This window comes from Sapajus apella, unplaced genomic scaffold (assembly GCF_009761245.1).
Source record: "Sapajus apella isolate SASKATOON/1434 unplaced genomic scaffold, GSC_monkey_1.0 scaffold58, whole genome shotgun sequence".
NCBI lineage: Eukaryota > Metazoa > Chordata > Mammalia > Primates > Cebidae > Sapajus > Sapajus apella.
Window position 1 is genome coordinate 5,951,403 of NW_022436998.1, and position 67,002 is coordinate 6,018,404.

Consider the following 67,002-nt stretch of genomic DNA (forward strand, 5'->3'; position numbering starts at 1 on the left):
TTTTTAGAAGAAACAGGGGTCTCACCATGTTGGCCAGGCTTGTCTTGAACTCCTGACCTCAAGTGATCTGCCTGCCTCAGCCTCCCAAAGTGCTGGGATTACAGGCCTGAGCCATCATGCCCGGCAGTGTAAACAGCTTTTATACGCACTAAGAAACCAAAGAACTCACGTGACTTGCTTTATTGCAGTATTCTCTTTACTGAGGTGGTCTGGAACTCAACCTGCAATATCTTGGAAGTGTAGACACTTGTGAGTTTTGTCCAGTCCAAAGCTAACTTGATTAGAAGTCAGAGTTAACTCTTTTAGCTACTTCAAAAGTAAAAAAAAAATTACCTACCCTTTGAACAAGTAGGATAGAACAACAGTCTTACTCGGCTGACATGAAATTTAGGGCAGCAGAAAAGATTTTCTAATTGCTTTCATCACATCATTTTTCAACATGTAAGGACTTAAGAATTGGCTTTCCTTATGCCAGAAATCTCCAAGGGACCAGTCTTAAAAAGTGTATCATGGTGGAAAAGTCATCAGGAGCGGGTAGGACACCTGTGGATCTGGAATATCTAAACCTAAGAGCATCATTTACGAACACTTGTTACCTTGGCCCCTGTTATTAATCTGAGGACTGATTTGTGATATTGCAGGAGCATAAGATTTGATAGACACTATCATTCTCAATTTCATTCTGGCTTGAGACTTTTGACCATTCATAGATGGTACCTTTCATCATTTGATGGAGAGAGGAAAAAGCTATCTTTGAGGTTTTGTTATATTTCTCAGTCACAGGGGAAGCTTGAAATTCATTTCTCTCAGGCCTGTGTTAGGTCTCCTTTGTGAAAAGAAAAGAATGCTGAGTGTAATTTGTAATTCAGAATCAACCATTTTATATGCAAATTGTTCTTGGTTTAGTAAGATAACCTTTTCTGTCACTTCCAATTTGATTTATGGAGCCAGTGTCAGCAAAGGCACCTTGGAAATGTAAAGTATCATACAGATAAATATTTTACTTATTTCCTAAATATAATTTGGTGACTCATTTCTCAACTATAGGTGAGTGAGGTAGCTGATCCTGGGTAGATCCATAGAATGCTCCGAGGGAGTAGATGTGGAACCTCTTGGGATCGTTTTTACCAAATTTCTTTAGTTAGCTATTGAGTTATTTTTGAAAGATTGAGCTATAGCTCATAGGAGGCCCTCTTAATTGTATCCTGAGCATGCATGTGTTTAAGAACCATCTCTTCTTGTCTTTTCTTTTTTCCTCTTTCCTGTCCTCTTTCCTTTCCCCTTTCCTTTCCCTTTTCCTTTCCCGTTCCCTTTCCCCTTCCCTTCCCTTCTGACAGGGTCTCACTCCAGGTTGGAGGCAGAGGTGCAATCATGGCTTACCGCAGCCTCGACTCCTTGGGCTCAAGAGACCCTCCCACCTCAGCCTCCTGAGTAGCTGGGACCACAGGCATGTGCCATGATGCCTGGCTAATTTTAAAAAAAATTTTTTTTGTAGAGACAGGGTCTCACTATGTTGCCCAAGCTGGTACTGAACACCTGGGCTTAAGCAATCCTCCTGCCTTGGCCTCACAAAGTGTTGCTATTACAGGTGTGAGCTACTATGCCCAGCGTATATTTTTTTCTAATATTAGCATATAGGGAGTTACTGAATGCCCTCTAAAAATTAGTCTTCAGTTTGGAAATGATGTGTCCAAATACATTTGAGCTTGGATAAGCAAACCTGGATGATTTTCTTTCTCATGGGTATACTAATTATAACTTGTGTGTATAGTACTTTAAAGTTTCCAAAACACTTTCCACAACCATCTCATTTGATTCTTGAAAACAGCCATGTTTGCTACAGGGAGGGAGAGTATGTGACTTTATTGACATCTATACTAGGCTGTGGAAATAGCCTCATTCCCAACTCTAGCTCCAAATACTGTGCTTCTCCTTCTATAGCAGTTGTTCTCAAAGTGTGGTCCCAGGACCAGCAACATAAGCATCACCTGGGATTTTGCTAGAAATGCAATGAGAAATTCTGGGATTGGGCCCCAGCAACCTGCATTTTAATAAACCTTCCAGGTGATTCTGATGCACTGAAAGTTTTAGAGCCCTACTGTACCCCTACTTGCTTGAGTAACTTTGGTACTAGAAATAACAATGCTAGTTTTTCAGAGGTGTAGTTTGAAAATTTTCTCTACTTTACCTCTTCCCTTACTTGTTAGTCTTGGGAACACAAGTAGGTAACTTAACCTACTGACCCACAGTGATGCATTTTATCTGTGAAATAGGTAATAGTAATAGCTTTCTTGCCTAAAGTCCAACAGATGGGCTCTGTACAGTCTTTGATTAGCTTCCATTATTTACACAGAGTTTTAGTCTTACAGCAGGCTTAGTTTTGTTGTTTACAAGTTTGAGACGTAGCTTAAATTTAACCTATTGGTTCAGAAACAGGCAGAACTCATACTCTCCAAAAGTGCTAAGAAGTGTTATAAGCAGAGGGATGCTAGAGCCAGCACCTACTGGCTTAAAAGAGTCCATGTATGAACGTCTTCCCAATTATGTATATTGACATCACATTGTAGGCTTGAAATTGGTCATGGTCAGGGAAGATTATACCATGGAAATTAGTAAATGCTATAAACTAGGGCTTTTAGTTTCAGAGAGCTGATTGTTAAACATTTACCAGTATATCTTAGTTACAAAGTATTTTTAAATGAGCTGAAGCTTCATCTGCATGTTTGTTGGATCTGATAGTTCAGATTTGTGATCATTATAGGATCAGCATTAGGATATATATGTAGATAAAATTGGTAGTAAGGGAGTCAGATTCAGCCCAGAGATATGTTTTGTTGGTCTGCAAAATATATATATATATATATATATATATATATAATATAATATATTTGAATTTCTTTTTTTGACCATGATAGATCAGGAATGCAATGTATTTATTTTTAATGTTAACTGTCAGCACTTAAAAATTGGAAGATTTAACATAAAAATATGGTGGATTTCTAGCTCTTGAAAAATAGGGTGATCTGGTAACACTGGGCACCCGCCATCGCATGGCAATAGTGGGCTGCAGGTGAATTTTAAATATGTGCAGGTTGACTTGTTTGCTACAGTCCTTGTCATTCTGTGACTCTATATCTAACCAAGGCCTTTGCTCCTTTGTTTTCTCACTGTCTCCTTTAGGCATCTGAGTCTGTGGCCCCTGATGTAAGGAAAACTAAGCCCCGAGAAAGTGTGTTTCTCACCAGCTGAAATCTCAACATACTGTTTTAAGCTTTCCACAAAGTTAATTCAGTTGTACTAATGGACTGCAAAGCTTGATAATTAATTTCCAACTTGTCCTAAATTTCAAATGGCCTGTTTGAAAATCCAAGTAGCAGTATGACTCACTGCCTGCACTTGGGAGCTGTCATTTTTCCCAGATGGTGAAGACTTTTGAGGGAGGTCTCCGTAGGTCTCAGTGAAAATGACGCCTATCTTTGTTTTCCTTTGTGGGGATGCATGACCTCAAGCTTCAGAGGTATCTGTCCTTCAGTGAAATGTGTAGAAGAGATGTTTGTTTGCTGTCAGCACTTTATTAGAAAATGATTTTTAAGGAAAAGGTGAAATGATTATGTTTCCTTTCAGATCAAAGTGGTACGTGCTTGGATTATTTGCCTTGACAGGTTTTTCTTTTTCCCTAGTAGTTTCAGGAGGTTCAGCAGGACAGACTTTGTGTTTGCGATGTTGGCTCTGGAATTGGCTGTCAATATTGTTGATGAACCTCTGATTAATTTTTAGCAGGTTAACCTATGATTCCAAGACTGGCTGATGAAATAACTACTATTCAGTTAGGGTCATCCAGGAGATAACTTTCCCTGTTCCACGTAATAAATGTTTATTAAGCAATTATTATGTGCAGGTGTTTGAGCATAGTACTAAGGGGCAGCCAGAGACCTAGAAAACAAGCCAGAATGTGACCTGTGCTGTAAGTGCAATGGAAGGCTGTGGAATCAGGGAGGACAGAGGAAATAGCATTTGCACTGCTATACCCTGCCAATAGTCTTTCAGGTCTCCAGATAGTTTTATATCTGTAATTTTGCTTTTTAAAACATGTATAATTACATACACCTCATCCAGAAGTTTCACTTGGTAAAAAAAGAAATGTGTAGAACCATTTATGAGGTAGATTTACTTGACATCATGGGTCATTTAGAATGTTTATTTCAAGAATAATCAAAAATATTTCCATTATCTGGTTGGTAAACTCTTCTAATTACTTCTGTTCTACAGGTATAGAAACGGAGGTTTTTGTTAAATAGGAAACTCAAATGAGTGTCATGAAGTCAAAAATTTTGTTTTAGCTCTTTTTCTTGTTTGTTTAGACAGAATCTCAATGTGTTGCCCAGGCTGGAGTACGGTGGCACGATCATGGCTCACTCCAGCCTTGACCTCCCAAGCCCAAGTGATCCTCCCACTTCAGCCTCCCAAGCAGCTAGGACCGTCGGCATGTACCCCATGCCTGGTTAATTTTTTTTTTTTTTTGTAGAGATGAGGTCTCCCTATATTGCCCAGGTTGGCCTCAAAATTTGTGGTTTAAGTGATCCTCTCACCTCGGCCGCCCAAAATGCTGGGATTACAGGTGTGAACCACCACACCCCAGCTTGTTTTAACTCTTAACTTTTATAATGAAGATAATATCTTTTTGACAAAATATCTAAGTCTAGTACTTGTGTAAGCTGTTTTCAGACTCCAGAAGCAGTACCCATGATGACAATGAAGACACCAGAAGTACAGCAAGTCATTGGGAGATATTTGCTAGTTGTGTCACCCAGGGAGAGTTATTTAAGTTCTCTGAATCTTAACTGTAGAATAAGGTTGATAGTATCTACTTTTTGGGTTTTAGGGAGAATTAAATAATCTGCTACAAGGGTTTGGCGTGTAGTAAACAGTAAATAGTTGCTGTTATATTTTTAAGAGTTTTTAAAAATTTATATTGGATCTTTTAAATTATCTTTATTTGTTCAGTTTCATGTTGGTGTTAGTTTTTTTTTCTTTCTTTCCTTTGTCCGTGGAAAATGATCGGGAATCCAGACCTCTAGGCCAGTAGTAATACACTTGAAGATCATAAATTAAACTTTTGAAAATGCAAAATGGCTGCCAGACCCTAAGCCTAGCCCTCAGCCAGCTCATTCCCCTTTACCTTTTTGCCCCTGTACGTTTTTGTCTCAGGAACATAATAGGACACTCTGGGACTGCCCCAGATGTTAAGAAAAGGGCCAACATTTTTTGAACCTTTTGTATTTGTCAAGACCTATGTAAGCACTTTACATATATTATTAGGTAATCTTCACAGCAACACTGTGCAATGAGTGTTATTATTATCATCCCCATTTTACACATGAGGGCACTGAGGTTTGAGAAGTTAAGTAACTTGTCTTAAATCCTTTAGTTAAGTAAATTTTAGAGCTAGAATTCAAAGCCAGCTGTAACTCCAGAGCCCAAGCATGGGAAAAGGGTGGTTGGGCTTTGTGGGCTCAATAGTGATTCACCCCAGCTCCCAGTCCCTTGGGACTTCATGCTCTACCAAGGAAGTATAGCATTTTTGTGGCTTTCTGAATATTCTCAGTCCGCTCACCCTGTGGGAGCACCTCTTTCTTGGCGGCATCCCGTATTTGATTCCTGTGGCTGCTATAACAAATTACCAAAAACTTAATGGTTCAAACAACAGAAATTTATTCGCTCATAGTTCTTGATGCCAGAAGTTCAAATTCAAAGCATTGGCAGGACTGTAATTCCTTCAGAGGATCTTGGGGAGATGCCATTCCTTGCCCCTTCCAGCTCCTGGTGGCCGTCAGCATTCATTGGCCTGTAGTGCAGCACTCCAGTGTCTGCCTTTGTCTTCACATGGCCTTCCCCTCTGCATCTTTTGTACGCTTGCCATTGGACTCAGGGCCCACCCCAGTAATCCAGGATGGCCACTTCATCTCAAGATACTTAATTAGATCTGCAAAGATTATTTTTCCAAATAAAGTCACATTCACAAGTGCTGAGAATTAGGACATAGTGCCATCTTTCAGGGACCACCATTCAACCCATGACATATGCTGATGGGTGCATTTCAAGCAACCAGGCAAGCTCTTGTCCTTTAGCATGCATTGTGGGCAGGTGTGACATCTAGCCAAGGCTACTTTTCCAGTGCAGTGGCTGATTATCTGCAAGATTTTACAACTTGTTTTAAGGGTGTCTACATGCTTTTAATGTGAATGACCCTATCTTAAATACAACTAAAACCTCAGGGGCTTCCCCTGACATGGTCGCCTATCTCACAAGGTTTTTTTGTTGTTGTTTTGTTTTAGATTGCTGACCTGCAGCTGCATAAACTGGATGAACTGGACTGTCTGATTCAGGGCCTGCTTTATGTCGACTCTGTTGGCTTCAACGGCAAGCCAGAATGTTATTATTTTGAAAATCCCACAAATCCTGAATTGTGTCAAAAAAAGCCGTACTGCCTTGATAACCCATACCCTATGTTGCTGGTTAACATGGGCTCAGGTGTCAGCATTCTAGCTGTGTACTCCAAGGACAACTATAAAAGAGTTACAGGGACCAGGTAAACATGTTTCCACTTGTGCTTAAACCCAGACTTCTTTCTTGATGACCAGTTTATAGTAAAAGGTTATTTATATTGAATACATTTTTAAAAGAAGTATCTTGGCTTCCTTGACCAACCAAAAAGAATTTATCGAATGGTGTGTTAAAGTGATATGTGGATGATTTATATAAATGTTAATAAAACACAGTCCTTGCCTTGATAGAAACTTTGGTCAGGTTGAAGGAAAAAGGATTACACACACCAGAAATTTGCCAACATGGTGGTGTACATTAAGTGCCAAATGATTGGCAGGGTCAGTAGAATTCAGATGGAAGGATCATTGGGATGATCAGAGGCAACTTCAGAAGAAACCTTTTGGACCCTCCTTGATGCCTAGCTCAGAAAGACTTGCTTGAAATAATACACCATTCCAATCAGCAAACTAAACTAGGTCTACAAAGAATGCTTTTTTACCCTCAGGCAAATGCTCTACCTGAAAGCTGGCATAGTCAACATACCTCCTAGGGAATTTTGGAGTGGAGTAAACAGGGAAACAGCCCTGTGGCCACAGTGGGGCACAGAGCCTTGTTTTTTAGTGCACACACCTCAAGGCCCATGTTAAGAGTCAAGGGGCTCAGCTTCCTGTTAATGGGGATTCAACATGGGAAAAACATCTGAGGTCAGATCTCTCTGAAACATCCCAGTGTAAAGAAAACTAAACAGGTTTTCCTTAATTTTCAGAGGAGGATTTGGTATGAAGCATTTCTCCAACATGTGGAACCACAGAACCAATTTTTAGAGAAACAGCTTAAGGGACTAGTGCCATGTAGAATGTGCTTTGGGACTTGATGTTGAAACCAGTGTTTTTGACAGATGCAGATATCATGTCACTTCTCTGGGTCTCAGTATTCTCATTTCTGCCATGAAGGGGGTTGTTTCTTAGATTGCTTCTACAAACTTTTCACTACTGAAACTCTGCAGGACTACTCACCCATTAGGAGAAGAGTATTGCTTTTGCAGTGCATTCCCATGACTTGTGATAAATGAGTGGTTCCCCACTGGGGTGGGGGAAGTTTTCACAGTCCCCCCCAGGACTGTTTGACATCTTTTTCTCTTTGGTTGTTACAACTGGAGATGGAGTGCTACCGGCATCTAGTGGGTAGAGGTCAAAGATGATGTTAAAATCCTGTAGTACATAAGGCAACAGAAAATTATCAAGCCCCAAATGTCAGTAATGCTGCTGCTGAGAAACCCTGGCATGCATGCATGCACGTGCGTGCGCGCGCGCGCGCACACACACACACACACACACACACACACACATTCTTACTGAAGCCTACTTGTGTCCAGAGTATAGGCTTTGTTGTGTAAGTTAATTGTTACCAAGTATACATTTTCTCACTGAAAATATAGAAGCTTGCTTGCTCACACAATTAACAAAACTGACTCCATGGCCTCATGGGGACTGTCAGGACTATCAGAGACATAAATGTTTCAGCTGAGCTGGTTTACATTAGAGAGTGATTTGATAAATGTATAATTTTTAAGAAACTACAGACATCCTCCCAGAAGGAGTAATTGAATTGGTAAAGTTAGTCCCAAGGTAACAAGCTATACATTGTTCACAATTAGAGATATTCACAGTTTTATTGATTAACAGTTAATAGTTTCAAGAATTACATCACAGGTACATGTTCTTAAACTTGGAGGCTCCACAGATCTGGGTCATCTTAAATAGCTGCGAAGAAGCTAACTGCGGGTTTGGCTTCTATTACACGTTTAATGACGTCTGTAAATATCAGTAAATGCCCATTAATGTCCAGTATTCTCCAGTCATCAACAAATTCTGTCTGCATGTTCAGGCTTCCCTATAAACTGTCTCTTCAATCAGTAGTTTTGGAAATGTGCTACCGAAGCCTGCAGGTTAATAGAGAACACTTTCAGGGACTACCACGAGACTGGGTTGGGGGGTGGGAAATGAAACATCAAGTCTGTGGTGCTGTGATCCTGATCCAGAGTTGTTTTGCCAAAGGCTTCTTTTGATTCCAGTTAGAAAACCTCTGACATAAACAATTACAGTTAGCAGTGAAGTTAGTAACTACAGTTAATATGAGTGTGTAAAACACACTCTGGGAACCACTGTTCTAAACAAATGGCTTAGCTTTAAGTTTTGCTACTCCTAGTGTGAACTGGTAGCTGACACCCCAGGTTTTTTATTATTGTATTATACCTGATTTTCCCATTAAACATTAAAGATGTTTATTTTTAAGAAGCCACACAGGATGTCAGTTTTCTTTTAAACATAGTTTCAAATGGTGTATTTCAATATTATGTATAATTTTGTTGCATCCCAGATTTGGTAGCAACATTTTTTTCCTAGTGATACAACTACAATTTTATTATAGAAGTCAATGGAAAAAATAGTATTTGACAGGTGACATTAGACTGTGTAGTCTGTTAAAAGAGGAATGCAACTAATTTTGAAACTTTGGTGAAAGTAGCAGTACATCTCATCTCATCATTTTGGAATCTGTTTTAAGCGCATGAGCACTAAATTGAAGGTTTCTTCTACTGTTTCTTAAAATCCCCCACTAGGATGTTGTTTCTTTGTTTTATTTTTAAATGATGATAATATTCTACCGCTTTTTCTTGCATTGTTTTTGTCTCTGATATGCTGAGGGTTTTACTGTATGCCTACTGAAACAGATGTATCTGATTGTGAGCAAGGAATCACTTAATTAAATAATGGTTAGCAGGTTGAGGATATTAATAAAGTGCTGGGAGGCATTTGGCTCTTCTGCGACCGTGCATTCTTTCCTCCTATCTGCAGTGCACTTGCTGTGCAAATGCATGCTTGCTTTACCTCATTTGCTCCAATTCTTTATATGGAGTTGTCTGTCATTTTCCAGTCATACATAATGCACTTGCCCTTTTTCATTTATACCAACACATCACCCAATGGGTTACCTTCTTTCTAAGTCAGCCAGTGTCTTCAGTTGCCTACCTTTGGAGTGGGTTGTTGAATGCCTTGATTGATACAAATCCTTAATGTCCAAAGAAAGGTTATTAGTGGAGATGAAAGATATTTAGAAGCTAGAAATAGGAGCAAAGATGTCTTTCTAAAAATACACGGGGAGAAAAAAAGACAAATCCAAATAACACACAAACCAAAACATGGTCCCACACTAGCTTTGTAAGTAGGCTGAAACCAGCAATGTAGAATGACATGCTTCATCGAGTGTAAATAAAGATAATTTTTTTTAGAGGAAATCCAAAGTTTCTACTTTAACTAACTTGTAAAGGTAATAAGGTACATGGAGCTCTTCTTTTACTCATGGAATTGCACCTACAGTTTAGGTAGCTGCTACTGGTGGTGCCTAAGTACATAATTTTCCATGAAAAGCCATAATTTCAATCATATATATATGTATATATGTATGTATGTTATGTATGTTATATATATATATATACACACACACACATACATACATACATACACATGTGTATTTTTTTAGGATGGAGTCCAGCTCTGTCACCCAGGCTAGAGTACAGTGGTACAATCTTGGCTCACTACAACCTCCACCAGGGTTCAGGTGATCCCCTCACCTCAGCCTCCTGAGTAACTGGGATTACAGGTGTGCACCACCACACCTGGCTAATTTTTGTATTTTTAGTAGAGACAGGATTTTGGCATGTTGGCCAGGCTGGTCTCGAACTCCTGACCTCAGGTGATCTACCCACCTTGGCCTCCCAATGTGCTGGGATGACAAGCGTGAGCCACCATGCCTGGCGTCGAATATACTTTTATTTCTTTTTTTTTGGACAAGTATACTTTTATACAAATGACAATTTAAGAATATTACACATAGTTTCACTTCGTTATTTTATTTTTTGAGACAGAGTCTCGGTCTGTCACCTAGGCTGTAATGCAGTGGTGCTATCCCAGCTCACTGTGACCTCCAACTCCTGGGTTCAAATATTCTTCCTCAGTTTCCCCAGTAGCTGGGATTACAGGTGTGGGCCACCACACCTGGCTAATTTTTGTATTTTTAATAGAGATGGAGTTTCACCATGTTGGCCAGGCTAGTCTCGAACTCCTGACCTCAAGTAACTCACCCATCTCAGCCTCCAAAAGTGCTGGGAATACAGATGTGAACCACCACACCCAGCCAGTTTTGCTTTAGATGCATCTTCAAGAACTATGTACCTATCTACAGTACCTTCTTGTTAACCATTATTGACAGTATTAAACATAACCTTAATCCCAAATTGATTTTATTCTTAGAAGTAAAAGCCAGTGCTCAAACACAAACTGAATTTCCAAAGCTAGTAGCTCTTTGGGGCTTCAGAACAGATGGATGTGAGCAGCTCTTCTTCATTTACTCTTCTCCATGGAAAAGAAATAGGAAAACCTAGGTCTATTAACTAGGAATGAATGCTTATTTTCCTGCTGGGAGTTCACTGGTATTAGTTTTTCTATGAATCTGCTTTTCTTTCCATTAAGTAACTTTGATATTAATATACAATTGAGTTCATTCTTGGATACTATAATTACTTTCTAATTTCGTCTAGGCTATTTTAGAGGAACTTTCCCCGTAAACAAGTGAAAGCTTTTTAAATGTAGCCCAACCATTGGAACCACTTTATGACCTTTGTTACTGTTTTTTACTATTGAGTGGTAAGTAATATATTAAAAACCTTCTGAAGAGTCTGCTAGAAAAAAATTCAGTATCATATCCATGGTTCCCTTCTAGAAATATTCAAGGAGGTTAAATGAGATTGTCTCTGGTAGAGAGGCAAGGTCAGGCAAAAGACAGCTTTTAAGGCTGACCACTCCTGGCACAATCGTGGGTCAGTTTTGTCATCAGAGGGTTTGCCTTCTTAGCTGTGAACCATGCTTTATGTACACACAAATTCTTTTTCTAGGTATTTATATTCAGCTGCATATGATTTTTTAATAGGAGTTATTTCTTGGTTATTTGCTGCTTTCAGACCACCCAAATAGAAGAGATCATGATTTGGCCCCATTTCATAGGTGGGAAGGCTGAACAAAGCACTCAGGTTAGTGGCTAGTTGAAGGTCTCACAACAGAAATCAGTGAGAGTCTTTCTTTGGTTTTGTTCTCAAATTTAGGGGCAAATTTTCCTTGATGTTTATTTTTAGTCTCTGCCCTCTTTTCATATCCAGTCTACCCTAAAGCTCTGTTGTACCCTAGCACTTTAATTCAAGTGCCCCTTTGTTCATCTGTTTTTATTCACCCATATTAATAGTCTTGACATAGTTAGGGACTTGGATGGGCATATTTTAAAGTAAAATTTAAAAATAAACCTTATTGTTCCTTCAGTCTTGGAGGTGGAACATTCCTAGGCCTATGTTGCTTGCTGACTGGTTGTGAGACCTTTGAAGAAGCTCTGGAAATGGCAGCTAAAGGCGACAGCACCAATGTTGATAAGCTGGTGAAGGACATTTACGGAGGAGACTATGAACGATTTGGCCTTCAAGGATCTGCTGTAGCATCAAGGTAGAGATTAAGTAGCTAGGAGCAGTAGTGATTAAACACAAGGCAACCTCTCCACCCTGGCCATTCACTAAGTTATGTTTTAAAATGTCAATCCACCAGCCTGGTGCAAATACCTATTGTATCAGAGCTCAGATTTGATCTCCTGCCCTTGAAGCACTGAGATGTTTAGCTCTTGATGCTTGTTCTTAAAATAAGGCAACTTTGAAAGAAGGTTCTAGAAAACTGCAATAGTTTCACCTGTTCCATTCTTGTCCAGATATCTAGAGACATTAAATTTTTTTCCCCCATCAATGGACATGCTACTTTGTCCCTGTTAAGAAAAGGGCAGTCAGCCATGCATACTGCAATCCTGTCTGCTTATAAACCATGGTTGCAAAATCAGATCACTTGAGTTTGAACAGTTACTCATAGAGCCTTCCACAATACTTTGGTGGAAGGATGGGCCCTGCCCGAGGCTGATTTTGAACACTCTCGCTAATATTTCCAACATAGCTTTGGCAACATGATGAGTAAAGAAAAGCGAGATTCCATCAGCAAGGAAGACCTCGCCCGGGCCACATTGGTCACCATCACCAACAACATTGGCTCCATTGCTCGGATGTGTGCGTTGAATGAGGTAAGGCCTTACTCAGCCTGGGAAAAGCCGTGTGTCATTCATACACATCATCTTGGTAGTGCAGTGTCTCTTGACTCTAACACAACTACATGTCCTTAGGAAAGCTTCCCTTTACTACAGTCACACCTTACAGAACAGGAGGGGTGTGTGTTGGGGGAGGGAGGGAATATGTGTTTTATTTTTAAGAAGGCACTGGATGATAACAAATGATAAACCATCCAACTGTGAAAACGTGATACGATTACAAACCATGTCGTAGTCTCTCCAACCATCATTGTTGCCATGTGCCCACTGAAATGTGAGGAAAAGTTCTGAGCATCCTTGCACATAACTGCAGGTAAAATGCTCGACTTGAAATATTTGATATTCTCTCTGCTTTCAGCTTCTTTACAGTGTTGCCTTGTGGCATGGAGTTCAAGCAGCATTGTACAGGGCTATCAAAGCACAGAGAGCTTGCTACAGCCAAGGCCAGTCAGAGCCCCAGGCACAAGAAGGGGTGGAGCTGGTGACAGACAAAGTTTTGGTAACATGTTTTGAAGCATTGCAAGGTTCCATTGGAAAACATTGAGACTTTTCTAAAATAGAAGGTGTGTAAAGTAGAACTCTTCACACTGAGGTGTATTAGAAAGACAAGAAAGAGGAGTTAGGGCATGGAATAAGTCATAGGAGAGTATTAAAGAACCATAGTAGATAATGGAGTTTTTATAAATGTAACTTTTAACAGAGATATGACATACATATAGAAGAAGGCTCACATTATAAGCTTACAATTTAATTTACACACACATATCCCTGCATAGCCATCACTCAGATCAAGAAATAAAATAGGTACTCAGAAACCCCCTAGAGCTCCCTCCCAGTTGAATATTGGAATGTCAGTGTATGAGGCAGTCTTTACGATAGATGGGTGCTAGCCCTGCCTCTGAGTTCTGGGGTGACAAAAAACTCACTCTCCTTGCATAACACTGAACAGAGTATGTTACTGGCCTCTAGATCAGGGACATACCTTTTTGGAAGCCCTCAGTTCAGATGGAGTTTAAATGGGAGACTGTTACTCAGAGAAAAAAGCATTCCAGAGATGTTTTTTCAAAGTGCGCTTGAGTCATGGGACTCAACATAACAGAGTTTATTTCTTGACATTAACCTTTAAAGGGTGTTTTTCCAAGTAGCAAAACAAACCCTAAGACCAATATGTGTGTAGTTGGCTGTACTCACGGGCTCTCAAAGGTCAGCTGGTAACACCCCCTGCCCTACAGAGCAATACGTGCCCTTTCCCCTGCTTTCCACAGAGCTGGCTTCTTGTGCCTTTGGCTGGAGTGAGTCAGCAACTCTTTTCACAGGTATTAGAATCCCTTTGGGAGAGAGTGACTGACTTTATTTTTCACTTTTGATTTGAATTTCAATGTTATTGATGGGTGGAGTATAGCAAAAGTGCTTAATTGAAAATGTAGCCATGTTATACACTGGTTTGAGCAACTATTTTTTGTTTCCGTGGGGCTGAATGAGTGAAGTGAATCACTAGTTACCTTGGGGCCAACGCTCCATCAGAGGGTGTCCAGTCAGTGCAGACTACCAGTGGACGCACCGGCAACTGGCAGTGTTGTGTTTCCCCATGAGAGCTGCCACCAAGTCCCTCAGTCCTTGCTTTGCTTTCTGGAGTCCCTTATTTGAGAACCTGTGATTTCAGCCATTTCATTGAGGGACACCACATTTACCAAATCTAACATTTTGCCATGATTCTTGAGATGCTATGAAATGCTTCTCCATCAACTTTAAATTTTACGATTCATATTTTTGAATAGATAATACAAACACATAATATAGACTTCTAAGACATTAGAAGGATACACAAGGAAGTAAGTTACCATTTCCACTTCTGTCTCTCGTGTTAACCTCACTAGAGGCTGCCACTGGTTTCAGGTTTTTTTTTTTTTGTTTTATTTTTATTGTATGTACTACAATATATCTTTTGTTTATATTGTATATAATGTAGGATACATTTATCTTTACAAAGGTAGCAAACTCTATATAACATTCTTTTTGTAAAATGACACATTTATTGAGATATATGCTATACAATTCACCCTCTATATACTATTCCACATCTTGCTTTGTTTACCAGCTTTTTATTAAGAAAATTCATAGGCTGGGTGTGGTGGCTCACGCCTGTAATCCCAGCACTTTGGGAGGCCGAGGCAGATGGATCACCTGAGGTCAGGAGTTCCAGACCAGTTTGGCCAACATGGTGAAACTCCATCTCTGTTAAAAAAAAGAAGAAGAAAATTCATCAACATATATAAAGGAAAGAGAACAGTATAAAGAACCTCCATTTATCCATCAGTGCAGATTCTGCAATCATAAAGGCTTCACAATGCATGCTTTATCTCTCTCTGTTTTCTTTCTCCTCCCTGTGGTCCTCTCTTCTCCATCTTCCCTCTTCTTTGCTAAAATACTAGAAAGCAAATCCCAGATGTTATATCAATCTACTCTATATATTTTATTTTATTTATTTATTTATTATTATTATTATTTTTTTAGACAAAGTCTCTCTCTCGTCCCCTAAGCTGGAGTGCAATGGCGCCCCCTGGCCTCACTACAATCTCTGCCTCCTGGGTTCAAGAGATTCTCCTGCCTTAGCCTCCCGAGTAGCTGGGATTTACAGGTGCCTCCCAACACACCTGGCTAATTTTTGTATTTTTAATAGAGATGGGATTTTACCATGTTGGCCTACCCTATATGTTTTAATAAGCACCTCTAAAAATACTGCCTTTTGCTTTTTGACGTAATGCATCTTTAAATTGTTCATATCAGTATATTTTAAATCACTTCATTTTTAATGGCCATATAGCATGTTAACATATAGATATGCTGTTATTGATTTGTTCAATTTCCTAATGATATTTAGGTTTTTCCATTCTTTTACTATTATTTAAAAATTCACAGTATATTTGTGTATAGTATATACACACATATATATACACACATATCATTTTGCCTACATGTGAGTATATCTATAGGATAAATTCCTAGAAGGAAACTTGCTGAGTCATAGGCTATGTTGACTGTAATATTTACAGATATAAAGTTCCCTCCATAAAGGTGGTTCTAATTTATATTCCTACCAAGCATGTTTATAAGGGTACAAGTTTCTCCACAAAGAAACTTTCTCTTTGATTTTTTTCAATGTAATAGGTTAAAAATTATACTTTATTTAGATATTAACTGTTAATATTTACTAATTACTCTGTTGGGTTGTTGGTCTTTTTTATTGATTTATAAGGACTTCTTTATTAATTAGGTAACAAATCCATTTTATGTGATATGTACTGAAAATATTTTCTCTTTGTTGCTTCCCATTTTGATTTGTTTGTGGTGATGTTTTCCCCCTGAATAAATTTAACTTTTTAAAGTAAATATAGCAATTATTTTGAAATGATTTCCTTTATTATGCATTTTTAACTTCAACATTTTTTTCCAGTTCTTCATGGTTTTCACTAATCTCTCCTTCCTTTCCTTTCCTTTTCTTTCCTTTTCCTTTTCCTTTCCTTTCCTTTTCCTTCCCCTCCCCTGTCCCCTCACGTCCCCTCTCCCCCTCTCATCCCCTCTCCCCCCCCCCCTCCCCTTCCCTCCCTTTCCCTCCCTTTTTTTAACATCTTTGATCCATCTGGAATTTATCTGAAACATGGAATGCTCTTCCAGTTTTAATGCCACTTCTACTTCTGACTTTCTAGTAGGGTAATGCAGAACTGAGCTTTAAGCAAATCCTCGCTTGGTCTCTCTTGTTTTGGGAGAAAGGACAAACTTTTCAATTTAATTAAATTTACCTTTAGTCTGAGTTTTTTAGAGTGTTACTTGCCACCTCTTAGTTTGGGTGATTTGTGGCTAGGTTTTTTTTTTTTTTTTTTTTTTTTTTTTTTTTTAAATGAAAATGTATTAAAAGTACCTCCACTCCTCCTCTACCCACAGAAAATTTTGAGTAGCTAATGGGTTCATGAACATTCATTGTTAAAACTTGGGGCAATTAAAAGGTGATGGTACCAAACCCTGATTACTCTTGAGAGAGTAAGCAGAAAATAATACCATCTTCAAAGACTCTCTTACCTTTGATATGAGTGACCATAGCAACTGGCTCTGTGAGTGAGTGAGTGAGTGAGTGAGTGAGTGAGTGAGTGAGTGATAGGTGAGCAGCCTCTGCATGGTAGACAGGCTGAGCTCAGCTTCGAGCTGAAGAGTATCTGGGGGAGTGGGGAGTATAATGAGTGCACTGGAGCTGGAAGCTTATGGGATTTGAAGCTTGTCTGCATGAACAGGATAGGAGAGGAATGTTCATTAGTTTGTATGCAGAATGCAAAGCCACATCCATGATGACAAAAAAAAAAAGAGTATTTTTTGCTACCATATTTTAACTTATGTGTTAACCAAACAGGATATACCACCATATATATCCTGAGGGCAGAGACTGAGTATTCTTTCTTTCTTGTATTTCTAGTGTCCAGCACAGAGCAAACTGAGCATTATTCATTAGATGAATAAACCATACCATAGCCATTTTATTTATGAGTTGGTTATAAGAGTCTTTTATACTTAGGAGTTGGGGGATTGAGGTATTGCACATGAAAACTTAGCTGAACTTGAACTCTAGGTAAAATTTTACATATGTGTGAGTTTTGGGAGCTTAATTTCATAGCAAACCTAAGGCAGTCTGACATAACACCTGCAAATAAGTCCAGTATCAGTTTCTGCCCTGCCCAATTAAAATCTTATCCTCTTGTTCTTGTAGAATGCACTATAAGGTTGGTTTAACTTCATTTTGGCAATGTTGAAATAATTGCACCAAAAAAAAAAAAAAAAGGAAAATTCACTCTTCAAGGTTCCGTACAGTGACATACAGAACAGTGGGTCTTTGCCAAATGCTATTTTTATGCCATGATTCAATTGTTTCCTTTAACATTTTTTTCTAGAATATAGACAGAGTTGTGTTTGTTGGAAATTTTCTCAGAATCAATATGGTCTCCATGAAGCTGCTAGCATATGCCATGGATTTTTGGTCCAAAGGACAACTAAAAGCTCTGTTTTTGGAACATGAGGTAGGTTGAGCTTGCATAGACTTATTGTTGTATGTGGAGTATATTTTAGGTTGTCTAACATATCAGCAGGTCTCTTAGTTTTTTAAATTAGTCACATAGAAAAGTTGCCATTTATACTTGCATTTACACAAAGGATAAGAAAAAAGTGTATGTAAAATGGAAGCCTTCTTATCCAACAACCACGATGGGTAGTTGGTTAATTTACTTTTTTTTAAAGTCACTGGAAATGTAAGTTAGGACAGCCATTATAGAAAGCTGCATGTGGTTTCAAAAAAAAACTAAAAATAAAATTACCATATGATCCAGCAGTCCCATGTCTGAGGATTTACCCAAAAGATTTAAAATCAGGGATGTCTGCACTCCCATGTTTATTGCAGCACCAGTCACAATAACCAGGTTATGGAGTCATCCTAAGTGTTGATCAGCAGATGAATGCATTTTTTAGTGTGGTACATATACACAATGGAATACTATTCAGCACTTAAAAAGAAATTCTATAATTTGCAACAACATGGATGAAATTGGAAAATATAATGCTAAGTGAAATAAGCCAGGCACAGAAAGACAAATACCACATATTCTTACTTATTTGTGGAATCTAAAACAATCAAACTCATAGAAGCAGAGAGTTAAATGGTGGTTACAGAGGCTGGGGGGTATGGGAAATGGGAACATACATTTCAAAACTATAAATTTCAAATATTCTCACCAAAAAATGTAAGTATTTGAAGTGATATGCATATTAATTATCTCACTAATTATTTCACATTGTATTCATAAACCATAACCTCACTTTGTACCCCATAAATATATACGGTTATAAGTTGTCAATTTATAATAACGTTTTTTAAAAGGTTTGAAGTCAGATAAAATGAGTAATCATTTAAAAATACCTTTCTTTAACCATTGTATTTTACCATAAAATGTGTAAATGTGCATTTACTTACCAATCTTTTGATATGAGACCAACACCTATTTTTGAGCCTGGTTTCTGTCAGTTGAAGTCCTGTAGTTATCTTTCCTTCATAATCTACAATATCATGCACCTCCTTTGATTTCCAGTTTGTTTCCTTAAAGTGGATTAAGAAGTTAAAGATACTTATGAAGCAAGTTAGTTGCAGAATTCTTAGTTTTTTTTCTCTTTTACGTTGTGACATCCACCTAGACAGCAATGATTTCTGACTACCTTTTTCAATATTTCTCAAGAATTTAACTGAATTTTCATAGAACTGACCATCAATTTGTGCTCTTTTTATTGGTTTAGGTGGTGGATAATTAAACTATATTATTACATTAACAGTCAACCTGTCATAAACAAATTTAAGAATAAACACAGCTGACTCTTGGCAAGTAAGCAGCTCAGCTGGTGAAAACAGTAGTACTTGGGCTACTAAGAATAGCCTATTGGCCTTGAGAGGTCAGTGTACCTGACTATTAGTGAACCTGTTTACAAAGGAAATGGAGAGTGTCAGTAAATTCAGAGTCCCTTATGTGGAGTTTCTACCGTAATATGAACCAAAAAGTGGGGGCCCTTCTCTCTTCCACCTCCTCTGTCACCTCCTTTAAAATCAGTGCTGCAGTGCTATAATGAGCTATCACTTAAGGTATCTAATCTCTTGTGTATATTCTAGTAGAAAAACATTGAGAGAGCTAGTATTGTCAATTTCAATTGTAATGAATAACTACTGTTTTTAAATCAGGATTTAGGCATTGAGTGAGGGGGAATGAGGTCCCAGAACCTCCACTCCCCACCCCCAACATCCACAGTATCTGATTATTTATGGAGTTTCCATGTAAGGTTTTGTTTGAAAAAGAAAAAATCATCTGTCTTAAAAAAATAATAATTAAAAAGGAAAAAGAAAACTCCTGTTCTAGTCCAGATAGAGTTGCCATTTTTAGCAATAAAAAATACAGGATGCCCAGTTATTTTATCTGGCATTTATCTGTGTCATATCTGGTAACCATAAGTCCAGATCTTCTTGGCCTAATGCAGACAACAAAGCCTGGAAACTGTCAGGGATAGAAAGTCTTCTTTCTATAACATCACATGGGAAGTTAGTTGGTGGTAAGATAAGAAATAAAATCCAACATTTTGGGGAAACCCACTTCTATAGGTAAAAGTGTAGTCACCTGTGTCACCCTATAATATCCTAAGCCTTTGTGGACTCTGGCTTTGGTTTGCTACCCTGTATCATATCTCAATCTCTATGGCCAGTGAAAACGGAGTATTCTTATAACCCTCATAATGTGTTCCTTAGAAAAACTCTCTACATTCTTAAGGTCACTCTGGCTTACACATGCCTTACTAGAGAATACTATGAAGAGAGAACTTTTGAGTAGCACTGATATGGTGGTTTTCTGATCACCTGCCCTGGCCTTAGGAGCCCTCACTCAATTTCTCATTCACTCAACTAATGTTACTGAACATCTCTTAAGAGAAGTCATCTAGCCAGGCAGTTAAGTGCCTTTTTCTGACTGTGAATTCTTAGACAATGGCTCTTTCTCTCCATCTCTGTTTTAGCATTTGTAAAATGAGCAATTATCCTATTTGTCTCATAGAGTTATTGTGAAGGGTAAATGAGTAAATCCATATAAAGTGCTTAGAACACCTTCTAGCATTAGTGGGGCCTCAATAAATGTGAACTGACAGCAGCAGCAGCAAAGATCTGTCCACATCCTGCCTGTACTAAACACCTACTGCTGCAGTCCTAACTATTGAGTCCAGCAAGTGCCAGAAGAATGGAGTCTCCTGCCTTTTGGAAACAAATTGCTGTGGACTGATTATTTATGCCAAGACCAACTTCAAATCTGTATGTTGAAATCCAAATCTACAAGGTGATGGTATTGGGAGGTGGCCTTTGGGAGGTGATTAGGTCATGAGGGCTGAGCCTTTATGAAAGGGATTAGCATCCTTATAAAAAAGTCTAAGAGAGATCCTTTGCCCCTTCCACCACATAATCCAACCATGTGAGATTGCAATGGGAAGACAACCATCTATGAGGAATAGGTCCTCATCAGACACCTTGATTTTAGACTTCCCGGCCTCTAGAACTGTGAGAAACAAATTTCTATTGTTTGTAAGCCATCCAGTTTATGGTACTTTGTTATATATAGCAGCCTGAACAAACTAAGACATAGTTCTCTAAAAATTTATATTTTTTAATTCCTTTCATTTTCATAGATATGTGGGCTTTTATTTTACAGATCGGCAAAGTGAGGATTGGGCTAATTTAAGTACCTTTGCAAGAGCTACTGAGGGAAGCTTAGGGTTTTCTCCCATGAAATACAGCTTTGAAGTCAGATAGATTTGCTGTTGAGCCCTGGTGTAAGTCCTATGACCCTGCATGGGTAATTTACTTTATTACTTTCTCATATGTGAAATAATAATCAGAATTTTACCATGATAAAGATGAAGATGAAATAGTTATAATACCAACAACCCCTAGCACACGCTTAGCACACATATGCCAGACACAGTTCTAAGCTCTTCCATATGTAAATTTATTTAATATATAAGTAGGTGTCCAATAAATTATAGTTGTTTTTATCATTCTGCCATTTTTCATGACACACAATTTAGGTTTTAAATTTCTCTTTTATCTACATTAGTGGCATTCCTAGGATTATTAAAAACAATAGGTATATGGCAAAGGTTCAGAGATGATTGTTTTTTATTGTTTTCATAGGGTTATTTTGGAGCTGTTGGGGCACTGTTGGAACTCTTCAAAATGACTGATGACAAGTAGAGACAAGCAGTGGAGGAAATAGCCTCCCAAGAGGACAGAAAACTAAAAAATTGCTGCTGTAGAAGGTGAAAGTCGCTTTGGGACGGAAGCCAAGCCATTATGGCAGATGAACCTGCTGGATTTGTAAATAATTTAAAATCCTTCCAGATGATCTTTTACTCTTAGGTTTTGAGCTAATGATTCAAAATGGGGAAATATAAAAGGTTTTTTTCTGTATACTGTATTTTTTTAAAAAAATGGTGCAGCGTGGCCAAACCTACCAATTGTATGCATTAACTTTGAAAAGTTGTGTGATGTTTAAGAAGGACCTGGTATGTAAGCGCTGTTCATTTTTCTTCTGGGGTTTACTGATCAGTGTGATGATTTTAACTTCATTTAGTAATTACTCTAGGAGATTTTATCTTGACTCATATTTTTCATGACGTTTCATGATTTGCTGTTGGTTTCAAATGAAACTACAAATCTGGCATGTTTTACTGTGAACACTTTTGTTATTTGTTTGTTTACCCTTTTTTGTCTTGTTTTTCTGTTTTAATTGTCTTATGAAAAAAGAGAGTTCTTCCTTCTGTTTCTGTCCTTGGATGATCTCCCTCCCCCTACCTGTAACCTTTTTTAGACATAATTGTTCATATCAATCAAGGTGCTGACCAGCTCAATACAAAGTTAAGCACAAGATCTAAAGCTCTCGAAAATGTCTGTGAAGAGAAGACTGAATGTGTTAACGAATTTAATGAGTCTGGCAAAAGTTGCAAATTATATGCAAGTTTGTCTTATCCCTCATAAATATAGTGTTTCATTGGATTTCTTTTATCTAGGTTATATTAAGTTGAAATAGTCTATGATGAAATGTCCTCATCCATGCACAGAATACGAATGGCAGCAAATCTTTGTGCAAGAAGTTTGAAACTTACATTGGGGAAAGCCTCCCAGTAGATTAACTGTTCATAACAGAAGATTTAGGGTAAGTCATGGGTTGAGGTGTCAGGTAGTAATATCTATTTGTTTGTACATGTAATATACCTAGGAACTTTGTAACAAGACATCTTTAATAATGTTAAAGTTTTTTTCATTTTTAATATTTTAAACTAAAAACTGTATTTCAATCTCAGTTTCTAAAATTAAAAATAATTTATACTTATCTATATATTTTTTCTTTTTGAAAGATTGCATTAAGACTGATGGGTAACTTTCAAATGAGGGTCACGTACAAATATTGGAATGCATGAGACCCAGTGATCTTGTGTATTGAGCTTATGGTTGAAAGGGATTTTTGAAAAACAGTACAATTACTCCATGATGAATCTTCCTTTCTCTGCCTTCTGAGCACCATCTTTAATTTCCATAACTTCAAGTCTTGAAGAAGTTGATGCTAATTGAAGAATTCACTTGTCTGGTTAAAATAAAGCCTGTTTCTGTTGTGATGTTTTTAGTGTATATGTTATTTTCATTTCTTAATTCTCATGTTTATAGTATCTGCTTTGTACCATGAAATGACTGTGTGTTGTGTTTTTGCTACTCTACATTTCAAAATTTGAGGCTTTCCCATGAGTGTGGAATGGTCCAAAACACTGTGTCTTCAGGTGAAGCTGTAGACCTATGCAAAGACTTTTTAAATATAGCTTTATTGTTTCTATACAAGTGACTTCTTAATGCCAACTATCACTGCTATATTTGGTAATTCCAAAGGAATTTCAAAATTTGGTCATCACAAATACATTTTATCAACTTCTGTCTGGCTTTGAAAAATTCAGGCAGCTAAAGTGTTCTTGACAGAGGTAAATTTAAAATCTACATATTATTTATAATTAGTGCCTTTTGATGGCCTCTTCTACTATTCCTATTCTCATCTATCAGGGAACAGCAGACCTTGGTTCTGCAGATCATGGTTCTACAAAGGAAATCAGGGCAAGTTAGTGTGACTATATTTTAAATTATCTGAAATCACTTGATCTCTCATTACAAACATTTAAATATTGATGTAGCTGAGAAAATATATTATTCCATTATACAAATATCAGTTAAATGTTGACTACATACAGCCAGCCTGTTTTTACAAAAGAGAACTCGTAGCCTGAGGATTTTCACATTCACTTGAATTACAGAGACTTTTCTTAAGACTCAGCATTGCAAAGAAACTAGGAAAACTAAAGAATTTTTACCTTGTGCAATATGAAGTAACACATGGCTTTTTATTGTGAGGCAGTTTCACTTTTGGTCCAGCTTAGTTACCTGTGCAAAGATACTAAACCTCTTTCTAAACTACAGTTTCCTGACCTGTAAAATGGGACAAATAATAGTTTTACATATGTATTTAAAGAGCTCAGCATAAAGGTTGACACAAAGTAAATGCTTCATTAATGTTAGCTATAATGAAAAAATGGATTTTTTAAACTAATGTATTAAATCAGTAATTTTAACCTTCTGGATTATGGGAAACCCATGTTAGTATGGCGATATTTCAGCAATCTCCATATGTTAATACGCATGCCCAGCTCCTTGTCCACGCTTCCAAAACCCCATAATAGGAAATCTATCTTGACAACTCACTTGGCAGCAAAGCTGACTTGAGCATTATTTATCACATGTAGTAGGGCTCTTCACATGTTTTGTTGCAAAGCTCTTCATGTGTTTGAAAATAAGATACTGACTCCGACAGAGGTGTTAAGTAACACATGATTCTGAATTTTGAAACACATCTGGTCCTGAGTTTTAGATAAAGGGATTGTGGAAATATAGCTGTGTTCTTCACCTTATGCAGTATACATGGATTCAGTCTCTTTGTTGGAAACAATTGTTAGAGGTAATTTATACTTGATGTCGTTTGGTCATAGAAGGAATATTAAGAAGTTACTCTGTGCCAGGAAGGAACTGGAGACTAAGAGACATAGGATACAACTCCTACAGAGGAAGAGAGCAAAATCTCAAGCCAACATGTGTCATCAAGTGCCACAAGTGCCACTCAATCATTAATTCATTCACATTCACAGCAATAAACAAAACAAAGATCCACCATTACAGAGCTTATATTCTAGAAAGGAAGACAGATACTAAATATATAATGTTAGATCAGTACTACAAAGGAAAAGTAAGTTAGGGTAAAGGCTAGAGATGGGTAGTTCTATTTAGAAAAATGAGGAAGGGAGGCATTTCTTGGGGTGGTCAGAGAGTCTGTCCTAGGAATTTACCTTTGAGCAGAGAGCTGAATGCAGGAGAGAACACATTGTGTAAATGTCTGAGGGAAAATTTTTTCCTCCTATCAAATGAAAATGGGGATTTGAGGAACTGTAAAGAGGCCAGTGTCTGGAGTAAAAAATGGAAAGAGTGGTGGGAGATGCAGTGTTCGGAGTAACCTAGAGCCAGATCCTATAGGAAGTCTGTAAGTGAGGGTAGTGGGCTTTACCCAGAAGAGGGGTTGGCCATTTGTCCTCAGAAGGCGCTAGAGAAGATTTTGTGGAGTCTTAACCACTAAGTGGAGAGGAGGGTGGGCTTTCCAAGCAGAGGGAGCTCGGTGAGCAGAAGCGCTGAGGGGAGAAACCACCTGGCTTATTCAGGGACTGGAAGCTCTTTGCTACAGCTAGAGCCTGGTTCATGAGAGAGAAACCAGGGAGTGAGAAAGAAGAAGCCAGCCAACTCTGGAAGGACTTGTCTTCCATGCTAACATTGTAGACTTTTCCATTGTCACTGTGGAGCCATCAAAGTGTTTCAAGGAAAGTGAAACCAGAAATAACCTGGCTTCACAGTGGTAAAGCAAAATGCCCTGTTGAAGTGAGTAAATGAGTTATGTGCTTTGAATATCTAACATTCCATGTATTGCCTGTTGTGCCAGATCTTATGCAGTAGTGGCAGAGTGAACCATGCTTTCACTGTAACTAGGATAGTTATAAAATATTTGAGATTTTCTCAGAGGACACAGGCTACTAATAGCTACAACTCCACTATGAGTCTATTCAGGTTTCAATACCAGGAGCATCGTAAACTATCACTCATAAAAATTGTTAGAAAGCAATTTTCTTTCCAGTGATCAGAAGATGACCCCACATTTGTAAAAAAAATATTTAATTAGTGCACATTGTTTATCAGGTCTACCAGCTGCTCATTCTTTTGCTCAGCTGATTAATTTTTACTAAATATCAATAATCTGAGAGGCATTGCGTAACACTGAGAATGTATTCCAATGTGAACAAGACTGCAGGAGCTCTGCTTACATTAGGCTTACATTTGGTTGATGCATATAAACCAATAAATAAACAAGAAAATATCAGGGAGTGATATGTGCTATGAAGGAAAGAAACAGGCTGATCGGATAGAGAGGGAGGAGAGACTTCCTCAGTCAGATGGTCGTGGAATGCAAGTATGATTAAGTCATGGCCTCAGCTTTTAAGGAATGATGAGTTCACCTTGCTTTCATTCTTGCCATCTCCTCAAGGAAAATGAAAGATGTTTTTGGAAAACATTTTGATAGCTAATTTTCTTTTTCTTGGAATATTTAATTTAGGTAATATGTATTTAAAATAAACTTATCATAAAAAATAACATTGATTTAGTAATGCACCATTTTTCCTTGCTCATTTAATGAAACAATATTATTTAAACTGTTTACTTGAATCTTTATTGTTAATAATTCTGTCATGACCAGAGTCATTTAATAGTTTCCACAGCACAAGTTTGAAATTTAATACTTTTTTTTATCTGTCTGTGATGTGTTGACCTCTGGGATTTTTAAAAACCCAGCCACAAACACTTATTCCCATGATGAGCTCAATTATTTCACATTCCAAAAGGTGTCTCTTCAGTGTAATCATTTATGTAGAGCCTTTGAAAGTCAACGTCAAAAGGCTAGTTTACAAGTATTCGTCACTTGCAATACAAAAATAAAAATAAAATTTGTATTAAAAGTCTTCGCCTCTTTTTTTTTGACTATTCTGTCAATAAACATTCCAAGCTAGAATTAATAGAGGTGATTTCAGTTAATGTTCTCACTAAACACTTTTCAACCAGTCCATAAGAAAAGTTCATCTTCTTTTTAAGTATTTTTTTTTTAATTCAACATTTTGGAGGCCAGGCATGGTGGCTCACACCTGTAATCCCAGCACTTTGGGAGGCCAAGGCAGGAGGATCACCTGTCGGGAGTTAAGAGACCAGCCTGACCAACATGGAGAAACCCCATCTCTACTAAAAATACAAAATTACCCCAGGCCTGGTGACAGATGCCTGTAATTCCAGCTACTCAGGAGGCTGGGGCAGGAGAATCACTTGAACTCGAGAGGTACCACTGCTCTCCAGCCTGGGCAACAAGAGTGAAACTTTGTCTCAAAAAAAAAAAATCAACATTTTACATGCATATTGTTTTGAAACTCAAATACTTGCACAAGATTGAAAGACAGCAGCACCCAAGCTTTCTTTTTTCTTCTTTGATCATTTTGAACATAATGTTTCCCAAAGGTAAGGTGATGGAGATAAAAACTTTTGTGTATTTGCATATCTAAAAATTTCTAAAGATATTTTTATTCTATTCTCATGCCCAGTTGATAGTTTGGCAGGCTATGGAATTTTATGTTAGATACCATTTTTCTTCAGAATTATGAAGGCATGGCTCTATCATTTTGGCAATAGTAGTTGCCATATTTGACTTCCAGTGTTGTCTGTAAGCAGGCCTGATGCCATTCCTGTTCCTGATCTTTTTATGTGACCATTTTTCCCCTCTCTTTTCTGGAAGCTTTTTAGAAACTTTTCAACTTCTGTTCTCAATTCCAGCATGGAAAGAGCTGGGAATTCATCACTTACATTCCTACAACAAGGAAAAAGCAGAACAAACTGAAAATCAGTAACTTCTCTTTGGTCCGTCAGAAAATTGTGGGCGATTTCTACCACCCTGAAATCTGAAGAGCTAGGAAAATAACAAAAAATGACAGCTGAGATCAGCTTACCTGCCATCCATAAACTGGTAGGAATACTTAAATGGTCATTCTGACAAGTTGCTTGAGGCTGAGTGTGGACTAGTGTGAGTGAGGAACTCGTTAAGGGATGCAGTCAGGTGAAGGTCTCTACTCTTGTGGGTTATATGTCGAGGAATATCACAACATTCTCATGGAAGACACAAAACATAACAAAACAAAAAACTCTCAAGTCTCTGGCAGGAAAAAGGGAAAGGTTTACTTTTGAAATGTGCCCAGTCTCACTTTGAGGGAAGGGCGATTACCCAACTTTAACCCTCTCTATCCTTCCTGTCTCATAAGAAGCATGGAGGAAATGCTAAGAAATACTTGGAACGATTACAGCCCAGGGACACAGGTCCAAGAAGAGACTGAAATGTAATCAGAAGATTGTAGAATGCTTCTTTCCCCCATACCTTACCACCACATCAATTCCCACATAATAACAGTGAATTAAAGCTGAAAGAGCTGCAAGGTACAGATGCTATTTTTTTTTTAATGTCATTAGGAAAACCCAAAGATAATGGAGTCAAAAACAAGGACATGAGAGGAATTTGAAGCTTCTGGTACCTACAGCTACAGCAACATAAACTCAGCCAACTCCTAGCCAAGTAACGTAATACTTCACATTAAAGGTCCTTTTACCTCAGTTTCTAATATCTGGGATATCATATCTAGCTTTCAACAAAAATTACAAGACCCACTGACAGACAAGAAAAAACAGAGCCTGACGAGGTGAAGCAAGCATCAAATTTGACATACATTTTGGAATTGACTAGTCAGAACATTTGAAACAACAATGATTAATATATTTAGAGTGCTAATGGAAAAGGGAGACAATATGCACAAACAGATGGGTAATATGAGAAGAGACATGAAAACTAGTAAGACCAACATGACATGCTGGATATTAAAAACACTTAACAAAATGAAGAATATTCTTGAATGAGTTCATCAGTAGACCAGACATGGCTAAGGAAAAAAATCAGTAAACTTGGAGATATGTCAATAAAATTTTCCCAAGGTGAAATTCAAAAAGAGAAAAGAATAATGAGGACAGGGCAGAATATCCAAAACTATGGGATGATTTTTAAAAGTGTGAAGTATACCTAATTGGAATTCTAGAAAGAGACAAGAGAATGGAGAAGAAATATTTTAAATAATAATGTCTGAGAATTTCAAAAATTAATAACAGACACCAAACCACAGATCCAAGAAGTTCGGAGAACACTAAACGGCATAAATAGCCCCCAAAAATCTACAGCTTGGCATAGTATATTCAAACTACCGAAAATCAAAACAAGAAAAAATCTTGAAATAAGCCACAGGGAGGAATAAAACTTTATTTATTGGTTTTCCAATGATTAGAATTACAATAGACTTCTTTTTAGAGACCATACAACTGAGAAGTGAGTGGGTTAAAATATTTAAAGTGTTGAGGGTAAATGTATTTTTGTCACATGATGGATTGTTTCAATCTTTTATCTCCAAGAATTTTTTTTATTTCTTTGATAATTTCATCTCCTCTCTGTTCTATCAAGATCTACTAGTTTTTGGATTTTGGATTTTCCATACTGGCTCTCTAATTTTTATATCTTTTTCATGTTATTTTTTATCCTTCATCATTTTTGTTCCATTTCAACTTTGTCTTACCACTTTTTTTGAGGTGTTACTATTATTATTTCTTCAACTATCATGCTTTTTTTTTTATTTTCTTTTTTTTTTTTTTTTTTTTCTTGAAACAGGATTTCACTCCGTTGCCCAGGCTCAACCTCCAGAATAGCTGGGACTATAGGTGCTTACCACCATGTCAGACTAATTTTTTTCTTTCTTGTAAAGATGGGATTTTGCTGTTTTTTCAAGGCTGGTCTCGAACTCCACCTCAGCCTCCCAACCAAAGTGCTGGGATTAGAGGTCTGAGCCACTGCACCTGGCCTCAATAGCACTTTTTGCACTGGCATTATTTATTTATTATTGTAGCCTATGTTTCATTTCTCAGAAGATGATGTCTTGTAATCCCTCAACTCTGAGCTCATACATAGGATGAAGCAACAAAAAACTGATTATAATCTCTCTGCAAGAGCTTGAGTTTGTTGGTTGGGCTTCACTGTAAGGTGATCTGGCTCAGCCTTTTCTTTGGAGAAATGCTGCTGAGAGTTCTTTTGGGTTTTTTTTCCTCTGGGGTTAGTCAGATTCTTTAGAGAAGGCTCCCATCTCCTTTCTGGAAGGTATAACCTTGACTGCAGCATTCTAGAGTGGTGGGAGAAAGCTAGACATTTAGCATTCAGGGCAGTAAGATATAGTGGTTAAGAGAAAGCACTCTGAAACCACCCACTCTGTGAGTTTAGGCAAGTTTTATAACCTCTGTATGCAGTCATTCCCTCAGTATCGGTTGGGCATTGATTCCAGGAAACACCTTAGATACCAAAATCCATGGATGCTCAAATCTCTTATATAAAATAATGTAGTATTTGCATATAACCTGTGCATATCCTCTCATATACTTTAAATAACCTCTAAGTTACAATATGTAATACAGTGTAAATGTGTAAATAGTTATACTGTGTTTAGGGAATAATGACAAGAAAAAAGTCTGTACATGTTCATTACAAATGCAACCATCCTTTTTTTGTTTTTTGTTTTTTTTTTTTTTTTTCAAATATTTTTGTTTTTTTTTTTTACTTTTTATTTTTTTTTTTTTACTTTATTTTTTATTATTATTTATTTATTTATTTATTTTCCCATTTATTTATTTTATTGCATTTTAGGTTTTGGGGTACATGTGAAGAACATGCAAGATTGTTGCATAGGTACACACATGGCAGTGTGATTTGCTGCCTTCCTCCCCATCACCTATATCTGGCATTTCTCCCCATGCTATGTCTCCCCAACTCCCCACCCCCCCCTGTCCCCCCCCCATTTTCCCCCCACAGACCCCAGTGTGTGATGCTCCCCTCCCTGTGTCCATGTGTTCTCATTGTTCAACACCTGCCTATGAGTGAGAACATGCATGTTTGATTTTCTGTTCTTGTGTCAGTTTGCTGAGAATGATGGTTTCCAGATTCATCCATGTCCCTACAAAGGACATGAACTCAACGTTTTTGATGGCTGCGTAATATTCCATGGTGTATGTGTGCCACATTTTCCCTGTCCAGTCTATCATCGATGGGCATTTGGGTTGGTTCCAGGTCTTTGCTATTGTAAACAGTGCTGCGATGAACATTCATGTACATGTGTCCTTATAGTAGAACGATTTATAATCCTCTGGATATATACCCAGTAATGGGATTGCTGGGCATATGCTGTTTTATTGTGCTTTGCTGATACTGTGTTTTCTACAGATTGAAAGTTGTGACAAATCTGCCTTGAACAATCTATTGATGCCATTTTCCCAATCTGTGCTCCTTTCATGTCTCTTTGTCACATTTTGGTAATTCTTACAATATTTCAAACTTTTATCTATTATTATAACTCTTATGGTGATCTGTGATCAGTGATGGTTTTGTGGTGCCACAAAGGTCAGACACTGAACTTAATCAGTATGTGTTGTGCTTTGACTGTTCCACTGACCCGCAGTTCCCCTCTCTCTCCCTCTCCTCAGGCCTCCCTATTCCCTGAGACACAACAATGTTGAAATTAGCCCACTTACAAACCCTATAATGGCCTCTAAGTATCCAAGTGAAAGGAAAAATCATACATCTCTCACTTATTAGAAACTAGAAATGATGAAGCTTTGTGAGGAAGGCATGTGAAGAGCTGAGATAGGCCAAAATCTAGGCCTCTTGTGCCAGTTAGCTAAGTTGTGAATACAAAAGAATAGTTCTTGAAGGAAATTTAAAAAGTACTATTCCAGTGAACACACAAATCATAAGAAAGCAAAACAGCCTATGACCAAAAAAGTTTTGGGTCTGGATAGAAGATCAAACCAGCCACAACATTCCCTTGAGCCAAAGCCTAATCCAGAGCAAGGCTCTAATTCTCTTTGGTTCTCTGAAGTCTGAGAGATGTGAGAAAGCTGCAGAAGAAAGTTGGAAGCTAGCAGACGTTGGTTCATGAGGCTTAAGAGCAGAAGTTTCTCCATAACATAAAAGTACAAAGTGAAGCAGTAAGTTATCCAGGAAATATAGCAAAGATCATTGATGGAAGTGGTTACACTGAACAACAGATTTCCAATGTAGACAAGGCAGCCTTCTATTAGAAGGAATGCCCGCCTAGGACTTTCCTAGCTAGAGATGAGCAGTCAGCGTGTGGGTTCAAAACTTCAAAGGACAGGCCGACTCTTTTGTTAGAGGCTAATGCAGCTGGTGACTTGAGGTTGAAGCCAATACTTATTAACCATTCCGAAAATCCTATGGCCCTTAAGAATTATGCTAAGCTTACTCTGCCTGTGCTCTATAAATGGAAAAACAAAGTTTGGATAACAGCACATCTATTTATAGCATGGTTTCCTGAATAATTTTTTTCCAGAGTTTCAAAATATTCTCATCTGTTAAATTAAGAGTGTCTCCCATAGAAAAGCAGTGGAGGCCCCACAAGCAAAGTACAAAACAGAATTAAAACTCCCAAGGGTCTTGTCTTTACAAAAGAAAAGGCAGGAGGCAGACCCTGGACAGCTGGTCATGCTGGCCGCTCTTGCTGGGCCACGTTGCATAATCCTCAGTTGCATCATTACATTGTCTGAGTGTTTTGATGGGGGGAGAAGGGGCAGTGTAATGTGTACAGGAGGAGATGCCCAGAGGGTGGTCTTCTCTTATCCCTTTTTTATATCCCAGAGGAAATTGGGGGAACCTGGCTACAACTTAAAATTAGGCTATGTGTTTCAAACCTGAGGACAGGGGTAAGAGGGGATCTGTGCTTTAAGCAACCTGAGCCAGAGGCAGAGGGGTGTTGGGGGGCAGGGGAGGATGCATGATGCATATTGCTTTGTACCTTTCACTGGAAAGGTGGGCAACAGCCAACAGTAGCTCACAGGTTTGTAAACTGAGCCTGTTGGCCTTAAGAAGGGAAGCAATGAAGTCGAATTAAGTATAAAAGAGTCATTTGTGCAAAAATAACTTAAAGACCTAGGGAAGGGAGTGTTCCCCTTAGCACCTGGTGGGGAGAGTGCCATATACCACCACCCCCAAAGGCCACTCAGCGCCAGGCCCTGCTCAGGGCTGGGGAAAGGGAAAGCCTCTCCACCAGCCAGGGAGGCAGATGGCAAGCTGGGCCTGTCCCCATACCTAGCCCTTCTAATAGGCTTTGAAGCATAGGGCTGGGGCCTACCAGGGCTTTGGAGGCAGCTGGTGAGGCAGGGGCACTTGGCACACTGCTGAGACTGCCACCGGTGCTCCCAGGCAGGGAGGGCTGGATGTGGTGCCTGGACTGAGGAAGGCTCCCTGAGGAGAGGGTTGGGGGAGGAGGAAGGTGTGCGTAGGTGTGTATCTGACCCTGAAAGGTTAAAGCTCCCATCAGAGTGGGAAGGGCCAGGGGTGGGGATTCCCAGGAGGGACAGCACAGAAGGGAGGATTGTTGAGATGGCTCCGGGAGAGAAAAGCGTTGGGGGACAGGAGCAGGGGCCCGAGGATGGCTCTGTCTGGGGAGTCTATGGAGACTATGCTGAGAGGAATCAAGTGATGAGGAGTGGGAAGCTGAGGGTGCCTGGTTACAGGGCCAAGGGCTGGGAGGGTGTAGTGGGGGATGCTATGCCTTGGCTGCTGCAGAGTAGGCTGCTAGCAAGGAAGCAGGGTGCCCCAGTCCCTCCACCATGGGGGCCCCTCCCAGGGGCCCCAAGACCAGGTGTAGGTGCATAGTGGCTGAAGACACTGGTGGGTGAGTGACAGGACCAGGGTAGGCAGGGAGATTATTGCTCAGGGGCAGGGGAGGGGGTGTTAAGATCTGAAGGTGCTAAGGAGGAAGCATAAGGGGCCAGAGGAGAGCCCAGATCAGAGGACACCAGGCTGGATCTGAGGACAGCTCCCCAGTTGTATGAGGAAACATTAAGGCTGATAGCAGGTGGAGGAGGTGGGGCTGGAGAGGGGTCATTGCCCCTTGGGAGGAAACAGGGGCTGCTACTGCCCCCAGAAGGAACTGGATCAGGAAGCCTTGGTGGGAAAAGCCCGCCATGTCCTGCTAGAGTAAAGAAGGCCTGGGAAACTGGGGGTGGTTTTGGGGAAGGGAGCCAGGATCCCCATTAAGTGGAGTTGTAGGAGGAACTCAACATGGAAGGCAGGCAGAGGGGAGCCCTGGAGACACAGTGTAGAGCACTGGGGGCTCACTCCCTCTCCAGGAGAAGAGTGTGAGCAGGTGGTCTCCATGCTGCAGTATAAGCAATGGGGAAAGGATTCCCTATTTAATAAATGGTGTTGGGAAAACTGGCTAGCCATATGCAGAAACCTAAAACTGGATTCTTTCCTTACACCTTATACAAAAATTAACTGCAGATGGATTAAAGATTTAAACATAAGACATAACACCATAAAAACCCTAGAAGAAAACCTAGACAATACCATTCAGGACATAGGCATGGGCAAGGACTTCATGACTAAAACACCAAAAGCAATGGCAACAAAAGCCAAAATAGACAAATTGGATCTTATTAATCTAAGGTGCTATCATTAGAGTGAACCAGCAATCAACAGAATGGGAAAAAACTTTTCCAATCCACCCATCTGACAAAGGGCTAATATCCAGAATCTACAAAAAACTTAAACAAATTTACAAGAAAGAAACAACCCCATCAAAAAGCGGGCAAAGGATATGAAGAGACACTTCTCAAAAGAAGACGTTTATGCAGCCAACAAACATTTGAAGAAAAGCTCATCATCACCGGTCATCAGAGAAATGCAAATCAAAACCACATTGAGATACCATCTCACACCAGTTAGAATGACCATCATTAAAAAATCAGAAGACAACAGATGCTGGAGAGGATGTGGAGAAATAGGAACACATTTACACTGTTGGTGGGAGTGTAAATTAGTTCAACCATTGTGGAAAACAGTGTGGTGATTCCTCAAGAATCTAGGAACAGAAATACCATTTGACCAAGCAATCTCATTGTTGGATATAATGAGATATATCCAAAGGATTATAAATCATTCTATTATAAAGACACATGCACATGTATGTTTATTGCAGCACTGTTCCCAACAGCAAAGTCTTGGAACCAACTCAAATGCCCATCAATGATAGATTGGATAAAGAAAATGTGGCACATATACACCATGGAATACTATGCAACCATAAAAAAGGATGAGTTTATTTATTTTTTTTTTGGCAGGGACACGAATAAAGCTGGGAACCATCATTCTTAGGAAACTGACACAAGAACAGAAAACCAAACACTGTATGTTCTCACTCATAAGTGGGTGTTGAACAATGAAAACACATGAACACAGGGAGGGGAACATCACACACCAGGGCCTTTTGTGGTGGGGGCTGGAGGAGTGATAGCATTAGGAGAAATACCTAATGTAGATGATGGGGTTGATGGATGCAGTCAACCACCATGGCACGTGTATACCTATGTAACAAACCTGCATGTTCTGCATGTGTACCCCAGAATTTAAAATGTATAAAAAAGAAACATATAAAAAGCAATCCAAGTTAGAAGACTGAAAAGAATCATTGGAATATAGCAATAAAAGTGAAATTATATATGTTAATTGGATGTGGGGTTTTTTTTTTAATCTGTGTGGTATCATTTTCAATTTTGTAAAATATTCCACTTGTTGCTTTTGCTTTTCCACCAATATTTTTCCCTGTATACTTCTTGAATTATGATATTTTTAGAATCAACCACCAAGCACATTTAGTCAAATGCATGTGGCCCATGGTTGGTGTGGTTAATAGTAAGGGCACTGTGACATAAATTCAAGCATCCTCAGTACCATTTGCCTAATTTTTTTAACAAATAAATTTTCTTTTTTAACTTTTTGCAGTTAGAGCTTAAGAAGAGTTTTACATTTTCTCTTGGGCTATAAGGCAACCAGAAAGAATTAGACCTTTTTTGTATTAGATTTTTCTTCTCTTTGCTCTTCCTCTTTGCTTTGTTCATGAAATTTGCTGTTGCTATTTTAGCCACGTTCAGCATCTAAAGAATTTATGCCATTTGGCTGCCATGACACAACTATAAATTATGTCCTCTTAACCACATTCCATAGAGAGGTAGGTGATGTAGTTCTTCTTGTATACCTTGAAAGGATATGTAAAATTTTAAAGACAAGCTAAACTTTAAAATAATTATTTTTCACTAGCTACTCAAGCTTATTTGTCCTGACATATGAAATATTTCTTTTGTAATATATTCTTAGACTGTTTCCTAGCATTCATATTCTATGTGTATATTTGGATGTTTATGGCTTATTGAGGAAAAGATAGTTAATTCTACAAGTTGTGGACCTAGAGTTTGTATTAAAATTATAGTTTAGGAAGAGTATATTTTTAAACCTAATATTTGAATAGTTTGTCAAATGTCACATTATTTTAAATATAGACCAAAAGTGTTTTTGAATTGAGCTCCATAAGTGTGTGGGTTGAAATTAGGTAAATTAAATATTATTGTGAATTTTAAACAGTAACATTTTTAGGCAGTCTCCTTTGATATTTGATCACTATTTACATTGGCTTTACAAATTTTAAAATGAGCAGTCGCTTTTCTGTCTGTCTGTTCATGTGCCAACATCAACATCGAATTTATCAAGTAGTTATTTATGCAATGTTTAGACAGGCAAAATGAAATGGAGAGGTGGGGCAATTATCTGTAGATCCAACCTACACAACTTTCAGCAACTGTGGAGAAAATGGTATGGCTGCCCAGAACAGCTGAGTTTTGTTAGCTCTGCCCTGAACATTTAGTTAGTTACACAATTATTCATGTTCTTTAGACTTTGTGTTTCTACAGTCTACGTCTGAGTTCAGCTGCTCATGGCAGTCTTCGGTGGTCCTTAATTAACTATGAAGATTATCTCAGCAAAATCAAACTTTAGAAATCTCCGTGCATAAAATGTTTAGGACCATTTCATCTATGGCATAACCTGTTTTAATGGCCATAGAGAGAGATTATATGAAGATACAGCCACACTTAGAAATTAGGAATTAACACTTTAAAAAGGGTATATCGTATTGGCATTTGAATTTTTAAAATAAAACACGTGCCAAGCATAGTTTTTGGAAGCCAAGCAAATTCTAAATACACTGGTATTTAAACTTTAAGATGTAGAGATTTAGTAACTCATTAGTATTAATTATTGAATAATCACTACTTATGTTTTAGTGTCAGTTTTTATTCATTGATCCAGTCCTGCAGAAGAGACTTTGGAAGCATTAACTGAGTCTTGAATTTCAATTAAGGAGAAGTTCATTTTAATCACTAAGGAGTAGTTGCAAAATAGATTAAAGGCCACTCCCAAAATAAACCTACCAAGTATGATAAGTGAAAATCACACTTTTTGCTATCATTCTAATTTTTAAATTTCTAAATAAATGTTGAACAACTACTTGGAGAATATCAGTAAGGAAGGTGCCAAATCATTAACCTGCATTTAACTATCACAAGTTCTGACATGGCGCTGGATGGAGAGGTAAGGCCTGGACTAGAGGTGACCTTTAATATCCTTCCCAACCCAGAGCTTCTGCGAGTCTAAGAACTGGGCTTTGACCCTGACCTTTACAAAGCTACCATGTGGGAATAAAAGATGTTTCCAGGAAAAAGAATCCACAACAATAATGACAGCTGATGGATTAAGTCCTTCATGTGCTTGGCACTCTAATCTCCATTAATCCACTCAGATGATGAATAAAGTTGGGATTCTTATCTTCATTTTACAGAAGAAAAGACTGAAGCTAGAAGAGGCAAAGGAACACGCCAAGAACATGCCATGAGCAAATCTTCAAGAATCCTAAAGTGGCTTTCTGGGAATAATCAAGGCTTTTTGGGGGGACTAAATGGTCCAGAGATTTGATTCCATTTTCCAAAAGGGATTGGGTATAGAGGCAATGTCTGAATGTGTATCCATCACCCTTATCAGTCATAATATTGAAATTTGTACATACCCAGGCTTACAATTTCACATTGGCTGGTCTGAAGTCCTAGCTCAAGTGCCTTCCTCCTACTGCTATTTAGTTTATGTTACTATTCTTTGGCTGGGTGTAGTGGCTCATGTCTGTAATCCTGGCACTTTGAGAGGCTGAGATGGACAGATCACCTGAAGTCAAGAGTTGGAGGCCAGGCGCGGTGGCTCACGCTTGCAATCCTAGCACTTTCGGAGGCTGAGGTGGGCGGATCACCTGAGGTCGGGGGTTTGAGACCAGCCTGATCAACATGAAGAAATCCCATCTCCCAAAAAAGAAAAAAGAAAAAAAAAAGAGTTGGAGTCCAGCCTGGCCAATATGGGGAAACCTTGTCAATACAAAAAATTAGCTGGGTGTGGTGGCTCACACCTCTAATCCCAGCTACTCTGGAGGCTGAGGCAGGAGAATCACTTGAACCTGGAAGGCAGAGGTTGCAGTGAGCCAAAATTGTGCCACTACACTCCAGCTTGGGTGACAGAGAGAGACTTTACCTCAAAACAAAACAAAACAAAACAAAATTCTTCGACTTGGCCATTTCTTTTCTTTCCTTCATCATACTTTCACTACACTCTACCTCTATGCAAACATTGATGCTAGACTTGTACATATGGGAGTACTTATACAACAAACAAAACCTTATTGCTAAACTTCTATGTGAATAAAATAATATATATTCCATCTTGTCTAGAAAGAAACACTTGAGTCTATTATGAAGACCCATGCCAAAATTATTATTGATATTATTTTTAGAGATGAGCTGGAGTGTGGTGGTGCAATCATAGCTTGCTGCAGCCTAGAAGGCCTTGGCTCAAGTGATCTTCCCACTTCAGCCTCCTGGGTAGCTGGGTCTACAGGTGCATACCACCATGCCTGGCTAATTGTTTTTATTCTTCTAGAGACAGGGCCTCATTATGTTGCCCAGGCTGGTCTTAGGCAATCCTCTTGCCTCAGCCTTCAAAATTATTTTTGAAAAATATAATTATTGTTGATTACTATATCAATTTTTCTATTATAATTTGAAATAAATATTTTCTATTTTATTCAACAACTTGTATTTCTTAGCTCTAATGTTACTTTTGAATATTTGTATCTTTCATTTATCAAGTTCATTTTGATGTGACTTTTTCCTTATTTTTCAATTATTAAATGTTAAGAGAAGGATATATAGAAATTACAGTATCTGGCTTTTAGTAAGTATTTCTCATCAGATTTAAAATGTTTAAGGGTAGGCTCAGTGCGGTGGCTCACGCCTGTAATCCCAGCACTCTGGGAGGCTGAGGCGGGTAGATCACCTGAGGTCAGGAGTTCGAGACCAGCCTAGCCAACATGGTGAAACCCCTGTCTCTACTAAAAATACAAAAATTACTGGGGGCGGTGGTGTGTGCCTATAATCCCAGTTGCTCGGGAAGCTGAGGCATGAGACTTGCTTGAACTTGGGAGGTGGAGGTTGAAGTGAGCCGAGATTGCACCATTGTACTCCAGCCTGGGCAACAGAGTGAGACTCTGTCTCAAAATAGTAATAATAATAATAATAATTTAAGGGTAATACAATTTTTGGTTTCAGCAAGTAAACCTGCTTTCAACCTGTCTCCCTAAATCATTGCCATCCTTAAAGATGATTTTAAGAAGAGTTGAGTTATTTTTATTCCTGTTCATTTTTTTTAATCCCTGGAAATGGTGTAAGTAAATATAGCTTTCCTTTTTAAATAGAATCCTATTTTCTTAATAATTTAGCCCAGCATGATTGCTTAACACTAGCATCTCAGATTCAAGTGGCATTTCTTCAGAGAGATACTTCTAATAAAGGATGTCTTAAAGTGTAGTTTAGGCCCACCTGCCTTAGAATAAATTGGAGTGCTTGTTTAAAATGTCTCTTAGGGAGACTTTGCCCTGACTCACTGAATCCATCTCTTACAATGGGGCCCCAAAAGCATTTTTAAATAAACCTCTCCAAATGATCCTTAAGCACTTAAAATTGTCTGGGAAGAAATACTTGAGTCTATTGTGAAGACCCATGCCTGTCTTAGAGAATGTATCACTAATAGCATTAAAAAGTATATCCACACTTCAAATAACCCTCTTGATTCTTTGGCAGGCTGTGCCCAATTAGTGGAAAGCAGCACTATGTGCTGATCAACTACTGACTAAACCAGCCCAATTGCTGTCTCTAGGTTCAAAACGATTGTACCATATAGGTGTCATTCAACCATGTGTACAGCATGATAACTGAAGCCCCTTAACACAATAGAGGCAAATGTGTCCCTTACATTATGTTGAAACTGATTTTTTGCCAGCGCATTTTTGCAGTCTAGTTTTCAGTTTCTGTCCTGCTCCCACATTTTTCTAATATCCTGTACTTCCTTTGACATGAGGGAGGCAATGTGCTGAGTTTAGTTTGCAGGAAAGAAAGAATCTATTAATGGGGCGGTTTCTCTGTGATTATCTGGAGTTCATTTCAGGTGAGCCACTTTTCTCCCTCCAAGTATAGAAGTGACAAAGGACATCTTTATAACATCAGCCTGAATTTACTGCTGCTATTATCTGTGGTTGCTCAAATAAAGATTTGCATTATTTTTTTTCTAGAGATAAGATCTTGCTATGTTGCCCAGGCTGGCTTGAACTCCTGGGGCTTCAAGATTGAACTACTGGCTTGAACTAGCTGAGACTACAAGCACATGCTATGGGCTGCATTTTTGAAGTGTCCAGCAACCACGGTAGACTTTTTTTTTTTTTTTTTTTTTTTTTTTTTTTTTTTGAGACAGATCTCACTTTGTTGTCTAGGCTAGATGGAGTGCAGTAGTGCAATCACAGCTTACTGCAGCCTCAAACTCCTGGACCCAAACAATCCTCCTGCTTCAGCCTCCTAAGTAGCAGGGACTACAGACATGCCACCACACCTGGCTAATTTTTTTATTTTAATTTTTGTAGAGATGAGGCTATAACTATGTTGCCCAGTCTTCAACTCCTGGCCTCAAGCAGTCCTTCTGCCTTAGTCTCCCAAAATGATGGGATAACAGGCACGACACACTGCACCTGGCCCACAGTGGAAATTTTAAGGACAATTTGCAAAGGAAATCTTTCCATTTCTTCCAAATAGACCATTATAGAGAATGCTGAATGGCAGAGGCAGTGTTGTGACATAATTATTTTGGGCTATGAGGAACCAACAATCATATCTTGCAATCATGTAGCCCTTCTTCATCTAGGAATCTCCAAATTATCTCCAACAACAACAGCAACAAAGATCCGTGACCAAAAACACAGTTTCAAAGTATTCCCCAACTTTTTTCGCACCAGAGACCAGTTTCGTGGGAGACATTCCACAGATGGGGTAGATGATGGGGAAAGATGGCGTCGGGATGAAACTGTTCCACCTCAGATCATCATACATTAGAGAGTTTCATAAGGAGCATGCAACCTAGATCCTTCGCATGTGCAGTTCATAATAGGGTTTGCGCCCCTGTAAGAATCTAATGCCACTGCTGATCTGACAGGAGGCAGAACTCAGGTGATAAAGCTCCCTCGCCTGCTGCTTACCTCCTGCTGTGGGGCCCAGTTCCTAACCCGCCACAGCCAGGTACTGGTCCACAGCCCAGGGGTTGGAGACCCCTGTTCTAACAGGTAGAAAACATGTTTATAAAGGTCTTCCTGACAGAAATTAAGCTAAACCCTGTTTGTTAATCTCCATTCCATGAAAGGGCTACTAATTCAACAGCTACGTATTAATCAGTTTTCATGAGCTCAGCTTTGTGTTTAGTCCCCAATTTTATCTCTGGTTGGCAGAATCCAAGTCCCTCTCATTATCTTAAGAAATGTTTTTACATTTCTCCCAAATTTCAAATTAAAAGTAATAGAAAATCATTACTTCTTTTTAAAAATTAGTAGTGCTCGCCATGAATTGAAAATAGGAGAGGGGCTATTTTAAATTATTCAGGCTCTGAAATGTCAAAATTCCCAGATGACCACAAAATCACTTATTCATCTAGATATTTAGACTTCTTTATAAAGCTCTATAAATGCACAAGTATCTTAGATGAATATCAGGATATGTCTATATCCTAAAACCATATTACTTTGGAAAACCTGTACTGTATTATATAAAATATTATTAAAATATATCTTCCTAAGCTTATACCATGTAATTGCTAAAATTTTTCTCCCTAGGGTCATTTTATTTATCCAGAACTAGAGACATGTTTCTTTCCTACTAAATGAGTTGATAATGAAGTGGAAATATACATTTTTAAAGTCCACTTTTTAAAGCTCTGTACACACTATATTCTGAAAGTACAAGGTTCTAAAAGCTTAAGCTTTATAAATTGTTTCACCAGAAAGATACATTCATACAGCTCTGTCTACCTCACTGTTTTGTAGATTTAGCTGCAATGTGTGTTCATAGGTTGCTATTTCTACCTTATCCATTAATAAACATATTATAATTAGAACTTCATTCAAAGTAAGCTTTTATTACTTGTAGTATTTCCTGCAATTAAGATCTCTTAATACTTGTTTGTTATACTTAAAGAGTCAACATAGGGCACACAAAAATCCCTCAATAATTTAAAGATGAGCCAATTGCATCATTTGAGCCAGGATTCAGAGTTCTTTTAAGTCACAGCTGGCTCTTCTAATGGCTAGCTACTCATATGATCCGTAGGACGGAGGCATTTGTTAAGGATTTGGGGTGCATATTCTGCTTTCAGAAAGTCAACACTGCTTAGTGGTTATTTATCTTTTTTTGTTTCCTCCATCCTCCATTACTTTATTTTCAATAATTGTTGCTTTCCTGAAGATAATGATATGGGAAGTAGGGTAGAAGACAGAGAGTACTTCTCTCAAAAGTGAAAGTTGGTATTTTAATGAACAAAAGGATGGGACTATAAAGAACATTCTAATCATATGACCACACCACATTTTTGTGTTAAAATCAAGTCGAGGTTATGATAATGATTCATAACATACATTGACTAAAAAAGTCAATTGGCATAATTAAAAAGGGAAAACTTTTCTGTTTTTAGTAAAGAAACAAAACAGTTCTATAATTGACCTTTACATTTCATTCTACTTTAAAAAGGCTTTCTAGCCTTTTGGAAAATCTTCATACTTCTGTTACATATCAAATTTGAAACTATATGCTTTAAAAATGTGCTATTAATAAAACTTCATCTTGGCAGCTGGTTCAAATATTTATTTAAGAATACACAGCCACTGTAGCACTTGTAATTTAAAACAGATGGCAGGCGCACACTGGCACTGTGTATTAATGACAAAAGTGTCTATCTGAATTTTCTTAAAGTGTTGCTGATTTGAAGCTTCAGGGGACTTAAATATAATTTATCCTTTTTTGCTTGGGTCTTAGGGGAGCACACAGAAGGCTTGGAATGCTAATTCAGAATTAATGACTCCAAAGACATGTACAGCTGTTAAGGAGAGAGAGTATAAGCTGCCAAATATCTAACCCTAGGCTGGAGGTCAGATACTAGGATTCTGCTTCCTGACATTGTCTTCCAGCTTCCCACCCTCTTTCAGCTATTCTGTTCTCTCCTTGGGATGTTTATGTCATTTTCTCACTCTTTAGAGACAGCATTGGTGCATATCCCCGTACTGTGATAATTCATTTTTCCCATAAAAAAAGATTAGAAGAATAAGGGACTGTTTGCAGGCAAAATGCGTGTTGCCAGTATTTCTCTCCTTCCCTTCAGCTATTAAAGACCAAAAAATGTGTGTTTTAGTGGAAACTCAAAAATTCTAGGATTTAGCACAGGGCCTGGAACATAGTAGATACTCAGTAAATCTTGAACAGATGATATTTCCTTCAGTTAGACTTTCCTTAGCTTATTTGGGCTCACTGGTAAATTTTTTGCTCACTTATTTATTCATCCATTCACCCAAAAGATATTTCTTGAGAGCCTATAAAGCACTCAGGACAATATAAAGGGCTTGACAAATATTTTACCTAGACACATTCTATCTACAAGATTGTATTTGCTACAAAAATATTGTTTAATTTTTCAAGCACCTTTTTCCCATTTGGCAATCAGTAGTTTTCTCACAACACAGGATACTTATTTTGCTGATGAGACCAAGAACCATCCAGATGGCTTCCGTCAAGTGGTAAGTTAAGCCTGCTTAAATTTTTGGCCTGTGATGTGGCCATTAAAGAGGATAGAAGATACTTGAGGGACTTGTGAAAATGCAGACCTCTTGACCCTACCTGCAGAGATTCCAATTAATTTTTTGAGAGAGAAGCCAGATCATCAGTATGGGTTTTTTTTTTTTTTTTTTTTTTTTTCATCTCCCCAAGTGATTGTAATGTGCAATCAGGGTTGAGAGCTACTGGATTAATGGACAGGAAAGAATGTTAAAGGTAAGTGCTCATAAAATTGCAGCATGCATAAACATTAAACGAGAGCTTCTGGCTGCAGGGCACTGTGTGAGGTGAAGAAAACTTGTAAAAGGTTTTTGGAGCAGAAGGATGATGTGACTAAACCATATTTCTTTATATTTATGTCTTGCCAATTTAAAAGTTATAAAATTAATGCAATATCCTTGAAACAGATCAATAATAAGATGTCAAATGAGAGTTCCACTTTACTCTTATTCTACTATCCATCTTCCCTGAAGTAAGCACTGATGCCAGTGCAACAAATATGTTTCCTAATGAACAAGAAGTTCAAGATAGGGGGTTATGAGAGGACAAAGGGTTAGGAGGTGAATACAAAGTGGTTTCATATGCCAAGAAATTAAAATGGGCTTAGGTGCTCTTTATGCTAATTATATTTCTTTAAATGCATGGAATTTAACACAAATCTATGCTTTTATTTTGTGTTTATATATATCTTGAAATGATTTTTATTTTAGAGCAGTTTTAGATTTAGAAAAGAAATGTGACAATAGTAGAGTCCCAAAAAGCTGCACCAGTTCCCCCAACCATCTTAAGTTAGCATGGTAGATTTGTTGCAATTAATGAAACAATATTAATACATTATTGTTAACTAAAGTTCATCCTTTATTCAAATTTCCTTCAGTTTTACCTAATGTCCTCCTTCTGTTCCAGAATCTCATCCAGGAAACCATAGTACATTTGATTGTCATGTCTTCTTAGACACCTCTTGGCTGTGACAGTTTCTCAGACTTTTCTTGTTTTTGATGACTTTGACAGTTTTGAGGAGTACTAGGCAAGCATTTAGTAGAATGTCCTTCAGTTGGGATTTGTCTAATGTTTTCTCATGATTAAGTGGGAATAATCAATTTTGTGGAGGAAGACCACAGAAATGACATTCTTATCACTTGTCAAGGATACAAACTATTAAGCTGACTTATCACTAATGATGTTGACCTTGGCTACCTGGCAGAGTTAGTATTTATCAAGTTCCTCCACTGCAAAGTTTCCATTTTTTCTTTTTTTTCCATACCGTGCTCTTTGGAGGGAAGTCAGTATGTACAGCTTACACTTAAAGAGTAGGGAGTTATGCTTCACTGTATACAATTTATTTTGAATTCTTCTGCATGGAAAGACTCCACAGATTACCCCTAGCTCTCAGTCAAAGCAGCATGGTGGGAATTCACTTGCAGAGATTTGCCTAGTGCCCTCGAGGTGAGTGCTGCCTCTCAGAATATTGGTGCCTGTATCTCACTGCTAGAACAGGCATCAGAGAGATGCACACTGTTGTGTTTGTTGGGCTTGATGCCTGGACATGTAAATTTAAGCTGAGGTTCTCCATACAGTGTGTTGGTTACCATCAAGCTCCAGATCAGAATCCACTTCTCCTGGAGTCTTTCCTGCATGACCACCTGCCTGAACCCCACTGTGAAGTGTTGTGTCCATCTCCTGTTGGCCAGAATAATTATCTTTTATCTCCTTTGTGTCACTTACCACATTCTGTCTTCTAGTATTATTATTTACATTGCAACTCTTCACCATTCAGTCTTTTACAAACAGAAACTACTTTCACAGCTTCATCTTTTGTTTTTTTGTTTTTTGTTTTTTTGCAGTGCCTAGAACATTGCCTTAGTTAACACATGGCAAGACAAATATGGTTTATGTTTTGTGTAAATATAGATATTACAAACTGATGTGCCTACAGATTTATTGTACCTAAAGCAAACAATTCAGTGGCATCTGGTACATTCACAATCTTGTACAACATCTAGCGCATTTGAAGCATCTACTTCCAAAATATTTTTGTCACCCAAAAGAAAACATGTCCTTTAGCATTGACTCCCCATTTCCCCCTTCACCAGCCCCTGGCAAGTGCCAGTCTGCATTCTGTTGCAATGGATTTATCTATTCTGGATATTTCATGTAAATGGAATCATATGTAACTTTTTGTGTCTGGCTTCTTTCGCTTATCACAGTGTTTTTAAGGTTCATCCACATTGTAGCATGTGTCACTATTGCCTTCCTTTATATGGCTGAGTAATTATTCCACAATTTTGTCATTTATTGCAGGTATATTACATCTGCCCTGATTTTACTGCTAGATGGCATTACTTTCCTGGGTGGCCCATACTGGTTAGTGAAATTAACTAAAAGAAATTATAAAATTATATCAGTTCAAGGACTGCTTTCACTGCAAAGCTGACTGATGCCTAAGAAATTTTGGGTTCTTTGACTCTATAGCATACAATATGTCATGGATCTGGGCATTACATGTGATTATAGGCAATGGCGATTTCCAGGGAAGTAGATAATACTTCTTATATGTGTTTCGTCATGTTTATCTCTTTCATATTTAAAGAATTATTATAATATAAATATTTCAAATTAAGCTGCCAATGAATAATAATATCTCCATCAAGACTGGGAAAACAAGATATTAATACTATATAGAGGATTTTGTAATGTCACTGTGATATCTATGTGAGACTTGGCTTAGAGATCTGGCTCTCTAAACCAAGATTAGCTAAAAGACCATAGGCAAGTTGTTCAACCTTATGGGGCTTACTTAATACTTTGGCAAGTGATGAAAATAAATAACACCTTCCTTCCAAGGTTATGAGTACCAAATGAAATAATGTCTGTGAGGATGCACTGTAATCTCGAAAGCACTGTATTAATTGTTACTAATGTTGAGAATTTAAAAATTGCACTCATTAGTATTTATCATACATAAGATTTTTGCTGTGTATGTGTGTTTTTCTGGGACAGAGTTTCACTCTGTGGCCCAGAGTGGAATGCAGTGGCATGATCTCAGCTCACTGCAACCTCCACCTCCAGGGCACAAGGCAATTCTCATGCCTCAGCCTTCCAAGTAGCTGGGACTACAGGCCAGGTGTGTGGAACCATACCCAACCATTTTTTGTAAAGATGGCGTTTCATCATGTTGGTTAGGCTGGTCTCAAACTCCTGGCCTCAAGTCAGCCACCCACCTCGGTCTCCCATGTGCTGGGATTACAGGTGTGAGCCACTGTGCCTGGCCAAGATGTTGCTTTCTATTTAAGGTAGGCAGTATAAATAAGCCCAGGGCTTATAATAATTTTAACACCTTAAAAAGCAATTCCAGTTTGAGCATCCCTCCGAGACTACCATAGGAGAGGATAAGTTGAGAAGATTCTGTGAGAAAGTTACAGAAATTTTACTTTGACTTGACTGAAAATACATTTTAGTATGAAAACCATTTGTTCCATCTGGTGATAATGATCCAGAGCCTCTTTGCACCTTCAGTGCTCAGCACAGAGCTTGAAATACTGTAAGCCTTAAATCAGTATATAATGATGAACAAATAACTGCCTTCCATTTCCTGTATTTCTCTCTTATTTGACCAGGCGTTTCTTCAGAGAAAAGATAGTTGTATTGTTTAGAGAATTCTCCTTACCTAATAGCGCCTGGCCCTCAAAAAAACAAAACAAAACAAAACAAAAAAAAACCAATGTGTTTACTGAATGCATAAATGAATAAATAAATACTAGGTTGTTGCAAAAGTAATTGCATCTTTTCCATTAATGGCAAAATGCAGAATATTTTAGGTTTTATTTAGTTTATGTTTATATAGTTTATGTTTTAAAATTATTACCAGCCTACTTAAAAGTTACATATTTTCTCCTAGTTGACCTAATTTTTTAAAGTTGCCCAAGAAATTAACATCTGTAGGCATTCTTTGACAGATAAAACCAAAACAAAGGAGTGGTATTCACAGTGAGGTTTACAAATAATTCAAATGAGGTAAATTTCTCAAAATGTAAGCAATACAGAGTTCTTTGCATTGTGTAGGAAGTACTGGGACCTTGAAAGCAAGACAGTGGAGACGTAGGAACACCTAGATTAAATGATATAATGTACACAAAGCTGTCAATTCAGCACCTGGCTTGCAGCACTTTTGGGCTAATTGGGTAGGTAAAGACCAGACAGATGCAGGCTGGCAGTTCGGCAAGCTGAGTGAGGACTAGATATGTGTTCCCACACACCCTCTTGGGTGGCAACCTTGCCCAATGAACAACCTGTGGAACGATTTTTGGAGGCCCTGGAGCTAGCTGTTGTCATTAGATAGCATGACACAGAGGTCAAACTGTCTCTGGCTTACAAACTGATACCTAGTAACATAGTAATCTTTCTGGACCTTGATTCCTCACTTGTGAAACGAGACAATGTTAATGTTCACCTCACTGGGTCATTCTGCAAATTAAATGGTGACTGCAAGGAAAATTAATAGAACAATATATGGCAAATGTATATTTTCCACAAAATGTTAAGTATGATTAATATTACCCAGATAGACAAGTTCTCAGTAAGAGACAAGGCAAAATCACACACTCCAACCCTTCGATGGGCTTAAGGCATAAGATTTAGGGTGCTGAGGCCTTAAGGAAAGACTGTTCTCTGCTCAAAGCTTTCTGATAGGAATACTGTGATCATGTGGTCTTACAGAGAATGCTTTTGAGAACCGTCCAAATTTAAGGATGTGTGGAATTCTTTCTTGTAACTCTGTGCTCTTATTCCCTATCTTCATTCTGATGTTAAATAGAACATTTTTGGTGATCTTATGAACTCATAAATTGAAAATAAATCTTGGAACTCCAAAATCACTTAGCTAAAGGAAAAAGTCAAGCTGGTAACTGTGTCAGACAAACCTGCCTCCCATTTTATTCCTAAACAAGATAGCTTCAAAGATTTTCAAAAAGTTACACACCTCCCTCACAACTGGCTCACTAGAAAATTCCTTGTCAGCCCCAAGATCTTTATCCTAAAATGGTTCTGTTGAATTTCACCCTGACAAGGTAAATTGACAGCTTATCTTCCTAGGTATGAAGGCTAGAACACAAAGGCTATCTTCACAAGGCATAGAACCTTAAGTCATCCTTCCACTCACCTGAGGCAAAGAACAAATGCATATCTGGTTGCTTTCTCTGGTGTAAAAATGCAGTTTCACTGAGCTAGACAAAGGCATAAGTGACTATTCTTCTACCCTTCTTTCACATGTAAATTGTGTGTTTGGTGAAAGGCTGATCAAAGACTCAAAATAATGAAACCATTTGTCTTTTACCTACCCATAACTTGTAAAAAATTTCTTCCTCTTTCCCCAAATCCCCCCTTTCCCCTTTAAATATTGAAGCCCTCAAAATCATCTTTGAAGAAAGGCACAAACCTGCTTTCAGGGCACATGTCCTTAACCTTGGCAAAATAAACTTTCTAAATTGATTGAGGCATGTCTCAGATACTTTTTGGTTTATAGAAATAATGGAAATGTCTATAGATCTTTGCTCTTCATCCAGCCTAGCCAGTTGATTTGTTAAGATTAATAGTTTACACTGAAGTCTGAAGTCAGATGAGGTAGTTTTCTAAATCTTTTTCTCTGAGATGATTACTTATTTGTCCTTTCCAAATACTGAAATCCTGAAGCATACTCTCCTGCATCTCTTAAAGTTGCTGTCACCTGCACATTATTATCATGAATATTTCTGTTCCCAGAATGGTAAGAAATACAGCAAGCATAGGAATTCTTGGATTGCATTCAGCAAGATTTTAACTACCAGACTTCTTCATCACGGTCTTAAAAAACAATTAATAGAATTTTTTAAAGAGCATTTTATGTCCAGAGTAAAATCAGTGCAAAGTACAGAGTCCTGTATATTCCTTCCCCGAAAAGCCTCCCCCACCATCAGCATTCCCCACTAGAGTAGCACATTTGTTGCAACTGATGAGCCTACACTGACACATGATTATCACCCAAAGTCCATAGTTCACATTAGGGTTTCCTCTTGGTGTTATATATTCTACAGGTTTGGACAAATATACAATGACGTGTATCTGTCATTACAGCATCATACAGAACAGTTTCCTTGCCCTAAAAATGTCCTGTGATTCACCTGTTTATCCCTCCCTCCCCTTATGCCCTGGCAACCAATCACTAATCTTTTTCCTCTCTCTGTAGTTTCACCTTTTCCAAAACATCGTGTAGTTGGAATCACATAGTATGTAGTCTTTTCTGATTGACTTCTTTTGCTTAGTAAAGTGCATCGAGTTTCCTCCATGTCTTTTCATGACTTGACAATTTATTTATTCTTAGTGTTGAACAATATTTCATTGTCTTGAGATACCACAATTTATCCAGTCACATCTTGGTTGCTTCCAGGTTTGGGCAATTATGAATAAAGCTGCTATAAACATCCATGTGCAGGTTTTTGTGTGGACATACATTTTCAATTAATTTGAGTATACCAGGGAGTGCAATTGCTGGATTATATGGTAAGAGTATGTTTAGTTTTGTAAGAAACTGCCAAACTATCTTCCAGAGTGGCTGTACCATTTTGCGCTTTTCAATGAATGAGAGCTGTTACTTCACATCTGTCAGTATTTGGTGCTGTTAGAGTTTTGGATTTTAGCTATTCTAATAGATGTGTAGTGCTATCTCATTGTTTTAATATGCAATTCCTTAACGATGTATGATATTGAGCATCTTTTCAATGGCTTATTTGCTATTTGTATGTCATTTTTGGTGAGGTGCCTGTTTAGATCTTCTGCTTCTCTTTTAACTAGGTTCATTTTCTTATTATAAGTTTTATCACAATCTTTTTATTTTTGTAATTTCTTTGTTTTTAAAGATGGAGTCTCGCTTTATTGCCCAGGCTGGTCTCAAATTCCTGGGCCCAAGTAATCATCTCGCTTCGGCCTCTCCAGTAGCTGGGACTACAGATGTGCACCATGACTCCCAGCTCATCATGGATTTCTTTTTTTTTAATTGTGAAGACTTTAGTAAATGAGGACAAGCACAGAAAAAAAAATCTATAATTCAGAAATAACCAAAACATTTTGTTTTATACTCTGGATCTATTTTCAGTGTACATATATGTAAATATTGTTCTATGTCATATATTAAAAAATGGGATAATGTTCAACAATACAGAAGCCCTACAGTGGTTTATAAATGTTTTCCTGATTAGCAACATTTGTAGAGGTCCATGGTCTTCTTCGCCATCATTTCATGCAGTTCTAGATGCTTCCTGTATGTATTCCTTTGTTTCAAATTATGCCAAACTCTTCACTGTGGCAGAACGATTGAGGTATCCTTCAATCATTCTTCCTTGAAAACCCACAATGAAGTCAAGCAATGTAAATACAGTGTGAAAAGGTTTTCTCTAAATCTCTAACAGGTTTTATCAAAGAATTTTTTAAAGTGTACCATAAGCTGTTCCTAATTTACATTTTTCTGACTTACAGCTTGGAGTAGTTTAGGGTTTAGAGAAATCTAAGTTAAAATCCTTAGATTTAGGTGGGTTTGGGTGGGTTTAGGTGGTGACATATTGCTACTTAACCTGTCCAATTTTATTTTTCTTACATTTAAAGATGGGAATAATAACATCTAATTTGTAGGCTTGTTGGAAGATAATGGATAATAACCAATGACAGTCTAATTCAGTTCAGTGCCTGGCATCTAGTGACCCTTCAGGATTGCTAGCAGGTATCATGTGCAAGGATGCTAGGGGGTACTAAAATCTGAATTGGCATTATTATGAGTGATTGCCAATGCTATTCATTCAATAAATATTTCTTAATTATCTTTTGTGTCTATACAAGTGTTTGAGTACTATAGATACTGAGATAGAAAAAACTAGAGAGATCCAAGATGGCTGATCACTAGCAGCTGGGGATTGTAGCTCCCACTGAAAGCGCAGAGAATGAGAGGACGCCACACTTTCAGATCAATTTTTGCTGCTCACGCACCAGGTGATTCCCAGTGGAGGAGCCCCAGGGGCTGCCAGTGCAACTCTTGTGGCCGGCGAGGCAGTTCTTAGTGCAGTCAGAAAAGCACTATCAATCTTAACGCCGCTGTTTTGGCCGGGGCAGTGGGTTGCTCAGATTTTAGCGCCAGGAATCAACAAGTTGGACATCCATTCAGAAACCCAACTATAAAGACGGTAATTATAAAGACCACAGATGGATAAATCTATAATGAAGGGAAGAAACCAGCCTAAAAAGGCTGAGAATACCCAAAATCAGAACGCCTCTCCCTCTACAGGGGATCACAGTTCCTCATCAGCAATGGAACAAGGCCTGATGGAGAAAGACTGTGTTTCATTAGCAGAAGCAGGCTTGAAAAAGTAGATGATAAGAAACTTCTGGGAATTAAAATAACTTGTTCTAACCCAATGCAAAGAAACTAAGAACTTTGAAAAAAGGTTTGACGAAATATTAACAATAATAGACAATTTAGAGAGGAATATAAGTGAATTAATGGAGTTGAAAAACACAACATGAGAACTTCGCGATGTATGCACAAGTTTTAACAGCCGAATTGATCAAGCAGAAGAAAAGATATCAGAGGTCGAAGACCAGCTTAATGAAATAAAACAAAAAGACAAGATTAGAGAAAAAAGGATAAAAAGGAACGAGCGAAGTCTCCAAAAAATATGGGACTATGTGAAAAGACCTAATCTACGTTTGATAGGTGTACCTGAATGTGACGAAGAGAATCAATCCAAGCTGGAAAATACGCTTCAGGATATTATTCAGGAAAACTTTCCCAACCTAGCAAGGCAGGACAATATTCAACTCCACATAATACAGAGAACACCACAAAAATATTTCTCAAGAAAACCAACCTCAAGGCACATAATCGCCAGATTCACCAGGGTTGAAATGAAAGAGAAAATACTGAGGGTAGCCAGAGAGAAAGGTCAGGTTACCCATAAAGGGAAGCCTATCAGACTCACAGCAGATCTCTCAGCAGAAACCCTACAATCCAGAAGAGAGTGGGGGCCAATATTCAACATCCTTAAAGAAAAGAACTTTCAACCCAGAATTTTACATCCAGCCAAACCAAGCTTCATAAGTGAAGGAAAAATAAAATCTTTTGTGAACAAGCAAGCACTCAGAGATTTCATCACCACCAGGCCTGCTTTACAAGAGCTTCTGAAAGAACCACTACAAATAGAAAGGAACAACCAGTATCAGCCTTTCTAAAAAATACCAAAAAATAAAGAACATCAACATAATTAAGAACTTGTATCAACTAATGGGCAAAACAGCCAGCTAACATTAAATGGCAATATCAAACTCACATATATTATTATTAATTGTAAATTTAAATGGACTAAATCCACCAATCCAAAGACACAGACAGGCAAAAAAAGCCAAGACCCATTGGTATGCTACATCCAGACCCATCTCACATGCAAGGATACATAAAGACTCAAAACAAAGGGATGGAGAAAATTTTACCAACCAAATGGAGAGCAAAAATAATAAATAAATAGCAGGAGTTGTAATTTTCACTGATAAAATAGACTTTAAAGCAACAAAGATCAAAAGAAGCAAAGAAGGATATTACATAATGATAAAAGGATCAATGTAACAAGAAGAGCTAAAGATCCTAAATATATACGCACCCAATACAGGAATACCCAGATATATAAGACTTATAAAGAGACTTAGACTCCCACACAATTATAGTGGGAGACTTCAACATCAATATTAGACAGATCAATGAGACAGAAGGTTAACATCGATATCCAGGACTTGAACTCAGATCCGGAACAAGTAGACTTAATTAACATTTATAGAACTCTCCACTTTAAATACACAAAATATACACTCTTATCAGTACCACATCACACCTATTTACAGGTTTAAATGAAATATTGGTTGGCTGCTTGTTAGTTATTTTCTTCCCTCGTTTTTTTTTTTTTTTTCATGTCTTTATTATTAAACACAATTACAGGCATACCCATTTTTAGACTGCATTCTACCCTGGGCAATAAAGCAACACCCCTGTTCTCTCTCCCTCTTCCTCTTCCCCTTTCTTCCTCTCCTTCATTCTTTTCTTTTTTTTTTCTTTTATTCTTTCTCTTTCTTTCTCTCTCCTAAAAAAAAAAAAAAAAAAAAAAATTAAAATAGGCCGGGCATGGTGGCTCACGCCTGTAATCCCAGCACTCTGGGAGGCCGAGGAGGGTGAATCACAAGGTCAGGAGATCAAGACCATCCCGGCCAACGTAGTGAAACCCCGTCTCTACTAAAACGCAAAAAAAAAAAACCCAACAAAAAAAAACCTGGCTGGGCGTGGTGGCACACGCCTGTAGTCCTGAGGCAGGGGTGAGGCAGGGGACGCTCAGGCAGGGGAATCCCTTGAACCTGGGAGGTGGAGGTTGCAGTGAACTGAGATCATGCCACTGCACTCCAGCCTGGCGACAGAGCATGACTCCGTCTCATAAAAAAAACAACAACAAAAAAAACTTTCTTGTCCTCAAGAGGCTCACTGTTCGGTGGGCAAGGTAGAGAAGTAAAGCACCAGCTAGAATGCAGTGCAATGGACACTAGGATAGGTTGTGCATAGGATGTCAAGATGCTACGAGGGCATGCTTGTTTAATAAGATGGGGCCAGTTTTCCAGAGAATGCCATAATTAAGCTTGACTTGAAGTATAACAGGTACTAGGTAGACAGAGGTGTCATGGACGGGTAAAAGAACACAATCTACTTGAAGAACTGTAAAAGGCTCTGTATGTAGGCATTACAGGAATTATTAAAAACTATTTTAGGCAGCTAGAGAGGGTAAGAGTCCTCTGTAAGGCTTTTTCATTTAATAAAAAAGCAGCCCCCCAAAATTTCTTTTAACAAAAAGAATTCTTGGTGTGGTGTGCTTCCCACACACCAAGAAGCAATCAGTTGTGCAGTGACATTAGCTGGGTATCTTCCAATTCAATTCTGACAGTATCCACCTGGGGATAACATCAGATGCCACAGGTTGAGGGCGCAGTCCTCAAGACCATCCCCTCCTCCCACCAGTTGAAAGCCCCAGCCTTTAGAACTTCTGACCAACCAGCTTCAAGTGGGGTTTCTATGACTGTCTTTGAGTTAAGTTAATTTGCTAGCGTGGCTCACAAAACTCAGGGAAAGACTTACTTACTTAGGTTTAGTATAAAAGATATGAATGATACAGATGAAGAGATGCATAAGGCAAGGTATGGGAAAAGAGATGCAGCCTTGATGAACCACCAATCAGGAACTTCTAGGTGTTCAGCTCCCTGGAAGCTCTCCAAATCCTGTTCCCCGCGCCTTTATGGAGACCTCATTGGACAGGCATGACTGAAAATGGACAATCTGTTAAAATGTGATTCGACAAAGAGTATGAGCTAATACGAACATACTCAGTGGAGTAACCCAGCAGGGCCTGTCTGTTCAGATTCTTCTTGGTCTCTGTTTGCACCATGCCTTCCTTCATGGTATGGGGCAGGAACACTTCTGAAATGGAGGTCTTGTGACCTATGATCAGACAAGGCAGGTCAGAAACCAGCTCCAGAAACCAGGAAAAAGTTCCTGCCTTGGGCAGAGAAAGGAGCAGGTGAAAGGAGGGCAAGAAATGGTAAGAGAGAAAAAAAGAAATTGTTTTCCAAGGCCTGCTTCTGAAGCCTAAAGCATTACAACAAGGGCTGTGGGAGTCATGAGCCAGGAACCGTGGATGACCTAGACAGACAGACAGAGAGATAGGTAGATATAGATATAATATATAATAGTATTGCAGTCGCTTTCTTCTCCCCTTTTTGTTTCAGTTGGTAAAGTGGTTAGGATTGGCTGAGTCACACAGTTCCCTCACCTACTAGTTGTGTGATTGTCTGAAAATTATTTATCAACACTGTACCCACCCATAGCTTTTGAGAGCATGAATTGAAAGTGAGGAAGCATAAAAGATGCTTAGCACAGTGCGTGGGTAGAAAGCTCTCAATAAATTGATCTATGTGATGCTAACCAGCTTGGGAGGCCAGAGATAAGGCTGAATAATTTTCAAAGCACTACATTCTTTCCTCCAAGTTACTGCAGCTTGAAAATTCTGTGTTTAATTGATAATTTAATTGATGGTTGTTTTATCTCCCAAGATCGCAGGAGCCCCGCGTGTTTTGCTCAACCGTTGCCTCTCTAGCCTGTACCAGGAGTGCCTGGTGCATTGTAAGCAGTGACCGCGTCACAGGTCATCAACACGTAGAGGTAATGTAAGTTCCAATAGTAAACACAAGGGGGTAGTGTTCTCCCACCTATCTTCACCCTCGCTCCATTCAGAAACTTGATTTTCTGCAAGTGCGTTATTTAAAAGTAGTCTTAGGAAAGCAGGCTCAGTCTTACTCTTTCTTCTTCACTACTGCATGGAATATATATATATAATATCTATCCTATATATAGGGCCAATCCAAGATCATCTGATAATTAAATTTGTCCCATTGCTGAGCAGTTTGCCCCCTAATCTAATGCAATCCCACAATTTTACAGATGAAGTAATGACTCAGAGCTGTTAATAACTTGTCCAATATTGCCACAAAATCTGTATTCTTTTCATTGAGTCACACATATGTATATATATATATATATATATATATTATAATATACGATACATATCCTTTCTATAGAAATAAACATGAAACCCAAAAGCCTAACTGTATTTGTACCCAGCACATGTTAATAGAAAGTTTAAACCACAAAACATTTAAACCAAAGCAATTTAAGCTCATTATCCCTATTTATTGGATAACATAAGACAAAATTATATTGTAGGGCACTGTGCAATACACTTTGATGTGTGCCTGTATTCCCTGCTACTCAACAGGTGAGGCAGGAGGACTGCTTGAGCTCAAGAGTTTGAGTCCAGCCTCAGCAATGTAGCAAGATCCAGTATCTTGGAAAAAAAAAAGATTGCAATTCAGGTGATTATCTGTGTCCTCTAAAATACTAATTTGCTTTGTTAATCATGATGGACCCTTTCCAAAGGTAATTGCTAATCCGGAAAACTTCATTCTACAAATATTTATTGAATGCCTTCTAGCTGCTAGGGGTTTATTTGGGTGCTAGAAATTTAAGTTAGAAAGATAGACAGGGGTCAGGTATGGACAACCAGTGTTTGTACTTGTGGATATTCTGTCAGGATAGGGGAAGGAACATACCTGCCTGCGGAGACTCAGCACCCTTGGAATATTATCTTAGAAATGTTTAGCTTTGTGAAGATGAAAGGAGATTTAGACATTATCTATTGGAAATTCAGATGGCTAGAGGGACCATGTAGGTAACATAAATAGAGGAAGTGGGCCAGCTGGGGCCTGCTGTTAAGCAAAGAGCACGTATCCAATGTAAAGGCTGCTCCCTTCTCATCAGCTCAGGCTCCAATTTTCTTCTCTTTTTCTCTCTAACAACCAAAAGTAAGACCATTTCCCCACCACACACTCATACATATGTCATCTCAAAGTCACCAAACAGAAAGAACAGCTCTGGGAGAGGTGGATTCAGAGGGCACAAGGAAAACCACCTTGTCCTCCATCTTCCCACACCCTCAAATATTTTTGAAAACAAACCTTCAACCCAAATTGTAATAAATATTAAACAACACATGATGATAACATGAGCAACAACCAAAGTGATGATGTTGATGAGGTCTCCTGTCCTGCTTCCTCAAAGGGTTTTCTTGGCCATTAAAGAGCTTCCTTCCCTAGATCTGGTTCCTTTAAATCTGCCAGATTTCACCAGGAGCAGGGCCTGAGTCATAGCGGTCTTCAGGTGCTATCAGAAGGGAAATGAGGTGGGTTAGTAATGCCTTCTTCACCTGTCATTTGCGAATGTGAGAAGAATGTGCAACTGAGGCAGGCACTTTCTGAGGCCAGATTTTTCCAGGGAAGTCAGGTGTTGATTTTTCAAGAGAAGCCAGACATCTGGAGTTTTTGGGAAATCTCCCAATTTTAAAAGGTCACCAATTTTTGAGAATTTTTAAAGTGCTGTAAGGGCCAATCCAAGCTCATCTGAGAATTAAACTTGTTCCATTGCCTAGCAGTTTACCCCCTACCCTAATGCAATCCCCTAATTTTACAGATGAGGTAATGACTCAGAGCAGTTAATAACTTGTCCAATATTGCCACAAAGTCTGTATTCTTTTCATTGAGTCATCAAGTAGCTACAAAATGTGGAGAAAAGCCTGTGAACTATTGAGACAACTACTGTCAACTTTAATTTAGGATTGAAATGAGTCATGCTACTTGGCAATATTTGTGCTGAGATGATTTAATAGCCTGTGATTTATATGAACAATGAGTGTAGTACCTAATGTGGAAAATGTTAATTGTCACAGAGGGACTAATGAGAAGATGAAAAATATGCCACTCTGACTGTAATGGATTACAAGATGGTGCTATCAAAGGTGAGTAAGTACAGACACAACAGCCTACTGGAAAACAGCTGCAGGGTAACGTCACAAGAAATTCTGGGCAAGTCAGATATTCTGTTACTTCTTAAATCTAATAAAAGATGTGCATATGGATTTTACCATTAAATTAGGAAAAATGGTTCAATATCACATAGGAAACATAATAGACATGTAGGTATGGGGAAGGAGCTCAGGCAAATTAAGGGACAGAGGTACATTCAAGAGAATTCAGTTGGGGCCTCAAATTCTGGGTCTGATGTATTTCAATGGTCATTTCTTGGAATTTGGGAATACAAAATTTTGGTAGCATTTAGAAAGTACGATTTCTTTGATTGTTCATTACACGTGGCTAATTCCCATGTAAAACTGACATTCTGAGAGGAAAGCCAAGTGCAGATATCACCATCTGGTTTTGCTAAGTCTTGGCTCACATTTCGCTTACTGCCTTCAGATGTGTTAGGGCAGGGTCTATTATCCATCTTGTTCGTTATCATACTCCCAGTTTACTTCCTGGCACTCAAAAGGCTCTCAATAACTGTTTGTTTAGTTGAGTTGAATTGGCTTAACTGGAATTGAAGAGCCAGAAGCAATTGGAAGGGACTTTAGAGCTAATTCTCATCATCCACATGTATTCACACACCCCTCCTAGTACCACACACTTCCCCTCTCTCACATGTCCACCTCAATTCATGGAGAAATCCAATGTGCTGTTGTGCCATATTCAGCAAGCAGCCAAATCTAATTCAGTGCTACCACCCTACATCCTGTTCAGATGATGCCTAACCCCAAAATAGATTGTCATAATGTTCTTGGTCAGAAGCCTATAATTTTAAAATGAGATTATATGGGATTCATTTAAGTTTTAATATAACCATAATAAGTATTAATAACACATGCTTTATAATCAATTGGTGTTCTTCCCCAAAGAGCTCAACTCTGTTTCACATTTCTTGTGATATCTTAATACTTACAGATGAACTTTAATAAATCTCTCTCCTCAAAAGGGCAAAACAACCTTTTAGCTTTTGTATTCGTTTGTTCTCATGCTGCTGATAAAGACATACCTGAGACTGGGAAGAAAAAGAAGTTTAATTGGAATTACAGTTCTACATGGCTGGGGAGGCCTCAGAATCATGGTGGAAGGCAAAAGGCACTTCTTACATGGTGGCAGCAAGAGAAAATGAGGAAGATGCAAAAGCGGAAACCCCTGATAAAATCATCAGATCTCATGAGACTTATTCACTACCACGAGAACAGTATGGTGGAAACCACTCCCATAATTCAAATGATCTTCCACCGGGTCCTCCCACAACACATGGGAATTATGGGAATACAATTCAAGATGAGATTTGGGTGGGGACACAGAGCCAAACCATATCAGCTTTATAGAAGTTTCCCAACAACAATGTGCTCCATCTGCACTGAGTTGGAAGAGCAATGAACTTGAGAATTTTTATTTATTTATTTTGAGACAGGGTCTCACTCTGTTGCCCAGGCTAGAGTGCAGTGGTGTGACTGGCTCGCTGCAACCTCCTCCTCCCAAGTTCAAGCAATTCCCATGCCTCAGCGTCCCATGTAGTTGGGACTACAAGCATGCACTACCATACCTAGCTAATTTTTTGTATTTTTAGTAGAGATGGGGTTTTGCCCTGTTGAACTCCTGATCTCAAGTGATCCACCCAGCTTGGCCTCCCCGATTGTTAAGATTACAGGTGTGAGCCACCATGCCCAACTGAACTTTGGGATTTTTGATCACTGGTCACCCATATAATTTTGGAACAGAGTTTAATTCCAGAATACACACCCTCTATCCATCCAAAATGGGCCTTTCTAACTTGTTTACATCATGGACTTCCACACCTTGAAAACTTTGGATCTTTTTATTCATTCCTCCAATAATTGAGTTCCTAATATATACCAGGTACCTCACTAGGTGCTGGAGATACAATGGTAATCATGATAGAGACCTTCTTGGTTTCACGAAGCTTTTAGTTAACAGAATCAATGGAAACAGCAACAAAAAATGCAAGTTGCAATTAACATTATAAAGGAAACAAAAAGGACTAAAATGGGGGAATAATGGGTAGAGGGAGGCTGAGTTTAAATAGAATAGCCTTGGAAGACCCCCGGGGGAGGTGACATTTAAGCTGAGAACTTTGCAAAAATAGTGAAGAGCTTTCTAGGCAAGAAGAAAGGCAAGTGCAAAGCCTTCCACGTCCCTGGCTTGGTGCGCAGAGAAAAGCCAACATAGCTAAGTATAGGGAGGTATGGGGAGTGTGGCATGAGATGATACAGAGAAAGGCAGGGGCGAGGTTATGACAAATTGTGGGCCATGGCCAGAGGAGTTTAGGTTTTGTTTTAGTGCTCTGGGAATTATTGAAAAGTTTTAAGCTGCAAGCAATATGGTCTAATTTAATTTGTTGCTGTTGTTTGTTTTGAGATGGAGTCTTGCTCTATTGCCCAGGCTGGCAACCTCCACCTCCTGGGTTCAAGTGATTTCTCCTGCCTCAGCCTCCCGAGTATCTGGGATTATAGGCACATGCCACCACACCTGGTTAATTTTGTATTTTTAGTAGAGACGGATTTCACCACGTTGGCCACGCTGGTGAACTCCTGACCACGAATGATCCGCCCACCTCGGCCTCCCAAAGTGCTGGGAATACAGGTGTGAGCCACTGTGCTAATTTAAGTTTTGAGAAAAACATTCTTGGTGTTTTATGGAGAACAGATGGGAAGAGGTTAAGAGCAGAGGGAAGGAGATCAGTTAGGAGACTTGCACAAGGAGTGGGGAACAGGAGATAGCAAGATGGATTGGGGTGTTGTTGAAGTGCAGATGGGAAAAAAGGGTGGATTTTGATGAGATAATTGAAAGGACTTGTTGATGGATTGATGTGGGAGGTAAGTGATGACTCCTAGATTTTTGGCTTGATGAATGGAATGGATGAAAGTCTAATATAATAAAACCATAAAGTAGAGTTCCCTACTTAAAGAGGGAGAAAGGAAAGAGGGGACTGGATCCTGACTACTGGGGCATCTTACTCTCTTCTGGCTACCCTGGGTCTTCCTAGAGTTTTTAGGTCGTGGTTCTCAAATTTTAGAATGCTGAGCCACTTGGAAAGTTTGTTACAATGCTGGCTGTTGAATATAATGTTCCTGGAGCAGAGCATGTGGGGGCAGATGAGACCAGAATGGTTAATAAAGGTTTGTCTGGTGACTAAAGAACTATAGACATACTGCTTTCAGCTAACCTTAGAATTAGGTGTAAACCCCCGAAAGCAATTGGCAAGCAGTTAGCTGACAGAATATGGCTTCTTTTTATAAACTTAAGAAAAAAACAAAGACAACTAAGGTAGCCTTTTCTTTTCACTTTATGCTTCTCCATTCTTCACACACTACTGAAATAAGAAAAAAAAAAAACTGATGTCTTTTATTTATATGGCTAGAAACTCTGGGTAGTTCTTCCTTTTGTTAGGATGAATTTTACTTTCTTAATAATCTTACTATGGAATCATCTATAACCACAAGAACTAATTAATATGAGTGTGTAAATGTGTCTCTGTTGAAGGAAGCAGCACAATAGGGCATTGTACATATAATTGGTATATCACTTGAGAGGTACACTTACTGCAAAGAAACAAACTGGATTTAGCTATTTTTCCTTTATCTGGATGCCTTATTTGTATTGGCTTTATCCTGATCAAATATTCTTTCAATTTGCACTTTCTGACTTTATCAAAATAAATAAAGGTGAAGCAGAAACTTGCAAATTAATTCATTGAGAAGATCAACATCAAGAGTCAGAAATGGTAAATCAGCCCCAAACAAAGCTGGCTATGCCTTTTTTCCAAATAAGTTTAATCAGTCTCTACTGGTGTTTCTGCTGTTAGCAGGTGACAGCCCAGCCCAACCAACCATCCCGTTCAATGATTTGCAAAACCTGCCTGGTCCTGCTGCGAGCAGGTCCTGCTCATTATCACTGATTCGTCTTTTGAAAGACAGTGTTTCCTCTCTGCTGTTATACTTCTCTCTCCACTCTCTAAATTGCGTTTCACACTTATGCAATTCATGTGACACTTGCTACATCCTGCTTAGCGGTTAGTGTGTCTTTCTTTCTTTTATTCTTTTTTCTTTTTTGAGACAGAGTCTTGCTTTTTCACCCAGGCTGGAGTGTAGGAGCACAATCTTGACTCACTGCAACCTCCACCCCCCGGGTTCAAGTGATTCTCCTGCCTCAGCCTCCTGAGTAGCTGGGATTACAGGCATCCACCACCATGCATTGCTAATTTTTGTATTTTTAGTAGAGACCAGACTGGTCTCGAGCTCTTGACCTCCAGTGATCTGCCCGCTTCGGCCTCCCGAAGTGCTGGGATTACAGGCATGAGCCACTGCGCCGGGCTGCTAGTGCATTTTTTAATCTCTTCTGCTAGACATTCCAGTCATTCCCCAAGGTCTAGTCCTAGGCCTGCTGCTTGGGCTTCATCCCACCTCTTTTACACAGAAAATTTTCAAAGCATACCTCTAACCTTTACTTTTCCCCTTGGTTCCTGACCTGAATTTTCAACTGTTTGCTGGGTACTTCCACCTCAAGATCCACGTGTTCAGTATTGAACAGTTCACATGCTGCTACATTTTCTCTCTCTGTTAATGATCACCATCCTCCTGGCTGGAGACACACAGACTTCTCATGTCTCTTTCACTCCATATCTAATCAGTCACTTTGTCTGATTGATTTTCTCCGTTCTCATCAAAATGACTTGTTTACCCACTGACAAATACACCTTGCACTTTTCCACTGCAAGTATTAGTACCTTCAGGTTAATATAACCAGACTACTTTCCTTCCTGCTTTTTGAAATTCTCCAAGAAGTCGTTCCAGCCCCACCTATAAAGTCAGGCTTCACCTTGCCAGCTTCTCTCTCAAGCATTCCACTTTTTTTTTTTTTTTTTTTGAGACGGAGTCTGCACCATCTCGGCCCATGGCAACCTCCACATCCCAGATTCAAGTGATTCTCCTGCCTTAGCCTCCTTAGTAGCTGGGGTTACAGGCACATGTCACCATGCCCAGCTAATTTTTCTGTTTTTTAAAGCTAATTTTTCTGTAGAGATGGGGTTTTGCCACACTAGTCTTGAACTCCTGGCCTCATGATCCACCCGCCTCGGCCTCCCAAAGTTCTGGGATTACAGGCATGAGCCACCTCACCCAGCCTGCTCCCCTTCTCTGAATTTCTCTAGCAAGGGTTGACTTCCTTTATCAAAATAATAATGTACCTTTTTCTTTTGAAACAAAGTGATGACACACCTTTTCTTATTATAAGGTTATAGTAAAGGTGTTTTTGAAATCTTTGTCATTTGCATGGCTACTTATACACAGAATTAGATTGTAAATTCTGTGAAGATAGGCACCATGTCCTAAAACATCGTTGCACTATGCACAGGGCCTATACAGACTAGATACTCAGGAATTGTGGTTGATTTATTTGTATTAGATTTAGCTAGCATAGAGATGAAAGAGAGCCATGCATTGTAGTTCACTTTGCAATTTAGTCATTCATTAAATTGCCTTATTAAACACAAATAATTTCTTTTCTAATATATTGCTAATGAAATGTTTTTATCCCCTGAGTAATTGAAAAGATTATAATAGTATGATAAAAACTATAGGATGGGCGAGGTGGCTCACACTTGTGTTCCCAGCACTTTGGGAGGGCAAGGTGGGCAGATCACAACGTTAGGAGTTCCAGATCAGCCTGGCCAACATGGTGAAATTTCATCTCTACTAAAAATACAAAAATTAGCCAGGTGTAGTGGCAGGTACCTGTAGTCCCAGCTACTCAGGAGGCTGAGGCAGGAGAATCACTTGAACCTGGGAGGCAAAGATTGCAGTGAGCCGAGATCATGCCACTGTACTCTAGCCTGGGCGACAGAGCAAGACTCCGTCTCAAAAACAAAAAACAAACAAACAAAAAAACTCTACAAAAAAAAAGACTTCTGATAATATGTTTGCAGAAACTTTTTTCCCTATTGTCTTATAAGGTCTATTCAAGATCTGTAGGCAGTGTGATTTTTTAAAAAAATTCTTTCTTCTAAAAAAAACCCCTGGAATACACGTACAGAACATATAGGTTTGTTACATGGGTATACGTGTGCCATGGCAGTTTGCTGCACCTATTGACCGGTCCTCTAAGTTCCCTCCCCTCACCCCCAACCCCCCAACAGGCTCTGGTATGTGTTGTTCCCCTCTTTGTATCCATGTATTCTCGTTGTTCAACTCCCACTTATGAGGGAGAACATGTGATGTTTTGTTTGGTGTTCATGTGTTAGGTTGCTGAGGATGATGGCTTCCAGCTTCATCCATGTCCCTGCAAAAAACATGATCTCATTCCTTTTTATGGCTGCATAGTATTCCATGGTATATATGCACCACATTTTCTTTATCTAGTCTGTCATTGATGGGCATTTGGGTTGGTTCCATTTCTTGGCTATTGTAAATAGTGCTGTAACAAACATATGTGTGGATGTGTCTTTATAGTAGGATGATTTATAATCCTTTGGGTATATACCCAGTAATGGGATTGCTGGGTCAAATGATATTTCTGGTTCCAGATCCTTGAGGAATCGTCATACTGTCTTCCACAATGGTTGAACTAATTTACATTCCCATCAACAGTGTGAAAGTATTCTTGTTTCTCTACAGCCTTGCCAGCATCTATTGTTTCCTGACTTTTTAATAATCACCATTCTGACTGGTGCGAGATGGTATCTCATTGTGGTTTTGATTTGCACTTCTCTGATGATCAGTGATGTTGAGCTTTTTTTCACGTTGGTGACCACATAAATGTCTTCTTTTGAGAAGTGTCTGTTCCTATCCTTTGCCCTTTTTGATGTTTTTTGTTGTTGTTGTTTTTTTTTTTTTTTTTTTTTTTTTGGTAAATTTAAGTTCTTTGTAGATTCTGGATACTAGACCTTTGTCAGATGGGTAGATTGCAAAAATTTTCTCCCATTCTGTAGGTTGCCTGTTCACTCTGATGATATTTCTTTTGCTGTGCAGAAGCTATTTAGTTTAATTAGCTCTCATTTGTCAATTTTGGCTTTCGTTACTATTGCTTTTGGCTTTTTTTTTTTTTTTGAGATGAAGTCTCACTCTGTCACCTAGGCTGGAGTGCAGTGGTATGACCTTGGCTCTCTGCAGCCTCTGCCTCCTGGGTTCAAGTGATTCTCCTGCCTCACCCTCCCAAGTAACTGGGACTACAGGCATGTGCCACCACACCTGGCTAAGTTTTGTAATTTTTTGTAGAGACAGGGTTTCACCATGTTGGCCAGGCTGTTCTCAGACTCCTGACCTCAAGTGATCTGCCAGCCTTGGCCTCCCAAAGTGCTGAGATTATGGGCATGAGCCACTGTGACCAGCTGCTTTTGCATTTTTGTCATAAAGTCCTTGCCTGTGCCTACGTCCTGCAGAGTATTGGCTAGGTTTTCTTCTAGAGTTTTTATGGTTTTGGGTTTTACATGTAAGTCTTTAATCCATCTTGGGCTAATTTTTGTACAAGGTGTAAAGAAGGGATACAGTTTCAATTTTCTGCATATGGCTAGCCAGTTTTCTCAGCACCATTTACTGAATAGGAGATCCTTTCCTCATTGCTTGTTTTTGTCAGATTTCTCGAATATCAAATGGTTGTAGATGTTTTGGCATTATTTCTGAGGTCTCTGTTCAGCTCCATTGGTCAGTGTGTCTGTTGTACTAGTAGCATGCTGATTTGGTTACTGTAGCCTTGTAGTATAGTTTGAAGTCTGGTAGTGTGATGCCTCCAGCTTTGTTCTTTTTGCTTAGGATTGTCTTGGCTATACAGGGTCTTCTTTGATTCCATATGAAATTTAAGATCTTTTTCTAATTCTGTGAAGAATGTCAATGGTAGTTTGATGGGAATAACATTGAACTATAAATTACTTTGGGCAGTATGGCCATTTTCACGATATTGATTCTTCCTATCCATGAGGATGGAGTGTTTCTCCATTTGTTTGCGTCGTCTCTTATTTCCTTGAGCAGTGGTATGTAGCTCTTCTTGAAGAGGTCCTTCACATCCCTTGTTAGCTGTATTCCTGGGTATTTTATTCTCTTTGTAGCGATTGTGAGTGGGAGGTCATTCATGATTTGGCTCTCTGCTTGTCTATTGTTGGTGTAAAGAAATGCTTGTGATTTTTGCACATTGATTTTGTAAGCTGAGACTTTGCTGAAGTTGCTGATTAGTTTAAGGAGTTTGGTAGTGTGAATTTATATTAGTTATCTCTTAAATAATGCTGCATGACAAACAATCATCATACCTCAGTGGCTATGACAATAAACATTTTTGCTTGCACATAACTGTGTAGGTTAACTGGGTGATTCTGCTGATCTGAGCTGGTCTCAGTGGGCTCAATTGTGCACCTACAGCCTGCTGTGGGGATAGTTTTGCTGATATTAGCTGGGCTCAACTGGAGTGACTCAGGTTGGCCCTCAATGTCGTTTCATCCAGCAGGCCAGAGCCGAGGCTCGTTTTTGTAGCAGTGCAGGACTTGAGAGAGAGCCAGATGGAGGTATAACCCCTTAAGGTCTAGACTCAGAATTGGCCCACTAACATTTATCTTCCCTACTGGCTAAAGCAATCACAAGATGATGCCTGACTCAGAAGTATGGAGACAGGCCCTGTTCTTGATGGAATGAGCTACAAATTCACATTGCAAAGGATATGAAAACAGTGGTGGTAGAGAAAACCCAGATATTTTTACAATAGATCTACCTCAGAGTTAGACAGACCTGGTTTCATAAACAGGCACTGTTTACTACTTGCCTGATAATTGGGCAATTCATTTAACCACTCTGAGCCATTTT

General features: G+C 38.7%; 1 protein-coding gene and 1 pseudogene across 6 annotated transcripts in view; one reads left to right on the forward strand and one right to left on the reverse strand.

Annotated features, from left to right (window-relative positions):
* PANK1 (pantothenate kinase 1) overlaps nucleotides 1-22,966 on the forward strand; it is a 62,602-nt gene extending 39,636 nt beyond the window's left edge. For 4 of the 6 annotated variants that reach the window (XM_032245578.1, XM_032245575.1, XM_032245577.1 and 1 more), the window contains 5 exons: nucleotides 6,336-6,589; nucleotides 11,916-12,092; nucleotides 12,585-12,708; nucleotides 17,670-17,795; nucleotides 21,482-22,966. In XM_032245578.1, the coding sequence (XP_032101469.1) occupies nucleotides 6,336-6,589; nucleotides 11,916-12,092; nucleotides 12,585-12,708; nucleotides 17,670-17,795; nucleotides 21,482-21,541 (741 nt within the window). In that variant the 3' untranslated portion in view covers nucleotides 21,542-22,966. The remainder of the gene's footprint in view (nucleotides 1-6,335; nucleotides 6,590-11,915; nucleotides 12,093-12,584; nucleotides 12,709-17,669; nucleotides 17,796-21,481) is intronic. The other 2 variants (XM_032245576.1, XM_032245580.1) reach the window with 1 other exon arrangement.
* A 9,327-nt stretch (nucleotides 22,967-32,293) lies between these two features.
* On the reverse strand, nucleotides 32,294-58,616 carry LOC116528415 (annotated as a pseudogene).
* Between the last annotated feature and the right edge of the window lie 8,386 nt (nucleotides 58,617-67,002).